Here is a 64,262-nt window from a genome sequence, read left to right on the forward strand (position 1 = left end):
CAACAAGGTGAATAATCCAAACATCACAATAAAAAATGAATAACCAAAAATAAAATCGAAGGCAATAAAAATCAAATAAAGGATCTCTTAGCCACTATCGTATGTTATCAAAAGGCCTCAATCAAGTGAAAATAATTTCAAAGAAAATAACTCTAATCTTAATTCTAATAGGCATCAATTAACACGAGATCAATTAACCATTCATCAACTTCTAAGTAATATGTCATCAACAATCCGATTAACAATAATCAAAGTGGCCTTCATTATTAGATATGCAAGAAAATTGATAAAGAGATGATCAGTTGATTGGAAAAAAATTAATATATATAGATAAGAATAAATTAAAAATTAATATTTTCATTCATAAACCTAATCCTCCCTCACCAAGTTTATTGACTTTATTGGGTTTTCTCCATGTGTAAAATGACTTCAAATTCAATAAAATTTCATGTGTTAGGTTTATTAACGAGTTTTAGAGCTCAAAAACCAAATCAAGTAATCCCAAAATTTCACAGATTGAAAGTGGCCTAAAATGACTATTCGCAGGTTCTCCTTTGCGCATAATTATATATTTTTAATAAATAAATAAACTTTATTTAAATAAAATTAATGCATTGGATTCTTTGATTTAGAAATCTATCAATTCCATAAATTTTTTTTGCAAAGACACCTGCTGGTCATGCAATCACCATCCTCGTATCAGAGGCTCCATAAAGGTAAGACAAGCTTTTCGTTGAAATAAAATATATCAATAAAAAATACTTGAGAGTCCAAAAATTCCACAAACGTGGTGGGGGTTGGTGAAAAAATCCATAATACTTGAAGTGGGTGAAAAATGAATTGATAGAAGTGATGGGGGTTGGTGACTTGGTGTTGTGCTTCTCTATGAATGAGTGATTCCCACCTGGAACTCGCCATTCCAAGTTTCTGAAGTTTCTCTCTTCTCTGCCCACCCAGCACCTATCTCTCTGTCCTTGATCTGTATCATTTTAACTTAATTTTATTGCAAAGAAAAGCTTGTCTTACCTTTATGGTGATTGGATGATCAGCAGGTGTTTTCGGAAGGGAGACACATATTTGTAAACTTAGATATATATAGAGATATATCTCTTCAATTTGGTGAGTTAGAAAATGTGGAGGCTCAAGGTTGCAGATGGAGGCAATGATCCCTACATCTACACCACCAACAACTTCGTAGGAAGACAGATATGGGAGTTTGATCCTGATTATGGAACCCCAGAAGAGCGAGCTGAGGTCGAAGCAGCTCGTGAAAATTTCCGGAAAAATCGGTTTCCGGTTAAGCCCAGCAGTGATCTTCTCTGGCGAATGCAGGTGATCCCATCTGTGTCAAAATATGCACTAGATGAGTTATCCTACTTCTTTAATTAGTTAATTTAATACACTGAAGAATAATATAATGAGAAAGTGCCAAGTGGGCATAGGGTGAACACCTTGAGCTTAGATTAATTAATTGGTCTTGTTCTAGCTTACGTCTTCAACTTCTTATATGTACTAGATGAGTGCATATATATAAACAACATGTGAAATGAAGTAGTATATGGAAAAATTGAGAAAGGAAATTGAAAAGATAGATGTTAAAATCTTTTAATAGATGGAAAGAGAGAAGGAAAACATGAATTTTGGAGTTATGCTTTGTGCAGAGGGTTTGGGTTAACTTCATGCTGTACCCTAAACCCAAATCCAGCCCAACCCAACTGAATTGGACAGATCTAAAGCCCATTGGGCAGAGAGGACTTCTGTGACAACCCATATATATATAGAAAATTTAGTACTTGAATTAGAGCTGTTTTGATCTTAGTCCATCCTATATTTGTTGTGTGTGTATGTCTTTAATTGGTAGAGAGACTACAATCTTTTCATATTTAAAGCCAGAAGCATTCTCTTCAATGATTCTTAGAACTTCAGGAAGAAACAAGAACCGAACCTATTGTTGTTTTTTAACTGTTTTTATTGTTATTACCTACTATTATGTCATGATCATGGTCATTAGTATGTTAGGTTTTTAGTTGCTTATAGAACATTCATTTGTTTTGAGGTTTAGAGTGCATATGATGCTAAAAGAGAGATGTTTTAGAAAACGGGCTTAGTTATGATGCTGATCTCCAAATTAACTTGATATGCCAAAATATTCCTGTGCAAGAAATGCTAGATTGCATACTTCGAAAAAAATAGCTCACAAACTTGAGGGATAGATATAGACTTCTTTTATTTTTCAAAGCTGGGAAACTTTATACTGCATGTCATTGCTGAGACTGTGAGAAAAAATAGGAAGAGAAATGAAAAATAAGTTGTATGGTTGCTTTTAGAAGTTTCCATGTTCAAGTCAAAAACATGTTGGGTATTGACACTTCTCTGGCAGACTGTACATGTGTTTCAAGGATTTAAGTTTTTAATTTCATTACATTTCATATTTATAATTGCTTGCTGACTTATTATTATTCTAACCTTTTCTTTCTGAAATATAGTTTGCAAGGGAGAACCCATGTGTCGCAAACTTGCCACAAATCAAAGTTCAAGATTTGGAAGAAGTGACGGAGGAGGTGGTGACGACTACCTTACGAAGGGGCTTAAATTTCTATTCAACTATGCAGGCACACGATGGTCATTGGCCAGGGGATTATGGGGGTCCTATGTTTCTACTACCCGGATTGGTAAGAGCAGACTTTTTGAATGGCACATGTTCCTCCATTTGTCAAATAACCAATGCTATTTGTCAGGGTTGAATCTGGTGAGAACCCTTTTTATTTTTTCATTTGATAATCTCATTTCATCTCTATTGAACTTTATGCAAGTCTTTTTAGAACCCACTGGAGAAGGCCAAATATAATTTTTTTTCTATATATGATTTATTCATGTGTCTCAATTTCCATTTTATCTAATCCTTATTTCCTCATTGAATAAGTGACAATTGGGTGACAAAATTGCAACAGGTCATTACTTTACATATTACAGGAGCTCTGAATGTTGTCTTATCAATAGAACATCAACATGAAATGTGCAGATACCTTTTCAATCATCAGGCAAGATTATTTTCCTATATTTTGGCACTCCTAAAGTATTACAGTCTTTTGTTGTTGTTAAACTACCACTTGCACAAGAACTTTAGCTTTTGGGCCAAACGATAGTCTAACATAATATTAGAGTTCTGGTTCCATGATCTGATACCATGTTAAGCTTTTGTAGAAGTATAGTTTAATTGTCACTTTTCTCTTTCATTTTATAGGATTCAGGAATTTGATGACAGAGATATTAACATAAATTATTGTGCTGTCATAATTTTCTTTTGATATCATTTTGAGACGAGTACTTCCTCAACATTATTCTTTCCACATACTCATGTAAAGTGCTATTATTTTGAGGGGAAGCTAAAAAATTCAACCAAATGAAGCCTTTTACCACAAGCTCTAGCATTGCTAGTGAAGAAACAAAAGCAATTAAAGGGATAACACGTTTTGTTGTAGAACGAAGATGGAGGTTGGGGGCTACACATTGAAGGCCCAAGCACCATGTTTGGTACCGTGCTAAGCTATGTTACTCTGAGATTGCTTGGTGAAGGAGGTTTTGGTGTAGAAGGAGCAATGGAAAATGGGCGAAAATGGATCTTAGACCATGGGGGTGCAACTGCAATAACTTCTTGGGGGAAAATGTGGCTTTCTGTATGAACTCAAAACTTTTGGCTTGAGCTAAAATATTAATTGTTTTGTAACTATGAGTTGACATTTGATCTATTTCTGATGGCCACAGGTGCTCGGAGCATATGAATGGTCTGGGAATAATCCACTCCCAACGGAAGTGTGGCTATGTCCTTACATTCTTCCAATTCATCCAGGTCTCTCTCTCTCACTCTGTGTGTGTGTGTAAATATAAATATAAATATAAATATGAATATAAGCAAGGAGGTGATTGTAAGGCATAATGAAGGATTAAAGAATTAAAATTGCTTTTAGACAACTAGGACAAGAATATTACGTTAGAGGAAAGCTATAGTATCTAATTTTATTCTTCATGTTAGAGAATAGAAGCAAACTATGGAGCAAGGAGGTTTCTTTAAATAGAATCCTAGACTTTGAAAGGGCTAGTTTAATTATTTTTTTAAAAAATTTTCAACGCATTTGGGTTCTTGCTAATTTTATTTATATTTTTGGGGATTTTCCCCTAAAGTGTCCTCTTTATTCCTTAATTCATTACCATCAAAGCTTTAACTGATTGTTTAATTACTTTGCTCGAGTTTTTTTTCTTCCCTATTAACAAAACTAGGTTCTATTTCCACTTTATTAAAGACTTTAATTTTATTCTCCTTGACAAACAAGTTACCAAAAAATTAGGCAGCTTTTCAGGTTGATTTTATCTCACTGCTAGCAGGATTTTATTTGTCAATGGTAAACTTTCAAATTTTTATCTATAGGACGAATGTGGTGTCATTGCCGAATGGTGTATTTGCCCATGTCGTACATATATGGGAAGAGGTTTGTTGGTCCAATTACACCCACAATTATTTCTTTGAGAAATGAGCTATACATAGTCCCTTATCAAGAAGTAGATTGGAATCAAGCCCGTAATCAATGTGCCAAGGTTGGTTAGCATATTTTCTCCTTCTGAACTCATGCTTTTAACTTTTACCATCCCCTTATGATGCTATTTTAGCTCTTGTACTATGCTTCTGATCAGTATTCTTGCATATGCATGATCTACAAGTTTATCCCCGGAAAGTTTATCCTATTAGTTGTTGACATATTTTATGTTAATTATCACTGGGATGTCTATAAGTTTCTCTCCATTTTGAAGCATACTTGTATCTGGTAGATGATCAAGGAGTATTATTGTTGTGAAGCAATATTCCCTATGTCTTGATCTCACTTCTTTTGTTCCAAGGAGATACTGTAATGACCTGCACCCAATTGTGTAGATATTGTCTGCTCTGAGCCCAAAGGGGCCCTCATGACCTTTAAATGTGTTTACCAGGTTAAGACGAGTCTCTACATATATAGCATCAGGAACTTTCTCCCCATCCGATGTTGGATATCATAAACACCTCCCATGTATACATAATGTGCTTGTTGTGGGGCCAAACAAATAAATACTCCATACGGGGCCAAACAAATTCCCACATCGAGGTCAAGGATCGGCTCTGATACCATTTAGAACAACCTGCTCCCAATTTCTTAGATATTGCATACTCTAGGCTTAAAGAGGTACTTATGGCTTTAAAACACGTCTATTAGGTTAAAAGGAGTCTCTACATATATAGCGTTAGAAACTTTCTCCCCTATTTGATGTGAGGCATCATAAACACCTTCTCATACAGACATAACGTCATCATTGTGTTCCATAGAATTGTGGGGCCTAACAGAGAAACACCCCCTACGGGGCCAAACAAACCTCCACACTGGGATCAAAGATCGACTTTGATACCATTTGTAACGACCCACACCCAACCATGTTAATATTGTTCACTTTGGGCCCAAAGAGGCTCTCACTGCCTTAAAACACGTGTATAGGGTTAAAAGGAGCCTATACATATATAACACTAAGAACTTTCTCCCATATCCAATGTCAGACATCACAAACACCCCCCATGTGGATACAACGTCCTCGTTGTGGGGCCAAATAGACAAATACCCCCTATAGGGCCAAGCAAATCCCCACATCGAGGTCGAGAATCGACTTTGATACAATTTGTAATGACCCACTCCAAATCGTGTAGATATTGTTCACTCTAAATCCAAAAGGGCCCTCATAGATTTAAAACACGTTTACATGGTTAAGAGGAGCCTATACATATATAGCACTAGGAACTTTTTCCTCTATTTGATGTGGGACATCACAAACACCCCCTATGCAGATAGAACATCCTTGTCGTGGGACCAACTAAATAAATACTCCTTTGAACCCAGAGCAGACAATTTCTACATGGTTAGGAACAAGAAGTTACAAATGGTATCAAAGTCGATCCTAGACCCTAGTGTGGGGATTTGTTTGGCCCCGTAGAGGGGGTATTTGTTTTTTTAGCCCCACAACAAGGATGTTGTGTCTATATGAGGGGTGTTTGTGATGTCCCATTAGATAGGGGAGAAAATTCCTTGTGCTATATATGTGAAGACTCCTCTTAACCCTATAGACTATTTTTAAAGCCGTGAGGACCCCTTTAGGTCCAGAGTGGACAATATCTATATGGTTGGGTGCAGGTCATGATAATTGGTATCAGAGTCGATATTTGACCCCGGTGTGGAGGTTTGTTTGGCCTTGTACGGGGTGTTTGTTTGTTTGGCCCCGCAATCCCTTGCGACACAACAAGGATGTTGTGTTTGCATGAAGGGGTGTTTGTGATGCCTCACATCAAATAAAGGAGAAAGTTTCTACCGTTATATATGTAAAGGCTCCTCTTAACCTTGTAGACGCATTTTAAGGTCGTGAGGGCCCCTTTAGGTCTAGAGCAAATAATATCTACATGGTGGGTGTGAGTCATTATAGATAACCTTGAAAATTTTATTTTTTGTCATTAGCAAGTATGATAGTCACAAAAGTAGTGGTTCTACTATGGGCTTGTGTTGTATTGTCTAACTGAAAGTTGATTGCTGAAAGTGCAAAATGCAACACCAAAGTGCTCCAATTGTGCTTTGGTGGATTGTTTTTAGCCCATACCCCATGCATAACTCTCCTTTCACTAAGGATGAAAGGGTGGTGGTGGTGCCATATATGCTTCTTCTTCAAAATAACACAAATATAAGCAAAAGTTGCTTTGTCATGTTGACATCTTGATCTAATTGTGGAGTGTTTTTTTTTTTTTTTTTTTGTTATTGTTGGTTTTTTTTTTTTTTGGTCATTGTCTATTTTGACTCCATGTGAAGTTCACTATCTTCAACTTAAAAAAAAAAAAAATTAGTTATTTATTTATTTTTTACTCCAATAGAGATAATATTTTTAGACTGAAGTTTCTAAGGTTCCTTGATCAAGTCTCTCTTCTGCAAAAAAATTATTCCTTATTAACATGCGTATGGCCCATTTTAAAATATAATATAAGCATTTTATCAATATGTAATTTGATGTGTTTATTGGTAGTTTGGTTAGTTAGGTGTAGATGTTAAAATAATATCGATACTTTGCAAATATTAATTAAGATATCTAACATATTATGAACACCATGATTTTCATTTGTCATTGAAAAAAAATCTCTAAAGTAAGGTTATGTTCCTGAATTTGGGAATTTAATGGAAATTTACAATGCAACACATATGAATATTTTTATATATAAATTTCATGTATTTCATGTTGAGTTGTGGATTGCAGTGATACTTTATGAATAATAACTATAGGAGTTGCTCATCTTTTTCTCTAAGCTTATTATTGAGTAACTAAGGGTCTAAGAGAAACTTTTTGGCTGTTGTGAAAAGAAATAGGTTTTCTTGCAAAGATGAGCCAATCTTTTGAAACTTGTTGAGAATCTCAATAAGATCATTTTTTTTATTTGGTTGTTACCTATTTTTTAGGGTTAATCTAATTGTTACCTATTTTTTAGGGATAATTTTTGTATTTTTTTAGGGATAAGTTGTTGTTGTTGCTTTTTAGGGATAAGTTGTATATTTTAAATTTATTTTGTTCCTAAAAATCTGGGTCTACAACTGTAGATTTAGTTTGATTTGTTGTAGCTTATCTATAAAAGGAAGCATGTTTCCATTCCTTATTCAATTAATATACAACATTTTTTTTATCCCATTCTAGATGGTATCAAAGGCAAGTTAATTGGCTATTCCATTTCTTTTTGTTCTTATTATTTTCAATTCTATTCTTCTTCCCTTTCATTTTCTATTTCTATCTCTTTACCATGTCAGAAATTTATGAATCTACTCATTTCATTACTACTATTTCCAATTCCTTAAAATTACCCACATCCAATTCTCATTCCCACTCTATCCAAATCACCACAATTCGCCTTAATGAGACCAATTTTCTTAGATGGTCACAATATGTTCAGATGTACATTAAGGATTGAGGCAAAATTGGTTATTTGACTAGTGACACCAAAGAACTAGCGAAGACAGACTGTAGCTTTGCCAATTAGGAAAAAATTGGTTTGTGACTTTTATTGATGATCACAAACGCCTATGCTAGCTTTATCTAATGAACTCTAAATATGAGGTTGCAAAACTCTTTTTGGATTTTTATTCTATGGTTAAAACCAATTTCAAACCAAAAGAAGTATTCTTCGGTGTGACAATGGAACAGAATTTTATAATGATTGTTTAGGTGATTTTTTTTCTAGAGAAAGGTATTTTACATCAATCAACTTGTAGGGACACTCCTAAAAAAAATGGAATTTCAAAACGTTAAAACAAATATTTACTTGAAGTAGGTAGAGCTCTTATGTTTCATATGAATATTCCTACACACCTTTGGGGGGATGCAATTTTAACAAGTTGTTTCTTTATTAATAGAATGCATAAAAGGGTTCTAAACTATGCAACACCTTTACAAACTCTTAAGAATAAATTTCCAAACACACGCCTCACTTTAGATTTACCCTTAAAATTTTTGGTTGTACAGTGTTCATCCATGTACCAATCTCCGATCCAAATTTGATCCAAGAACCAAAAAATGTATTTTTCTAGGTTATGCTCCTAATAAAAAAGGGTATAAGTGTTTTGATCCTACCACTAGGAAAATTCATGTTAGTATGGATGTCAACTTTATTGAAAATATCTTTTTTTTCATAACAAAACTACTCTTTAGGGGAAGAGCTCTAATGAAGATCAGTTTTGGCAACAAGAACAACCAAAACCTAGTATTTTTCTTATTGATAAAAAAAAAGATGTTTTAATTAGTGAAAAAGAGGGAAATACTGATTTATCTATGCTAAGTAAAATTGCTTCATAAACAGGGGGAAAAACTCTACAACATATCTCCACTGAGTTCGGTGTTTATACTATGTGCATGTTTAATTCTAATACTGAGAATAATCTAGTCAATCTTGAGCATGGTCAATCATCATCTCCTAGTTCTCAAAATCTAGGTAATCTTCCTATGGACTTCACTCATTTACCTCTTTTTGATCTTGATATCTCTATTACAATCCGAAAAGGAGTTAGGAATTGTACCAAATATCCCATTGCCAAATATCTGTCTTATCAAAGACTCCTATAAAAAATATAGAGCTTTCACTTCAAATATTTCACTTATTCATTCCTAGAACTATACAAGAAGCACTAGGACACTTGGGGTGGAGGTGAGTGGTTCAAGAAGAAATGAATGCTCTTTTAAAAAATAGAACATGGGAAATTGTTTGATTTACCTAAGGAGAAGAAGGCAATGGAATGCAAGTGGGTTTTCACAATCAAGTGTAAGCCCAATGGTAGCATTGAAAGATATAAAACAAGGTTAGTAGCCAAAGGTTTCACACCAACCTATGGAATTGATTACTAAGAGACCTTTGCACCAATTGCAAAGATCAATTCCATTCAGATTTTACTTTCTCTTGCAGTACACTTTCATTGCCCTTTACACCAATTAGATGTGAAGAATGCTTTCTAAAATGGTGATTTGAAGGAAGAAGTGTTTATGGATTTATCATCGGGTTTTGAAGAAAAGTTAGGAAAAAAAAGGTTTATAGATTAAAGAAGTCCTTGTATGGTCTTAAGCAGTCTTCTAAGGCTTGGTTTGAGATATTTGGAAAGGTAATCAAGCTTCAAGGATATATTCAAAGTCAAGATGACCATACAATCTTTTATAAACACTCAAGAGAAGGAAAGATTGTTGTGTTCATAGTTTATGTGGATGACATTATTCTAACTGGTGATGACAGTCCAGAACTTGAGAGATTGAAGAAAGCTTTAACTTGTTAATTTGAGATAAAAGATTAAGGTCCCCTGAAATAATTTCTTGGTATGGAGTTTGCTAGATCCAAGAAAGGTATTTTCATTTCTCAAAGAAAATATATACTTGATTTATTAAGTGAAATAGGTTTACTTGGATGCAAGGCTATAAAAACTCCTATAGAACCGAATTTGAAACTCCAACTAGCAAGCCTAATAAAGGTGATTGACAAAGAGAAATATCAATGCCTAGTTGGAAGACTTATTAATCTCTCTCATACTCATCCCGATATTGCATTTGCGGTAAGCATGGTGAGTCAATTCATGCACTCGCTGAATTAGGAACACTTTGATGATGTGTACAAAATTTTAAGGTACTTAAAGGGGACTCTAGGAAAAGGACTTCTATATGAGAACCGAGGACATCTCCAAGTGGATGTGTTTATTGATGTAGATTGGGCAAGGAGTGTAATAGATAGGAGATCAATTTCTATGTATTGTACTTTTGTTGGAAACAATCTTGTGACTTGGCGAAGTAAAAAGCAAAGTGTTATGGCTAGAAGTAGTGCTGAAGCTGAGTTTAGAGTTGTATCCCATGGCATTTGTGAAGTTTTGTAGATTAAACAATTACTTGAAGACTTTAAGGCTGCTAGCCCTTTACCTATGAAGGTTTTTTGTGATAATAAAGTTGTCATTGTCATTGCACATAATCTAGTACTCCATGATAGAACTAAACATGTCAAGGTTGATAAACATTTTATCAAGAAGAAACTGGAAGATGGACTAATTGTTATGCCCTATATGCCTACGGTTGAACAAGTTGCAGATATATTCACTAAGGGATAGCCAAAAAGCAGTTTGATGATTTAGTAAGTAAGCTGCCATGAATGACATCTTCAAACCAACTTGAGGGGGAGTGTTGAAAATCTTAATCAGATCAGAATTTTTCTGATTTGGTTGTTACTTATTTTTTTGGGATAATTTCGTTGTTACCTATATTTTAGGGATAATTTGTTGTTGTTTTTTAGGGATAAGTTGTTATTGTTTTTTTAGGGATAGGTTGTATATTTTAAATTTATTTTGTTCCTAGAAATCTGGGTGTACAACTATAGATTTAGTTTGAGTTGTGGTAGCTTATAGCTTATCTATAAAATGAAGCATGTTTCCCTTCCTTATTCAATTAATATAAGACATTTTTTCTCTCTCCCTATTTTAGAAAACTAATTCACCTAATGAAGAATGGGAGTCTATTTTATGTAACTTACAACTAAATTCTGGTTTTTGTTGTGGTTCAACTGTTATATTTCCTTAAAATTCTAAATAAAGTCAACCAACAATATACATTTCGATTAATTTGTATCATTTTTCTCCTTGGGGTTTATTTGATTTGCAGTTTCATGATGATGACATCATTTTAATAAGCATTTAAGAAGGAAATTTATGAAGAAGATCAATTGCATCTTTCTTATGCTTTTGGCTCCTAGTTGATTTTGATATTTGTCTTTACAATTATTGCCAGGAAGATCTATACTATCCACATCCACTGGTTCAGGATATTTTATGGGCATCTCTTCACAATGTGATTGAGCCTATTCTGGGGCATTGGCCCGGAAACAAGTTGAGGGAGAAGGCTTTATGCACTGTGATGCAGCATGTACACTATGAAGATGAGAATACACGGTATATATGCATAGGGCCTGTGAACAAGGTACATGTGAAGTATAGAAAGGTCCTTTGAACTGCAATAAATGAACTGATTACTATTAATTAAGAACGAAACCAGTTAGCTTCTTCAATTCGACCACTCTACTCAGGTTCACTTGATCTAATTGTCTGTTCTTTTCTGTTCCATGAAGCTCTTGATTTCCTGTTATCTGATTTGTACAGGTGTTAAATATGCTTTGCTGCTGGATTGAAGATCCAAACTCAGAGGCCTTTAAGTTGCATATTCCAAGAATTATTGATTATTTGTGGATTGCTGAAGACGGCATGAAAATGCAGGTCCATAAATAGTATTACTCTCTTTCTATTTTATCTCAGAGTGCCATATGTAGCCATTTATAGTGGCGTGTTGTAAAGGCAGATTTTGTATTTTATTCCTTGGAAATTATTGAATTTTATTATCTGTCTGTCATACATAATAAGTTCACTGCAGGGTTGTAATGGAAGTCAATTATGGGATACTTGTTTTGCTGTTCAAGCATTTATTTCAACAAACCTAGGTGAAGAGTATGGTCTGACTTTAAGGAAGGCACACCAATTCATAAAAAATTCTCAGGTTCATGTTGCTATTGAAGTTTGATCTCATAAATCACCTACATATATTAGCAGTTGTCCATAATGATTTTACTCGACTATTCCTACTTTGTTTTCAAGGTCCTAGAAGATTGTCCTGGAGATCTGAAATTTTGGTATCGTCACATTTCCAAAGGTGGTTGGCCATTCTCAACTGCTGATAATGGATGGACAACCTCTGATTGTACAGCAGAAGCATTGAAGGTAACAACTGAACTAACTCAAAATACTTGTTATACGGGCACTTTTATTGTGTATTTCTCTTGTGCAGGCTGTTCTATTATTATCTAAACTTCTATTGGAAACAGTTGGGGAACCATTAGATATGGGGCAATTGTTTGATGCTGTAAATGTTATCCTTTCATTACAGGTATGGACATATTGAGTGGGTATAGTTATGGGGCGTTGGAACAACAATGAGTGTTTTTGCATTTTAAAATTAGGATTTGTGGAAAGTGTCTTTATATGCATGGTTTGGAGTAACTTTATAGACATAGATGCCTCTTCTGTACACATTTTGAAAAACTGCACATAAAAAGGGATTTGAGCAATTTTCAAATACCATCCAATTTCTCTCCTGCCAAATTGTCCAAAAAAGATACAAAAGGGCAGCCAACACGCTCTCTTACATCCCTTTCTGACATAGAGTCCATTCCAACTTAACAAGACCGGTGTTATTGAAGTCTTCTCTGTGCAGTTCTAAAAAATTTATTATTGCCTTAAAAGTTCTAGGCCACAAAACTATTCCAAAAATTATACAACTTCATATCAGATTTTAGAATACTTGTATATTGCAAATTTATGCTTGTTGGCTGAAACTTGTTTTTGAATCTTGCTAGCATACCTAGAATGGGATTCTCAACTCAAGTTTTGTGTTGAAGATTTTTACAAGTGTGTGCTTTGGGAACCAGTTCCAATTCCTTGTTCAGCCTCTTCTCCCATCTTTTCTGATTATCAATATTTAAGATTCCCTGCTGTCTGACTTCAGGCAAGTGTTGTACTGATTTTATAGCTTTTTCCTTGGAATCTCAACAGAATGAAGATGGTGGTTTTGCAACATACGAATTGACAAGATCTTACCGATGGGTGGAGGTAACTTTGATAAATACTAATGCCATTTTATTAGTTTCACCTGAAGTTGCCCCATGAATGTAGCATATACAGTCCAAGCACATTTCCTGTCAATAAGTAGGAAATTAGGTTCCAAATGAATGCCAACATTAAAAGCATCCATGTGAAAAGTTTCAATGAGTATTCTAGATTTCTGGCTCTCTTTTTGTGATTTCTGGTATTGAATTCAGTGTTCTGTAAATTCTGTTTTTTGGCTCATTCTCAATCATTCTTCCTTTTAGCAAGTAATCCTTGTGCTTTTCCATCTTATTGATGATTATTGAAACAGGGTAGAAAAAATTTCACAAACTATTTGGTCCTTAAAGATAAAGAAAGTTCCATATACCATAACTAGGGAACAACATGATGTAAACTATTGTGACCTTACTGCTCATGGAAAAGCCTGCTCCACAGTTGATTCTCTAAATAAACTGAGTTGTCATCTAGCTTTATTATTGAAAGGAAGGTGAGATGGGCTTGTTATTGAAATCCAAAGATAGATGGAATAGGATTTTTTTTTTCCTTTCCCTCTTTTTCCTTTCTTTCTTCTTTTCTTCAAGGCAAAGTTGCACTTAAAACAACACCTTGATTTGCTTACTGATTAAGGAAGGTCATATTACATAGAGCAGCTCCATCGCTACTTGATAATATGTGTGGGATTGGAACCATGAAGTGGTATGTCATACTCCAGAATCTGCTATAATTTGGATAGACTTGCTTAAGTCACTTAGGTCATTTTTGGATTGGTTTTTGGTGAGTCAAAAGTTCTTTAAGTCCAAAAAACACTTCTTATAAAGCCATTCTTTCAAGCTTATATTGTACGCTATTTTATTTTTAATGAAACTTTCATGATTCCAAGATTGCCATCTTAAAATCACGGGTTCAGCATCTTGCTAAAGCTAAAGCAAGAAACTATCCCAACGAGGCCTTAGATAGATACTATATGTCATAAGCTTCATTTGAATAATAGAATGTCTTCTTTTCAATATTGAAGGATAATGGATAAAGATTATATTTGAATTGCAAGTTTATTTTAATTAGAAGCTTGAGAGCTAATAGCATCTGGCACTCCTAGGAGGGCATCACAATGAAAGGAGTCCAAAGGAATTAAAGATAAATTTAGATAGAACCTAGGATAGCGTCGCAATGATCGGAGTCCAATGGAACTAAAGATAAAGTGAGATAGAACCCAAGATGGTGTCACAAAGATGGAAATTCAAAGGAACTAATTGAGCAATGATCTTATTGAGGCTTGTGATAGAACTAAACATTTTAGAAAATTGAAAGTGTATGTGAAAACTACAGTTTTCAACTTTTCTTTTTCTTAATTTCTTTGCATGTTTGCACATTTACATCGTTCCCAATATTTGTTATGCTGAAGCTGAAGAACTAAACCTCATGTGGGCATATAGCACCATTATTCTCCTTATTTCCATCAAGACAACCCACATCTTAAATTGCAGTTTATTTTAATTGTGTTGGGAATAAATTCAAACTATTTGTTATTTTTGTTCTATCTTTCAGTTAATCAATCCTGCTGAAACTTTTGGTGACATTGTCATTGATTATCCGTAAGATTTTAAGCACTCTTCAGTTTCTAATGTTTATGTATAATTCTAGATTGTTTTCACCTATCTGGAAAAAAAAAGAAAAAAAAAAGAGTTGGGTTGTTGGGGGAAAGGGGTGGGTGGTGTTGTGGGTTGTCTTGTAGTTTGATTTGATGGAGAAAATCTTATATGCTGTTACCTGGGTGGCACTGCAGATATGTGGAATGTACCTCATCTGCAATTCAAGCATTGACATCGTTCAAGAAATTATATCCTGAGCATAGAAGGCATGAAATAGAAAATTGTATTTCTAAGGCTGCCATGTTCATTGAAGACATACAGGCTCCTGATGGCTCTTGGTTTGTTTTTATTTATTTAATTAATTATTTTTGCATCTATGCACAAGCCCTTGAAATTGTTCTTTTGCTATAGCTGCATGCTCTTGCTATTTTGTTATATCAATCTCTCAGCTTAATGTAGGCAGTACCTAAGATTTGTAGGGGTTATAGGGCAGTCATTACGTGTATGCAATTGATTTTGAGTATTTTTGACAGGCCTGGGGAGTCTGTTTCACTTATGGTGGGTGGTTTGGAATAAAGGGATTGATAGCTGCTGGAAACACATACAATAATTGCCCCTGCATTCGTAAGGCTTGTGATTATCTGCTGTCCAAGGAGCTTGCTTCAGGTGGTTGGGGGGAGAGTTATCTGTCATGCCCGAATAAGGTTTTGATTTCCATTCTATGTGGAATTTCTTTCCTTTATAGTTCTAGTGTGCCTCATGATGTTTGTTCTTAATAAATGCTCCTTATAAATCTGCAAAGTCGAGCTTTTATGAAGATTGCTATCATCTTTGTGGTAGCTCATCATAGAATTTATTGCAGAGCACAAATAGAGCATCTTCTTTGGAATTAAGTAGAGTTTTTTTCCCATAGATCTTACTTGCATTAAATAACAATAAGAACCTTGATGTGTTTGGCTACATTCTAACCAATTTTAGGAATAGACTAATCCGATTCACATTCATTTATTATCTCTGTTCATCATCTATCTTAGATACTATTTATAATAAGTCGCATCTTCTGCCTTGTATGGTTGATTATTCTAATGCCTCTTTCAACAGGTGTACACAAATCTCCCTGGAGATAAGCCACATAATTGCAATACTGCTTGGGCTATGTTGGCTCTCATTGATGCTGGACAGGTAAAGTTGGACACTAGTGGTGCTATTTGATGCTAATTTAGTGTCCTCAAGGTTTTTTTTTATAATGTGTAGTTAATTAAAGCTTCCTATACCATCTTTCTCTGTTTCTCCATATCTAGTATGTTTGTTCTTTGTTGGTGAAAAGAAAAGAATCAATCTAATAAGTTGGGGTTTTAGTTAGAAGTCTGGGGTATTATGATAATTTCAGTGGGAGAGGGTCTAAAATATCTAAATAATTTGATTTAGCTCTTGGGCTATGTTGTAGGGATAAATCATTTCCCTCTTTCTAATAATTTCGAATATTTATATTTAAAGTTGGCTTCTGCGTTTGGTGTTTTGTGCACAAAGGCGGGCATTTGGATTTTTTTTCTTTTTGTTCACTGATACAGATTTTGTTGTGATTTTCACCTATAGATGCATACATTTGTTCTGAAGAAATAGTTGCACCAAAAAGAAAGTAGTAGTTATTCTTTCATTAGACATTCTTTGCTCCCTTATGGCCTCATCTCTTGAGTTTCTCTTTCTTTTGCTTGCATGTTCATAGAATGCTCCAAAATTATCCAAACTAGGTTAGTTCTTTTTCTATTTTTTGTCACTCCAGATCATAATCTTCTTCAAGCAATTATATGTTCTTCTAGATTTACACCATAAATCTTCTTCAATCATTCTAGTGAAACATGAGATATTGTGAAAGTTCCCATAAATTGATGAAAATCATTTTGTTTGTGAGGCAAGTGACTAAAAAATGAGTTCCCTATCAGAAAGTACCTTTGGGAGATACGCAAGCATGGGAAATTACCATATTCCAATGGTACCTCCTTTGTTTAAGGGATATGGGGGGTTTCTACGCCCCCTTTGTTTATATGTTAAGTCTGCTTTTCTGTTTTTCCATGATTGGATATGGTTTCAGGGCTTTGGTGAATTCTTAATTGTTTTTAACTTTAGACAATTCGTTGCATTACTTTCTATTTTTTGTTGTTCTTTTCCTTTTGAAAGGCCGAGAGAGATCCAAACCCACTACACCGTGCTGCAAGGTTATTAATAAATTCCCAAATGAAGAATGGAGATTTTCCTCAGGAGGTAACTCTTATGACTTCCATTTTTTTCTCGTAATTTTTTATTTTATTTTAAATTTTTTCTATTGTATGCAAAAACTACAATTAGGTGGTCATCTAATGGTTGGTTCCCCTTGTAAGAAATCAAAATTATTAAAAATAGGAAGTTAATTCATGATCCATGCTTCTTCCCTGATTTTCAAAAAAATTTCCCTTTATTTTCTGTAATTTATCTGCACACACCAAATGCCTTTTCTCTGGCATTCTTTTCTCTTTTTCATGAATAGGAAACAAGGTTCTGAAAACTACATCCAAACAGGCCTTTGTCATTCTGTTAAAGTTGTTTGGTAAAAGTTCATGGAATAATTTAACGATTGATGGTAATACTTCAAAGACATTGTAACAGTATCAGGCTTATGAGCATTTAATCAACCTTTGTAGCTCTTGAAAACGTATACCTTAAAGTTTTCTTTTTGACATTTCTTCTCAAATATGAAAGACTTATTATGAGAATCGTCAAGAAAACCCCAGGAAGGTCGAAAACAAATGCTTGGAATTTGGATAAGAAAGTTGATCTGCAACCCCATAAATATTTTAGTAATTTGTTTCAATTATAAAGATTACATGTCTGGTTAGAAAATGAGTATGCCTGTTGATTCCCATTGCAACAACTTTGCTGACTCCCATGCCTGAATAAGTTTAATAGCTTCAACATTTCTTCATACAGGAAATCATGGGAGTCTTCAACAAGAACTGTATGAATAGTTATTCTGCATATCGGAACATTTTTCCTATATGGGCTCTTGGAGAATACCGGTCTCGGGTACTTCATTCTTCCTAAAAATGTAATTATAACGTTCTAAAGAATGAAATGCATGCTTGTCTACTGAGTGTAGCCCTTGTCCTGTTTATAGCGAATAAGGGTCTCGGGTGGGACTTTTCTACTTTGTGTTGCTTGAATTTTCTGGGAAAAGAAACATTATTGGGTTTAAGATAATATGTGGCCATAGGGTCTAAGATAATCTGTAAGAAACCTAAGCTTATCTTGATTTTGATCCTTGGAAAGGCATGTACGCTGGGGAGGCCCTAGCTATTAAAATTTATGTAATTGACAATCGTAGAAAGGGTTGTGTGTGTAGTTTGAGCCAAAAGAATTTCATAGGTCTAACATGTAAAAATCATGCATAGTTGAAAGGAATTCGTTGCATCTATGATGCTAGGAACTTTTCTTCCCAATATCATGCATAGATATTGTCTGTTTTGAATTTGGATTTTAAAATGTGTTTGTAAAGAGGAATTATATATATATAGTATCAAAAATTTATCTTTCTAGTCAATGTGGGATTTCATATTAAGCAGAATTGAGGGTATTGTTGAGTAATGTTAACATTGATGGTAATTCAATGCTTAAAAAATGAGTGTGTATGCAAGTTTTACATAGGTATAGTGCACCAAGGCTTAACAATATTAGGCCATAAGGCATAGTTGATGGGTAACAAATGAATACTTTCTTATTACCCTTTGTCCATCCTTAGGGATGAAGGAGGTTAGGAGGTTAGATTAATTGAAAGACAGTTATTATTTTAAAAATAAAAGTTAGGTCTACATTTCAAGGTTGAGAAGAAATAGAAATAAAATATCTCGAGTCGATGCTCAAGTACAGAATACTAATATAACCTGTCACATACTCTCAAGTAATGCAAATTATTCATGTGATAAAAGTTAATTTTTTTTTCTTTTTTTAAGTTAGAAAAAATGTTTTTTAAAAAACAAGGCATAAAACTTTTGGACATATCTGAAAATTAGGGTTTGTGAGGAAGTAGGCAAATTGGGAGCTTTTGTGCAGGAAAAAGGCATTGGATCCACTATGTTTCGTCCCCAGCAGCCACGCCATTTGATTCTTGTGCCAGACGAGTGTTATCAACAAAATTTATAAAACCTAAATCACCTTACACTAGGGTAGCATGGCTACTATAGTATAATGGCTTTATGATCGTCCACAGGTATGGGTTTTCTTCGTACAAGTGACTTTAGTGAAGGTAATGAAATGGTGCTTTTCCTTATGAAAATTAGCTTTTAAAGAAAATGGAATTGTGGTTGAAAAAGTTGATTTTAAGTTAAGCAAAAATAGCAATTGAAGTCAACTACAAAGAGAATGTTTCTTGGAGCTTTAGGTCACTAGGATCGGGTTCCTTAGGCAAAGGGGGAGATTTCGGATCTTCTCCTCACATTAGGGACAATAACATAAAGGATGGTTATCTCCCGAACCGGTTTTGTATTTAGCAATTAAGATTTGATCCAAAGGGTTCATGAAACATGGTAGTTGCTTCACATTAATGGCTACAAACACTAAAGACCCTCACCTTGAACCACCTTCCAATGACTCATAATTGATAACTAATGAACATCCATGGATCTAGCAATAAGCATCCATAGAATCCGAAAAGCTTACCAAATATTGGCCATTCAAGGTGATTCTCACCTTGAACCACCTTCTAGTGGCTCGTACTTGATAACTAATGGACATCCATGGATCTAGCAATAAGCATCCATGGAATCCGGAAAGCTTACCAAGTATTGGCCATTCAAGGTGATTCTAAAGGATTTAAAGTTAAACCTTGAAATAAAAACCATTAAGGGTTAACAACTACCTTCATTTAAAGCAAGGAAAACTCCTACCTTTGCATTTGGGTCCTTCACCTAGTTTCCATCACTCCTAGAAACGTAAAACTTAGCCACTCATCCCCTGAGAAATCATCCTCAGAGGTTGTTTGGCTAGAAAGAAAAATGAAAACAAAAATGAGAAGGAAAGGCAGAGCAAGGGCTTTGTATATTTCTTCCTACAGGAATTACAAGTGTCGTCGTTTAAGATTTTACAAAAAGATATATTTATATATATATATAGAGAGAGAGAAAGAGAGAGAGAGAGAGGTCTTTACAACCCCCCTTTATAGTTCCTAACCAAGAAATCCTATCATTGGTTCATTACAAGGAGAAAATAGTAATTTACACAAAAATCTGGAGATAAAAATCTAATGGAGTCGGTGCACAGGAAGATTTCGCAGACCATGCGAAATTTCTCATGGTGTGGTTTCATAGGGCATGCGAAATTTCGCACAATGTGCGAAATTGTCCTTCACTCAGTCCTGCAGCTACTCCTCCTCTTGATTTCACATAGACATGCGAAATTGCTACATGTTGGATTTTTTCCTCTGATTTTCTTCCTTGCATCTCTGATTGGCTTGACAACCTATTGCCAAGCTTGGCAAAAGGCTATGAAGTGCTCCAAAACTCGGATTCTTCATGTATTTGAGCTTCAACTTGCATTGCCATGGATTACACAAAATTCTCCCTCATTCTTTGCTTGTTTCAATGATAAAAAAGCTACAAAAAACACTAAAACTAGCCAAAAACTTATTAGTAACCCTTGCTAGGTTCCTTAATGTGCCAATTGAGTTAAAAAGTATTAACTACTACTCAAAAGTGTTTAAAATAGTTAATTTCAAGCTATAAAAGAGCACTTTTTGAGTAGTAATCACTCCCCCCAACCGACACATTGCTAGTCCCCTAGCAATGAAGGAGAGATAAAGAAAAATAGACAGTAAAATAATTTACAAAATCATGTTAATCACTCAAAAAAATTTTCAAGTGGCATGATGCGGATCATACTCTCTCATGGAACATCAAAGAGGCAAAACTCAACCTTCAACAAGAGTCATCAAATATCTTGCTTAATCACAATTTATAAAAAGTAGGCATTACGCAAATTTAAGCATCAAAAGAATTTCCACTCCCAAAGGTCCAATCCTTACTCTTCCACAAAAATCTAGGTGTTAAGCTTATTAGTTTCCGATTATAGTGTGTTGAACTATTCGCTCCCCCCAACCTAGTTCTTTCTCAAACCTTAGCAAACTGACCAACCTCCAATAGGCTAAGAACGAACCTATTTTATTTCACAATTTTTTTTATTGTAGGAGTGCAATGCTAAAGGTATTGTTTTCTAAAGTGTCCATGTAACGGGGATCCATCAATGACTCCCAACCAATCAAGGTTTAGGGTATCAAGCTTTAAGGATCTTTCGACCACTAACCCCTCAGATTTCACCCTGGATTTTTTAGATTGAAATTCAATACCCAAGCACCTATAATATGTTAAACTCTACCTATTCACCCTTGTAACGAGCATTGAAACCGGTGACTCCCAACCAATAAAGGCTTAAGGCACCGGGTTTTAAAGACTTTCACCGCATACCCCTCGGTCCTTGCTCGGGTTTCAAGGCAAGTGAAACACTTTGTTTTTTTTTTTTTTCTTTTTGTGAAGGCTTATTGGCCTTTTATAAGGTGTCCCAACACTATTAAAACAAGGTCAAAGGTACCAAGTCGAAATTTTTCTAAGTTCAGGGGGTGAGATAGTTTTTCATCTTATAACCGAAACCTAATGTGCACAGTGTGTGGTAAGATTAAAGTGGAAGAAATAAGGTTGAATTCAATAGGAGTTTCAATAATTCATCAACCTCAATAAGCATAATACAAACTCTAAGATTCAAGTAAAAAGACAAGAACTCGATTTCTCCCATTTCATTTTGAGAATTTTTCCTTAATAACCATGGAAAGTAGAGTAAAAACTTTTAAAATTAAGCAAAAAGTAACTAAATTAACAAATTAACCTAGCATTATTAACAATACTTCCTTCCTCAACTCTCCCCCCAACCAAGATCAACATTGCCCTCAATGTGTCAAGAGCAATTGAAAATAAAGGGAGAAAGTGGTACCTCCTAAGTGAAATGGAGTTTGAGTCGTATATGAGAAACCACATGAGTCAAAAAACAAAAGAGTAATGAGTAGAGGAAATTGAAAAAATGCCAAGTAATATAAAAAAGGATGTCTATATATTAATTTGAGAAAGTATAATATGAGATATCATCAGGTAATACATCAAATCCCATAATATAAAGCATCAAAACAAGGAACAATCTCGACTAATATAATATGTAAATATAATAAGATAAAGAGATGTCCTATGATTAAGTAGTAGGAGCCTCAGGTGGAGATGATGTATCATTAGGTGTAGCTATGACTGTGTCAACTGTCTGAGGCTCATCTTGAGGATCAACTAAAGCAATGACATCTATGGTGGCCTCCTGAGGTGGCGGGATCTGGACCTTTGTTGTGGTAGTGTCCTCGACTGGAATAGTATCCTCAACTGGAGCTAAAGGCTCTAATGATGCAGGAAGGTCAGGCTGAGGTGGAGGCAGAAGACCCAGGTGCTGCTGGATCTGGCAAAGTATAGCAGTCTGCTGGTTCTGCTGGGAACCCATCTCAGCCATCTGCTGGAAGAGAGCGGTGTGTGTGGTAGATAGTGTCTACAAGGTAGCTACAATGCCGCGAAACTTCGAAGCAGAGATAGTGATGGAAGGCTCGGATGTAGTAAGAGTAACAGGTGGAACAGTAGGAGTCATAGGGGGCGCAGCAGAAACAACCTCAGGCATGGGCACTGGTGGTGCTGAAGTAAGTGATGCAGGGGTAGACTATACTGAGGCTCTGTCAAAAGCTCGCCCTACTCTGTAGATACTGGAGTAGACTATGCCTGCTTCGTCTGTGGGGACTCTGGAGGTGCTACCATGGGATGGGCTCCTGGAGATGCAAAATAGCCCGCCAACTGATTCTATTTGTCAAGAGTGAATCGCTCTCGACAAATGCGGCGTCGCTCGTGCTGAGGCTCAATAGGAAAACCCATATGCTTTAAGATCTAGCAAAGCAACCTCGAGAATAGCAATGGAATGGTGTCCGCCCTCTAAAGCTTCTTCCTATGAACCTTCTCCTCAAAGTGGACAAGGGAGGCCATGATCAAGTGGTGCGGGCCAAAGTAGAAGCCCTCTGATATGCGGAACAAAGCATCCAAGATAGCTCATCGCCTCCGTACCGAATGCTATAGGGGAAAGAGTTTGGAGTGTAACATCACATCTACGAGGAGCATCCTAGGTGGAAGCTCCTGTCGAAGAAGGATTGAATCTGTAAAGGTCCCCCTGGATAAAATGCGAACCATGTCCCTTTGAGATATTAGGGACCACTGGCGGAAAACAAAGGGATCAACTCGCTCGAAAGGAATCTGTAGAGCCTTTGCAATATTTTTTGCCTTGAGGATACCATGATGTCCATCAATGGTGAAGTGAATCGAGGTAGGACTTGGGACGCCACAAGTAGTCATGGACTGGTAAAAGTCTAATGCTACTCTGGGATAAAAGAACTCACGAGGAGTCATAAGCTGCTCAAGATAGTACCTCTGCAGTAGGCCATAAGAGTCTCGAAGCTCAAGCTTCTGTCGAAAGGCCTCCTGATCAAAATAGAACTCCGAGTGGAAATGTCTCAATTTGTAATCTGAGTTGCCCTCAATGGGCGGTGCTGTGAGCATCGGGTGTCTAATAATAGACCCCGGTGACATGTTAGAAGGAAGCTCAAAATCTGCAGGAGCTCGAGCATGTGTAGCTACAAGAGGCTTAGGATGTGGAGCTCTGGATGACTCGCCTGGGTCTGAAGTCCTGGCTCTCTTGGCAAGAGGGCGCCGCACTAAACTCTGAGGACGCAAAGCAGTCGCCCTTTGTGTAGTAGGTGGTCTCCTAGTCTCATACCTACGCTGAGAAGCAGAAGAGGAGGGACTAGTGGGCGCCCCACCCTCAGAAGGGGGAATCTACGGGGCCTCTATGGTGGCAAATCATGAGGTACCCGAGCAGAGAAGGCTCTCTGCCTCGGAGTGCGACTCTACAAATGGGCAGCAAGGGCCCCTTGAGTCCTTTCCATATGGAAATGGAGAAATAGGCCTTTAGTCCATGCTCGAAGGGGGGTGTCGAATGGGAGAGGGATGAAGGAGTGAGATGCGAGGAGGAGGGGCGTGTGAACAGAGGGTGGAACCAGACAAAGGCACAGGGTGACACTGTGAAGAGGCCGTAAGATGGCAAAGAGATTCGCAATGGGAGGGTGCTTGCGAAATGGGAGAGTTAGGGTTCGGGAGTTATTTAAAAATAAATTCGCAAAGGCATTTCGCAGACCATGCGAAATTCCGCACAGTGTTGGGTGTGCGAAATGGGTTCGCAGACCCCTTATATTTGTGCACAATGTACGAACTGGTGTTGGGTGTGTGGAATGGAATTAAAGGGCTCAAAACGGGCAGTAGCTGACCTTACTTTGAGAAGGGTTTTTCATACCCTGCGAAATTTTTGCAAGGGTGCGTGAAATGCCTTGGTGAATTTTTTTCTTCAGGGTTTTTCCTCTGCCAAGAATCTTTAAGGACATGCCCATCTGCTTTGAAGTCCCCTCTGAAATTGATCATCAAAAACCTAAGTTAAATCAAACCAAAATGAAATTAAAGCGAGAAATCAAAATCAAAACAAGTAACGAAACAAGAAAACTCTCAAATAAAAAATAAAACAAAAAGATATGGACTTGATAGTCTTTAGAAAGGCTAAGTCCATTCAAAAACCAGTCTTGTCAAGCTTGATGTGGATCAAGGAGGATGAATTCCTCCTTGTTACAAGAAAAAGGCTCCACAAAGGGCTTGAGATGGTGGCCATTCACTTTGAAGCTACTAGTGCTGTTGGAGTTGTGGAGTTCCACTACTCCATTTGAATGCACTTGGTGAATGGTAAAAGGACCTATCCACCTTGATTTCAGCTTGCCCGGAAAGATGTGGAGCTTAGAGTCATAAAGCAAGACTCTTTGTCCCTTTTGAAAATTTTTGCGGGAAACCAACTGATCATGTCACCTCTTCAATCTCTTTTTTGCAATTTTTGAATTGATGTAGGCATCATTTCTCAGTTCCTCCAACTTATTGAGGTCTAAGAACCTCTTCATCCCAGCTCTGCTCAAATCCATGTTGAGCTTCTTGATTGCCCACCAAACCTTGTATTCCAATTCCACAGGGAGATGGCATGTTTTGCCATAGACTAGGTGATTCGTGCCTACTTGGTGTATCAGCTGATTCATTTCCAACTGGTGCTCCTTGATTGAGGGAGTAATCAACAAAATTTATAACCTATTACACCATGAACTAGGGTAGCAAAGACAAAGCTACTATAGCATAGTGGCTCTAGGATCGTTCACTGGGATGAGTTTTCACTTCACAATTGATATTAATTCAAAGCTGAATTGGTGCCTTTTCATTTCAAGGTTAGCTTTAAAAGAAAACATAAACTTTAGTTGAGAAAGGTTTGGTTTTAAACTAACAAAAAATAATAACTAATTTTAATTATAAAGAAAAGTGTTTCTTGGAGTTTAGATCACTAGGCTCAGATTCCTTGTACAAAAAGGGAGTTCCGGTCACTTGTTTCTTTTCCTCGCATTGGGGATTTAACATATAGTTATTTCCCGAACTGGTTTTGTACAGATGCTTCCCATTAATGGGTTCAAACACTAAATCCCTCTCACTGATGCACCTTGCAATGGCTCATACCTCTCACCTAGCACTTGCCATTCAAGGTGATCTTTAACCTTGGATTAACCCTCAAAAGCTCGCAAGAGATAACTAATGGATGTCTCCTTGGAGTTCAAAAGCTTACCAAGTGTTGGCTATTCTAGAAAATCCTACCTTCAAACCACCTCCCAAAGGCTCGTAAGAGATAAACTAGTGCATCTCTATGGATGGAGATCACTTGCCTTACCAAGTGTTGGCCCAGGTGATTTAAAGGCGTTTTAAGTTAACTAAAAAGATAAAAACCATTAACGAGTCACACTTTCTCTTCATTAAAAACTAAAACAACAAAACTTCCAATTTATGCATGAGGAAATTTACCCGGCTTTCTTCACTCCAAGAGACGAAGAGCCTAGCCTCTCATCCTCTGAGGAAAAATCCTCAGAGTTTGATTGGCTAGAAAGTAAAATAACAAGAAAACAAAAATATATAAGAAAAGCAGAGCAAGTGCTCTGTATTTTACTTCCTTACAAAACTGTACAAATGATTGATCGTCGAGAACAAGCTCCTGAGATTTCCTACATATTTTATGTAAAGAAAATTACAAACTATATATAAGGGGTTATTCACCCTTTGTTCTTACTTAAAGACTAAGGAATCCTATGATTGGTGGGTTACAAGGAGATTTTAGGGATTTAGACAACAAATATCTAAAGCAACATATCTCAAAATATCCCAAAATGTTGGTCGCAAATATCTGGAAGCTTCAAGAGAACACCGTGGCACTGTGCAGAAATATATCTCAAAATGTCAGTCGGACATATTGGGAAGCTTCAGGAGAACATCGTGGCATTGTGCAAAATGGTTGCGAAACTCTCCGGATAAGCGCTATCAGAGGATTTGGATATGTCTGACCGGGGAAGTTGAAACACTCTCCTCTCCCATCCGGCGTCAGGCGCCGGATGCGAAATATCCGAAGAAGGTGTGTGCCGAATGTGAGACATCCGGGTGGAATGGCGGTGGAGCAGAATTCCGGATGTGAGACATCCGGGTAGAATGGCGGCGGAGCAGAATTCAGGATGTGAGACATCCGGGTGGAATGGCGATGGAGCAGAATATTGGATGTGAGACATCCGGGTGGAATGTCGAAGGAGCAACTCCATCTGGATTCCCCAAGAGGAAATGTGGTGCGTTACCCTATCCGGAGCAACTCCATCCAGATTCCGGATTTGCTTATGAAAAAGGAGTTCAAAGCTTCGGTTCTTCATGTTTCTGAGCTTTCCATTGCTTTGCCATGGATTCCAAAGAACTCTCCTCAATCTCAGATTGCTTTGGTGATCAAAAAGCTATCAAAACACCAAAACTTAACACAATTTGATTAGAATTGATTGCAAGGGTCCTTAATATGTTAATTGGGTTAAAAGGTGATAACTACTACTCAAAAGTGTTTAAAAGAGTTAATTACAAGCTATGAAATAGCACTTTTTGAATAGTAATCACTCCCCCCAACCGACATATTGCTAGTCCCTTAGCAATGAAGGAGAGAAAAATAAAAATAAAAAGTACTATAATTTACAACATCATGCTAATCAAAAAACAATTTCCAAGTGGCATGATGATCTAACTCTCACATGGAACATTAAAGAAATATAAACTCAAATTTCAAAAAAAGTTATTAAATAATTTGTCTAATCACAATTCTTAAAGAGAAGGCATTATGCAAATTTAAGCTTTAAAAGAGTTTCCACTCCCAAAGGGTCAAACCTTACTCTTCCACAAAAATCTAAGTGTTACTTATTAGCTTCCGAATATAGTATGTTGAACTAATCTCTCCCCCCCAACCTAGTTCTTTTTCAAAGCTTAGCAAACTGGTCAACCTCCAATAGGCTAAGAACGCACCTCTTTGTTCACAAAATTTTTTTTCATTGTAGGAGTACAAGGCTTAAAGGTATTTTTTCTAAATTGTCCATGAACGGGGGTCCGTCGATGACTCCCAACCAATTAAGGTTTAGGGCATCAAGCTTTAAGGATCTTTCAACCACTAACTCCTTGGATTTTACCCCGGACTTTTGAGAATGAAATTTTAATACCCAAGCACCTACAGTATGTTAAACTCCACCTATTCACCCTTGTAACGAGCATTGAGGTCGGTGACTCCCAACCAATTAAGGCTTAGGGCACCAGGTTTTAAAGATTTTCACCATATACCCCTCGGACCTTACTCGGGTTTCAAGGCAAACAAACATTTTTCCTTTTTTTTTTCAAAGGCTCATTAGCCTTTTATAAGGTGTCCCAACACTATTAAATGAGGTCAAAGGTACCAAGTCTAAATTTTCCTAAGTCAAGAGGGAAATAGTTTTTCATCTTATAATCAGAACCTATTGTGCACAGTGTGTGAATAGCTTAAAGTGGAAGAACTAAAGTTGAATTCAATAGAAGCTCAACAATTCATCAACTTTAGTAAGCATAATACAAACTCTAAGTCAAGTAAAAAGACAAAAATTCAATTTCTCTCTTTTCATTTTGAAAATTTTTCCTTAATAACCATGGAGAGTAGAATAAAAACTTTAAAAAATTTTAAAATTAAGCAAAAAGCAACTAAATTACCAAAATAACCTAGCATTAATAACAAAAACTTCCTTCCTCAACTCTCCCCCTAACCAAGCTGAACATTGTCCTCAATGTGACAAAAGCGATTGAAAAATAGGGAGGAAGTGGTACCTCCTGAGTGACATGGAGTTTGAGTTGTATAGGAGAAACCACATGTTTCAAAAAAAACAAAAGAGTTAGTGAGTAGAGGAAATAGAAAAATGCCAAGTTTAAACAAAAATGATGTCTATATATGATGTATCATTAGTAATACATCCAATCCTAGAATGTATAATATCAACTAATATACTAAGTAAATACAATATAAAGAAATGATCAAGGAGCGGGGTCCTCTGGTGGACATAATGGCTCTGGTGCTGTCTCGTGAGTGGCCTGAGGTGGGACATCAACATGATGGTCTCCGCAGGTGGAATCGTCTCCTCAGTTGGAACTCTCGGCTCTGATGGCCTAGGAATATCAGTCTGAAGTGGAGCAAGGCCTAGATGCTACTGTATCTGACGAAGGATAGCAGTATGTTGGTCAAGGATAATAGAATGTTGATCCTGCTGATCTCGGATGTCTCTCATTTTCTGAAATAGAGCGTCGTGTGTGGTGTTGAGTGTTCTGAATAATAATACCATGCCACAAAACTCTAAGCCAGAAATGGTGATAAAGTCCTATGATGGAGGAGGTACAACTGATGGAACAGGTGGTGTAGTTGGAGGATCAATAGAGGCGGTCTAAGGCATAGATGGTGCAGCAGGGGTGGATGAAATAGACTCTGTGGGATGCTCGTCCTGTTGTGTCTGGTCAGGCTGTGCTGGTACTAGAGGTACTGGCCTGGGTGGGGCTGCTTCGACTGAATTCCTCTCTACTAACTGTGTCCATTGGTCGAGAGTGAAATGCTCTCGGCAATGGTGGCGGCGCTCGAGATGGGGCTCAGTAGGGTAGTCTATATGCTCCAAGACATGGCAGAAAAGCCTCGGAAATAGTAATGGAATCGCGTCAGCTCGTTGTAGCTTCTTCCTATGCACTTTCTCCTCGAAGTATAGGAGAGCGTCCATGATTAGATGGTGTGGACCAAAATAGAAACCCATATATATCCTGTATAATGCATCCAAAATAGGTCCTCGCCTCTGCACTAAATGCTGGAGAGGAAAAATGTTGGACCTCAACAATACATCTACTAGGAGCATCTCAGATGGAAGCTCCTTACGTAGTAGGCATGTATCTCCAGAAGTCCCTCGTGATAGAATGCGAACCATGTTCCCTTGAGATGTGGAGATCCATTGTCTGAACTGCTTTGGATCCTCTGGCTGAAATGGAATGTGGAGAGCCTCAGCAATATGCCTAGCCTCTAAGATACCCTGACGTTCGTCTATATTGAAACGAATGGCTATAGAACCCTGGACGTCCTAAGTAGTCATAGACTGATAGAAATCCATCGCTACTCTAGGGTAGAAAAACTCTCTAGGAGTCATCAGACACTCGAGATGGTACCTCTGGAGCAATCCCAACGAATCTCAAAGGTCTGGCTCCTGTCTCATAGCCTCTATCTCGAAGTAGAGCTCAGAGTGAAATGGTTTGGCTCTACAATCCAAATTACCAGGAATGGGAGGCGCGGTAACCATTGGTCTCTTGATGATGTCTTTAGGAGCAGTGCCTGAAGATCTCTGAATATCCTCTAGGGCCTAAGCATTGGCTGGAGCCTGACTAGATGTCTCTCTAGGGCCCGAGGTTCTGGCTCTCTTTGGTAGACCACGGGGTACTGATGGCTCTGGGGGTGGAGAAATTGGTGGTCTCTGTGTCGAATATCGGCGCTGAGGAGGGCTAGAAGGCACCCCACTCTTAGGAGATGGTATGGTCAGGGCCTGAGAGGCCTGAGATGGATCCTAAGGAGTTGAGGCGCTTGGCTTGGCCTCGCGAGATGCAGACGGATCTATATGGCCCCCTCTGGTGTACACCATAGCTGCTATGGACGAGATGTGTATTGCTTTGGTTCTCCTTGGTTGCCATGGTGCGTGGATTGGTGAGGATTTTTCTTCTCAAGGCGGCAGTAAGCTCTTGGCAACAGAGGACGCTTGTGCCAAATGGTGAGCTAGAGGCCTTTAAATAGAAAATTCAAATGACTTTTGGCTTACCTCTTGGCCGTTAATTGACCATTGGCGTTTCGCAGACGTTTTGCATGTAAAAAAAAAAAAAAAAAAAAAATCATGGCTGGTGCGAAATGCTCTGTTTTCCTCTGTTTTTGGCTTCCCCTGTGTTGATTATCATAAAACCTAAGTTAAATCAAACCAAAATAAAATTAAAGCAAGAAATCAAAATCAAAACAAGTTTAAAAATAAAACAAAAAGATATGGACTAGCTAGTCTTTAGAAAGACTAAGTCCATAAAAAAAAAAACTGGTCCTGTTTCAGCTTGTCTTCTACCCGGTATGCATATTTCATCTTTGGAGGTAGCGGGTTAAGAATAAGCTTTGGGGGCTCCTCCTTCGCATGTCTCTGTATCTCCACCGCATTCAGTAAGGGCTGCATTTCTTTTGTTCTCGTCCAATGGAATAGATTAGCAAGCTTCTCTGAGGGTTCAGGTAACCCTTCATCATGCTTTGGCTTAAATGTGGGCTGATCAACCATAACTACTTTGACTTTCCTCACCATTGAATTTTCTTCCTTTTGGGCCTCCCCTTTATGGATACCCTTGAGATTTTGATATGGTTGAGAAGGAAAGTTTTCTTTTTCTCGCTCCATGTTGAGGTGGATAAGCCTTGAGCTTGAGTATTCGAGATTGTCTGTCTTCTGAGACAGATCATTCAACCTCCCATCCATCTTTCTGTCTTGGTTGTCAATTTCTTGCCTGACTTGAGTATTTTTTTTTTCTCAATTGATCAATGATGGATTTCTGGTATGCTACAAAGTCTCCCACAACCTTGGTAAGGTTCACAATTGCTTGTTCAAGTTTCAAGGCTTGATGTGGTGCTTGAGCGGGTTGCGTGTACTGATGTGGTTGTGGTTCCCAAAAGAAATTTGGATGATTCCTACAATTTGAATTGTAGGTGTTATAATCACCAAATATCTCTCTCGCCACTGGAAATATAGGACACTCCACCACCAAGTGCTCAAAAGATTGATAAATGCCACATGGCATACCAAACATCTCCCTCGCCACTGGAAGGATAGGACACTCCTCCACCAAGTGCTCAAAAGATTGACAAATGGCACACGACATAGCTTGCACTAGTGTTTTAGAAATGGCATGCACTTCTCGTATCCAACAGGGCATGCACAACTAATATCAACTATAATTAAAAAAAAAAACAAAAACAGAGGAAAACAAAAACAAAGCTACCAAAAAGAGTTCGATTAACTAAAACTAAATTAAAAGCTATACTAGAATATAAACGAGTAAAGGAAAACAAACTAAAAGAATTAGTAAAATGACAGAAAACTCACCAAACTTGTGATGAAAACCACAAGTACACTGAAATAATATCACTATGAAGTTGGCACCTTCCCCGGCAATGGCGCCATTTGATTCGTTCCCAGCTGTAAAATGGCATGATCCCTGGCGGTGGCGCCATTTGATTTGTCCCTGGCAACGGCGCCATTTGATTCGTTCCCAACTGTAAAGTGGCACGATCCTTGGCGGCGGCGCCATTTGATTTATCCCCGGCAACGACGCCATTTGATTCGTGCCTACTTGGTGTATCAACTGATTCATGTCCAGCTGGTGCTCCTTGATTGAGGGAGTAATCAACAAAATTTATAACCTATTACACCATGAACTAAGGTAGCAAAGACAAAGCTACTATAGCATAGTGGCTCTAGGATCGTTCAGTGGGATGGGTTTTCACTTCACAATTGATATTAATTCAAAGCTAAATTGGTGCCTTTTCATTTCAAGGTTAGCTTTAAAAGAAAACATAAAATTTAGTTGAAAAAGGTTTGGTTTTAAACTAACAAAAAATAATAACTAATTTTAATTATAAAGAAAAGTGGTTCTTGGAGTTTAGATCACTAGGCTCAGATTCCTTGTACAAAAAGGGAGTTTTGGTCACTTGTTTCTTTTCCTCGCATTAGGGATTTAACATATAGTTATTTCCCGAACTGGTTTTGTACAGATGCTTCCCATTAATGGGTTCAAACACTAAATCCCTCTCACTGATGCACCTTGCAATGGCTCATACCTCTCACCTAGCACTTGCCATTCAAGGTGATCTTTAACCTTGGATTAACCGTCAAAAGCTCGCAAGAGATAACTAATGGATGTCTCCTTGGAGTCCAAAAGCTTACCAAGTGTTGGCTATTCTAGAAAATCCTACCTTCAAACCACCTCCCAAAGGCTCGCAAGAGATAAACTAGTGCATCTCTATGGATGGAGATCACTTGCCTTACCAAGTGTTGGCCCAGGTGATTTAAAGGCGTTTTAAGTTAACTAAAAAGATAAAAACCATTAACGAGTCACACTTTCTCTTCATTAAAAACTAAAACAATAAAACTTCCAGTTTATGCATGAGGAAATTTACCCGGCTTTCTTCACTCCAAGAGACGAAGAGCCTAGCCTCTCATCCTCTGAGGAAAAATCCTCAGAGTTTGATTGGCTAGAAAGTAAAATAACAAGAAAACAAAAATATATAAGAAAAACAGAGCAAGTGCTCTGTATTTTACTTCCTTGCAAAATTGTACAAAGGATTGATCGTCGAGAACAAGGTCCCAAGATTTCCTACATATTTTATGTAAAGAAAATTACAAACTATATATAAGGGGTTATTCACCCTTTGTTCTTACTTAAAGACTAAGGAATCCTATGATTGGTGGGTTACAAGGAGATTTTAGGGATTTAGACAACAAATATCTAAAGCAACATATCTCAAAATATCCCAAAATGTCGGTCGCAAATATCTGGAAGCTTCAGGAGAACACCGCGGCACTATGCAGAAAAATATCTCAAAATGTCGCTCGGACATATCAGGAAGCTTCAGGAGAACACCGTGGAACTATGCAAAATGGCTGCGAAACTCTCCGGATAAGTGCTATCAGAGGATCCGGATATGTCTGACCGGGGAAGTTGAAACGCTCTCCTCTCCCATCTGGCGTCAGGCACCGGATGCGAAATATCCGGAGAAGGTGTGTGCTGGATGTGAGACATCCGGGTGGAATGGCGGCGGAGCAGAATTCCGGATGTGAGACATCCGGGTGGAATGGCGGCGGAGCAGAATTCCAGATGTGAGACATCTCGGTGGAATGTCGGTGGAGCAACTCCATCCGGATTCCCCAAGAGGAAATGTGGTGCGCTACCCTATCTGGAGCAACTCCATCCGGATTCAGGATTTGCTTATGGCAAAGGACTTCAAAGCTTCGGTTCTTCATGTTTCTGAGCTTTCCATTGCTTTGCCATGGATTCCAAAGAACTCTCCTCAATCTCGGATTACTTTGGTGATCAAAAAGCTATCAAAACACCAAAACTTAACACAATTTGATTAGAATTGATTGCAATGGTCCTTAATATACTAATTGGGTTAAAAGGTGATAACTACTACTCAAAAGTGTTTAAAAGAGTTAATTACAAGCTATGAAATAGCACTTTTTGAGTAGTAATCACTAGGCAATAAGGAGACATCCCAATAATGGTCTTGTAAGCTGTTCTATAAGCCCATAGTGAATCAAGGAGCTTGACAGACCAATCTTTTTTGTTCGTGTTCACCACCTTCATCAATATGTTTTTAATCTCCTGGTTTGCTAACTCAACTTGCTCACTAGTTTGAGGGTGGTAAGGTGTAGCTACCTTATGCTTCACCCCATACTTTGCTAGGAGAGTTTCAAAAGGCTTGTTGCAAAAAATAGTACCCCCATCACTAATTATGGCTTTGGGCACCCCAAATCTTGAGAAGATGTTCTCCTTGAGAAAGTTGAGAACCACTCTATGGTCATTGTGCTTGCATGGGACTACCTCAACCCACTTAGAAACATAATCTACTCCCATCAAGACGTAAGAGTAGTCAAAAGACATAAGGAATGGTCTCATGAAGTCAATGACCCAAACATAAAAAAGATCAACTATCAAAATAGGGTTCAAAGGCATCATGTTGCTACGTGTCAACTTCCCAACCCTCTGGCATCGATCACAACCCTTGTACATGGTGTGGGCATCTTTGAAAAGTGATGGCCAACAAAAACCCGATTGCAACACCCTCATGGTTGTCTTTTGAGAAGCAAAGTGGCCTCCACATGCATTTTCATGGCAATGACTAAGGATCCCCTGTTGCTCTTATTTAAGAACACACTTCCTTATTATCTAATCCGCACAATACTTGAATAGAAATGACTCTTCCCAATAGTAGGCATGAATTTTTGCAAAGAAGTACTTCTTATCTTGTGCTTTCCACTCACTTGGAACTTCTCCCGTGACTAGGTAGTTAGCAATGTGAGCATACCAAGGAGCAACTTCCACCAACATGAGAGACTCCTCTAGAAAATTATCATTGATGGGCAAACCATGGGAATTATGTGTGATAGCTAGCCTTGAAAGGTGGTCTGCTACCACATTCTCCACTCTTTTCTTATCTTTGATCTAGAGATTGAACTCTTGAAGCAAGAGGATCCATCTAATCAGCCTTGCTTTAGCATCTTGCTTAGTCAACAGATACTTCAAAGCAGAGTGATCAGTGAAAACCACAATGAAGGACCCCCCAAGTAAGCACAAAACTTATCCAAGGCAAAAACTACAGCTAATAGTTCTTTCTTAGTGGTTGTGTAGTTTCTTTGTGCCTTATTCAATGTCTTGCTGGCGTAGTAGATCACATAGGGTTTTCCATCTTCTCTTTGCCCAAGAACAGCTCCTATGGCAAAGTCATTGGCATCACACATTACCTCAAAGGGCAGTTGCCAATTGGAAGCCCTCACTATTGGTGCGGTTGTCATAAATAGCTTCAATTGTTCAAAACTCCTTTGGCATCTATCATCCCATATGAATTTAGCATCCTTCACCAATAGTTCACAAAGAGGCCTTGCAAGCTTAGAGAAATCCTTGATAAACCTCCTAATTGCCTTACTCCTTTGACATTTGTTGGGGATGGCAATTTGACAATGAGTTCAACCTTTGCTTTGTCAACTTCAATGCCTTGCTTGGAGATGATGTGCCCAAGGACAATCCTTTGTTGTACCATGAAATGACACTTCTCCCAGTTAAGCACTAAGTCTTTCTCAATGCATCGGTTCAGAACAGCTTCTAAGTTGACCAAGCATTCATCAAATGCACTTCCATATATGGTGATATCATCCATAAAGACTTCCATAATACGCTCCACCATATCACTGAAAATGCTTAACATGCATATTTGGAAAGTTGCGGGTGCATTGCATAAGCTGAAAGGCATTCTCCTGTATGCATAGGTGCCAAATGGACACATGAAAGTGATCTTTTCCTAGTCTTCAACATTAATTTCTATCTTAAAGTACCCGGAGTAGCCATCCAAGAAACAATAAAAAGGATGCCCAGAGACTCTTTCAAGGACCTGATCAATAACGGGCAACAGGAAATGGTCCTTCCTTGTCACTGCATTCAATCTAATGTAATCATACACACCCTCCAACCTATAGTGAGGCGTGTAGAGACATTTTCTCCCTTATCATTTTGCACCACCGTGATCCTAGACTTCTTTGGCACAACTTGAGTAGGACTCACCCATGGGCTATCTGATATGGGGTAGATAATACTGGCCTGAAGCACTGTAAGAACTTCAACTCGCACCACCTCTTACATGTGAGAGTTCAACCTTCTCTGAGGTTGACAAATTGGCTTAGCTTAATCCTCCATGTAAATATGATGGGTGCAGACTAAAGGGTTGATCCATTTCAAATCAGAAATTTGCCACCCTATTGCCTTCTTACATCTTATAAGGACTTCAAGTAGACAATCCTCTTGATGAATGGTAAGAGCTGAAGATATAACAATAGAGCACTGCTTGTCTTCTTCCAAGTATGCATACTTCAACTCTGTGGGTAGTGGCTTAAGAATAAGCTTTGGGGGCTCCTCCTTAGCAGCTCTTTGTGTCTCCTCCTCATTGAATAAGGGTAGAATTTATTCTCTCATCCTCCATGGAGACAGGATAGCAAGTAAATCTGAGGGTTCAGGTAACCCTTCATCAAGATCCCCAAGACTCTCAATCAGATCCTCATGCATTCTCTTATCACAATGCTCCTCCACTAAAGTGTCAATCATGCACACTTCCTCTAGACTTTCTTCTTCTTCCGGATGGATATGCTTCTTGCACAAATGGAAGATGTTGAGCTTTAATGTCATGTTGTCAAACGTGAGTTGCATGACTCCATTCCTACAATTGATGATTGCATTTGATGTAGCTAGGAATGGTCTTCCAAGTATGATAGGAACATAATTAGTTCATTTGACAACCGAATCCATATCAAGAAAAACAAAATCCACTAGATAGTAGAATTTGTCAACTTGAACCAAGACATCTTTGATCATCCATTTTGAAATCTTCACTGATTTATCTGCCAGAGATAGAGTGATGGATATTGGCTTTAACTCTCCAAGTCCCAACTGCTTGTAGATAGGGTAGGGTAGCAAATTCACTCTTGCTCCCAAGTCCAACAAAGCTTTCTCCACACAAGTCCCTCCAATACTCACTGAGATGGTAGGGCAGCCCGGATCTTTGAACTTCACTAGAGACTTGCACTATATGATGGCACTCACTTGCTCAGTCAAGAAGGCTTTCTTGTTCACATTCAACCCTCTCTTTACAGTGCACAAGTTCTTTAAGAATTTTCCATATGTCGGCACTTGTTTGATCATGTCTAGCAAAGGGATATTGACCTTCACTTGCCTCAACACTTCAAAATTTTCTGTTGCATTATTGGTTCCCTTTTTTCCATGCAAAGCTTGAGGGAAAGGTAGAGGCATGTGTTTCTTCATCATATCTTCCTTGATGACTATCCTCTCGAGTTCTTCATCCACACTAGAATCATGGTCATCTTTCTTTGTACTTTTCCCTTTTCTCTTTCCTTTAATTTCCTTACTCTTTTCTTTTTTTGCTACACTCTCTTTATCATGCTTTGGCTTAGATGTGGGTTGATCAACCTCTTTACTACTCCTCAAGGTGATAACTGCTTTGACTTCCCTCACTTTTGAAGATTCTCCCTCTTAAGCCTCCACTTCATGGATACCCTTGGGATTTTGATGAGGTTGAGAAGGAAACTTTCCTTTCTCTTCCACTATGTTGAGGTTGGTAAGCCTTAAGATTGCGTATTGGACATTGTGTATCTTTTGAGACAGATCATTTTGCATCCCATCCATCATTTTGTTCAATGTACTCTCCACACTGTCAATTCTCTGATTCAGTTAAGTATCGATGGACTTCTGATCTCCCACAAAGTCTCCCACAACCTTGCTAAGGTTCACAATAGCTTGTTCAAGATTCGAGACTTGCTGAGGTGCTTGAGCAGGTTGTGTGTACTGAGGTGGCTTTGGTTTCCAAGAGAAATTTGGATGGTTCCTCCAATTTGAATTGTAGGTGTTGCCATATGAAGCATTTTTATTGGGCTTGAATTAACCAATAACATTTGCTTGATCACCAAACATCTCTCTCACTGCTGGAATGGTAGGACACTTTTCCACCAAGTGCTCATAAGATTGACAAATGGAACAAGGCATAGCTTGCACTGATGTCTCAGAAATGGCTTGCACTTCTTGTACCTTCTTCATTTCTAGCTTTTCCAATCTCCTTGCCATAGTTGCAACCTTTGCCTTCATGTCAATATCTTCATTCAAAACATACATCCCACCCTTAGCATTAGGTTGAGACTTCATTCTTCCCACCTCTCTAGTGTTTGGTTCATCCCATCCTCTTGAAACTTCAGCCACATAACTCAAAAAGTCCATGGCTTCCTCCGGATTCTTACTCATGAAGTCTCCTCCACACATAGTTTCTAGGAGTTGCTTCATTGAAGAAGACATACCATCGTAAAAATAGCTCACTAAGAGCCATGTGTCAAACCCATGGTGAGGACAAGCATTAATAGCTTCCATGTACCTCTCCCAACACTCATAGAATTTCTCATTCTCTTTAGCTAAGAAGTTTGAAATTTGCCTTTTCAAACCATTGGTCCTATGAGTAGGGAAGAACTTCTTGAGAAACTCGGCTTGCAAATTAGTCCAAGTTCAGATACTCCTTGGCCTTAGAGAATTGAGCCAAATCTTGGCCTTATCCTTCAAGGTTAAAGGAAATAGCTTGAGCTTCATCAAGTCAATTGAAGCTCCTCCTTCTTGGAATGTATTACAAACCCTTGTCGAATTCCTTAATATGCGAGTAGGGATTATCCCTTTCCATCCCATGGAAAGTAGGTAGGAGTGGCACAATGTGAGGTCGGATTACTAGCTGCTCAGTGGGAGGCATTATGCATCAAGGTGCACTCATATGAGGTGGATGCATGTGGTCCCTCATGGATTGGTATGCATTGAAATTATCCTCTTGACCATGTTGGCTATTTTGGTCTTCAAGTGGAACATCCATGATGTTCAAGCACACTTCCAACTCAGTTTCTTGAGGAATTTCAATCTTCACAAGTCTTCCCTTGATATCTCTTATCCAATAGGGCATGCACAACTAGAGATCACTGAAACAAAAACAAAGAAAACAAAAGAAATACGATTCTAGAAAGAGGTTAAGGTTAACTAAAAACTAAATAAAAGATAAGCTAAAATAGAGATAGAAAAAGAATTAGTAAAAGAAAAATCACCAAACTTGTGATGAAGATCATAAGTGTTCACCAAAACTAATGTCAATGGACTTTGGCACCATCCCCGACAGCGGCGCCATTTGTTTCGTCCTTGACAGCGGCGCCATTTGTTTCACCCCCAGCAACAACGCCATTTGATTCTTGCGCCTGATGGGTGTTATCAACAAAATTTATAAAACCTAAATCACCTTACACTAGGGTAGCATGGCTCCTATAGTATAGTGGCTCTAGGATCGTCCACAAGGATGGGTTTTCTTCATACAAGTGACTTTAGTGAAGGTAATGAAATGATGCTTTTCCTTGTGAAAATTAGCTTTTAAAGAAAATGGAATTGTGGTTGAAAAAGTTGATTTTAAGTTAATAAAAAATAGCAATTGAAGTTAACTACAAAGAGAATGTTTCTTGGAGCTTTACGTCACTAGGATAGGGTTCCTTAGGAAAAAAGGGAGATTCTGGATCTTCTCCTCGCATTGGGGACAATAACATAAAGGATGGTTATCTCCCGAACCAGTTTTGTATTTATCAATTAAGATTTGATCCAAAGCGTTCATGAAACATGGTAGTTGCTTCCCATTAATGGCTTCAAACACTAAAGACCCTCACCTTGAACCACCTTCCGATGGCTCGTAATTGATAACTAATGAACATCCATGGATCTAGTAATAAGCATCCATAGAATCCGGAAAGCTTACCAAGTATTGGCCATTCAAGGTGATTCTCACCTTGAACCACCTTCCAATGGCTCGTACTTGATAACTAATGGACATCCATGGATCTAGCAATAAGCATCCATGGAATCCAGAAAGCTTACCAAGTATTGGTGATTCAAGGTGATTCTAAGGGATTTAAAGTTAAACCTTGAAATAAAAACCATTAAGGGTTAACAATTACCTTCATTTAAAGCAAGGAAAACTCCCACATTTGCATCCGAGTCCTTCACCTAGTTTCCATCACTCCTAGAAACGTAAAACTTAGCCACTCATCCCCTGAGAAATTATCCTCAGAGGTTGTTTGGCTAGAAAGAAAAATGAAAACAAAAATGAGAAGGAAAGGCAGAGCAAGGGCTTTGTATATTTCTTCCTACGGGAATTACAAGTGTCGTCGTTTAAGATTTTACAAAAAGATATATATATATATATATATATATATATATATATATATATATATATATATATATATAGAGAGAGAGAGAGAGAGAGAGAGAGAGAGAGAGAGAGATCTTTACAGGCCCCCTTTATAGTTCCTAACCAAGAAATCCTATCATTGGTTGATTACAAGGAGAAAATAGTAATTTACACAAAAATCTGGAGATAAAAATCTAATGGGGTCGATGCACAAGAATATTTCGCAGACCATGCGAAATTTTGCATGGTGTGGTTTCGCAAGGTGTGCGAAATTGTCCTTCACTCAGTCCTGCAACTGCTTCTCTTGATTTCGCATGCTATGAGAAATTGCTACATGTTGGATTTCTTCCTCTGGTTTTCTTCCTTGCATCTCTGATTGACTTGGCAACCTATTGCCAAGCTTGACAAAGGACTATGAAGTGCTCCAAAACTCGGATTCTTCATGTATTTGAGCTTCAACTTGCATTGCCATGGATTGCACAAAATTCTCCCTCATTCTTTGCTTGTTTTAATGATAAAAAAGCTACCAAAAACACCAAAACTAGCCAAAAACTGATTAGTAACCCTTGCTAGGTTCCTTAATGTGCCAATTGGTTAAAAAGTATTAACTACTACTCAAAAGTGTTTAAAACAATTAATTTCAAGCTATAAAAGAGCACTTTTTGAGTAGTTATCACACTACAATCTTCTTATTCGGAGTGGGCTTCTCCCATTTGAACCTCTTCACCAAATGATGCATGAACACAAGTAATCTCCAAATGGTCGTATTCTTTTCCAAGGCACATCCAAGGTCCTCCTCCAAATGATGGGTTGAATTTTTTGGGGTTTGGGAAGTATTTAGGTTATATTTGGTTCCCAAGAAGTATTAAGGAAAGAAAAAAAATCTAATAAGAAAAATGATTTTTTCATGTTTGGTTTCATTATAAAAAATATGAAAGAAAATAAAATATAATTAAAATTAGTTAAAAATTTATATAAAAAAATAAATTATTGACTTTAGATCTTTTTTTTTTTCTTCACTTTTTTCTTTTCTTTACATTCTTCTTTTCTATTTTCTTTTTCTTACATTTTTCCTCACTCGGGAACCAAACATGCTAAAGAAGTAAACATGGGAATAAACAAATAGCAAGACTCAACCACAACTCGTTTGACACTATATTAAGTTGTTGATTAGCATTATGTTTGGTTCCTAAAAAGTATCGAGGAAAAAAATGTTATGAAAAATGATTTTATCATGTTTAGGTTCACTACGAAGATATGGATAAAAAAAAATATGATTAAAATTAATTAAAAATATATGTAATTTTAAATTATTTGATATTTTTTTACATAAAAGAGAAAAAGAAGTAAAATGAATTTTAAAAAACATATAAAAATAATTTATTTATTTTTCTTTTCTTCTATTTTCCTCTTCATTTTCTTTTCCTCGTATATTTGTCTTAAATTTTCTAGGAACCAAGCATAGGCTTAGGGTTTTTCGGTGTGTTGAATTTATACTGCAATATAAATGCATGGTAATAGTTATATAAATCACAAGTGATAAAGAACTAAATGAGGGAATAACCAAACAAATAGATTCAAAGTTGAAGCCCATGGAAATTAACCACCTCTCATGGTACAATACTAAGTTACTAATTAATGGAAGAACTATTGATAAAAGGTAATGATATATATTAAGTTAAATTATTACAAAATCATATTAGTATTTCATCGTAATTACATGGTATGTTTATATCGATCACCAACAATAGATAAATAAATGAAGAAATAAATAAACAATGAGACTTAAACTTAGGACTTGTAGAAATCAAATCTTAATACTATATATTTTAAGCTAGCAATTCATTTAGAAACTTAAGATATTAGGTAATGAACAAAAAATATATTTATCAAACTAATATTAATGATGATCACATAGTTTTATTTTACTTGATGTAATATAACTAAGTGGTATAGGTTACACAAAATATAAATAATAGAGAAATAAATAGACAAAAATATTCAAACCTAGATCAGTAAAAACTATAACACCTCTAGTAGAATGTTGAGTCGCTGCTTAACCTAAAAAACTTATTAATAATGCCAGTCTTCAAGATATCATCGCATCAACAAGATTCTCATAGGAACTGGGAAGTGAACAAAGTAGCAGGACAACCTAGTCCTTGTCTTCAATCTTTACATTAGCACTCTTCAAATCAAGAATAATCTTGTTAGATAGATCAAGATGATCCTTAATTGTCATGCCTTCATCCATCTAAAGTTGATACAACTTGTTTGTAAGAGACTTTGTGATGCGACTCATGGTAGCTTAGCTTTAAAGGCGTATCAACAAAATTTATACCTTAAATACTGTTACTAAAGTAGCCAAGCTACTATAGCATAGTGGTTCTAGGATCGTTCACTGGGAAGGGTTTTCGCAAACACTAGTGATATTCAAATTAGGAAAATATGTGATTTTCTTATGGATGTTAGCTTTAAAAGAAGATGTAAATGTTTTAGAAAGATTTAAACTAATCTAAGCTAACATTAAACACTTAAATGAAAGGGTGTAAAAACAAATTTCTCAAAGATAGGATAGCTATGCTTTGGCTCTTATGCAAATTGGAAATCTCAGGATAGGCTCCTCGCGTTGGGATTGCAACTATGGTGATGCTTGCTTCCCATACCGGTATGGATTTAGCAAATCAAGTTTTAATCCTTTAAAATGGCAAAACAGATGGTAGTGAATTTCATCAATGGTTATTCACCTTAGACTTCCTTTGAATGGCTCGTAAGAGATAACTAATGGTCTAAAGCCAAAAGCTTACCAAATATTGGCAACTCAAAGTCATTCCAGGTGATAAACTCGCCTTTCAATGGCCATTGAAATTGGTTCTAACGGATTAATGCAAAACTTGGAATTGAAAACCTCACCTTCCAATAGCTCGTAGGAGATAACTAATGGATAGAAATCCAAAAGCTTATCAAGTATTGGCCTTTGGAAGTTGTCCAAAGGAAATAAAAACCAAACTTTGCATTAATGAACCATTAATGAAAAACGACTACCTTACCTTCCAGGTGCGAGAAATTTCCATGGGATTGCATCCAAGCCATCACATAACATCCATACTTTGAGAAACTAAAAGTTTTAGCCAATCATCCTCTGAGGAAAAGCCCTCATAGGTTGTTTGGCTACTAAGAAAATAGAAATGGGGAAGAACAGGAGAAGAGAGAAAAACAGAGCTTTATATATTTCTAAGTTAATGTACAGAGGATTGATCCCCAATTCCCCCCAATATCTTTTGGAGGCGTTGTGCACCTCTATATATAGCAAAATTACAAGATAAAGCCTTAAGTCGGCTCAATACAAGGTTACAAAAGGAATTTACACGAGAAAATATCAAGCTAAAAATATATGGGAAGTCGGTGGTGCATGCGTGGAGAAACAGAGGATTTCAAAGGCATTTTCGAAAGGGGAAAGATGAAGGGTCCAAATTTCGCAAGGTGAAAAGCCACCTTGCGAAATTTCGCAAGGTGGTTCTTCATGGTGCGAAATGGCCAAATTTCGCACCATGAAGAAAATCTCCTTGCGAAATGATGTTCCCATGGATTGATGCAGTTGTCTTCCGAATGCCATATCTTCCTCATTTCAGCTCCAAATCGTACACAGTTTGAAGCGTTAGATTCTTGACTTCCTGAGATTTGAAATGGTATATAGAATGTAGAAAATGAACTTCGGAAAGTGCTCCAAAAGTGCGAAAGAAGACTGCAGCTTCTGTCATTTGTTTTCTTCACTTTGCTTGTTTTTCCTCTTTGCTTCTCTCCTTTACTTGGCTTGTCTTAATGATCCAAAAAGCTGTCAAAACACTAAAACTAGCCACAAATATGATTAGAAGTCATTGCTAGGTCCTTAACATGCCAATTGGAATAAAGATGGAGAACTACTACACAAAAGTGCTTAAAACATAATGAATTAAAGGTGTAAAATAACACTTTTTGGGTAGTAATCACTTTGTCATGTACAGACTTTCTAATTTCAACCAAATTCCCAAAGTAGTAGTTTCATCTGAAACTTCCTTGAGAATTTCATCTCCCATATGACAAGATGATTGTAGCTTGCACTTTACTCATCAAATCTTTCGTCTCATTTTCAAACAAACTACTAGGCAGTTTTTCAAACCATCTAAGAGCATCTTCCAACCTTCGATGGACCAGCAGTGCTCTCATCTTAATTCGCCACAAATTGAAGTCATTGCCTTTCGTGAACTTCTCGATGTCAAACTTTGTAGTTGTCATTTCAACCTTCCTTTCATACCAATTTGTTATGAACAAAGTAATAATAACTCAGAAAATAGCAGCAAGTCTATTGAGAAAGATTGAGAATTAATTAAAACCAACACAAACAAGTACACATTAGACACATAATTTACGTGGTTTGGGTAATATCCAATATTCATGAGCAGGCCCAGATTATTTCTTCAATTATTGAACTAGAATTGTACAAAGTCTTTCCTTTTCATAGTGTTTCCCAGAGATTTTAAACACCAATCTCCCTTACTAAAATTGAAAACTCTGAACGAAAAAAACTCTACAATACATCCATCAATTTTTTTTCCACATTATTATATGCTTTGAGATCAACACCACCAGAGACAAAATAGTTGTCTTTTCTTTAAAGAGATATATTGCAGCACTGCGCACTGTGATACAGCCATCATTGGAAGAAGACAAACCAGAGCTAGACCACAAGGGCTAATGCTGAGGAAGATAATTAAACTTGTTGGCAGAATGGCCAAGACTTCAATTGTACAGTATATGTGCCATACACCTTTAAATGAAAGACTAATCATTGCTGAATTTTTGTGGGTCGTTGATTTTTAGAATAAGTCCAAATTTTCTTTTAGAAGATACTATATTGTATATTAAAAATTATTATTATTTTAGATTTAGAAGAAAAGGAGCCTTCAGCAAGTGAATTATAAGACATTAATCACGTAAGCATGATGCCAATGAGATCTCCTAGACAGATTCCAAGATTTCTGTGCTTTGATTTTGGTAGAATCCTATCTTCTTAGAAATGAATTAGAAAAAGGGTTCACTTACCTTACCAAGTATAATTGTTTGTACCCGATCTCATTTCTTTGTATTCTTGAATTGTGATTCCATTTGTTTGTATTTTCACTTGACGGTTTATATCTCGTCATATACATTCAATGATCCAATCCAAATTTAAAGTTGATGGATACCACCACGTAACTTAGAAAAAAAGCATCCAAATTAATGCCTGTTCCATTCTTGGTTAGTGTGCCGCGAGGTACTCCTGTGCTGCATGTCTCCTTTATTCAATTAGGTTGCGAAGCTATATACAAATGAGAAATGAAGGGTAGTATGTAGATATGATTTCAGAGAAAGGACAGTTTTTTTGGAAGGGAGGGAGAGTTAGAAAATGTGGAGGCTTAAGATTGCAGATGGAGGCAATGATCCCTACATCTTCAGCACCAACAACTTTGTGGGAAGACAGATATGGGAGTTTGATCCTGATTATGGAACCCCAAAAGAGCGAGCTAAGGTCGAAGCAGCTCGTGAAAATTTCTGGAAAAATCAGTTTCGGGTTAAGCCCAGCAGTGATCTTCTCTGGTGAATGCAGGTGATCCCATCTGTGTCAAAATCTGCAAGAACACGTAGGAACATGAATATATAGTATATGTAGGGTATGCATGCTTATGTGACTGAACCAAAGAAATGGTTTAGCTTCAAAGATTGTCTCCTTACGAGAGTAAGAGATTTTACAAGACGATGTAAATGGTCTGGTCTGCAGTATCTTTTTCTCTTGAGTAGAATTCAACACTAAAAAGGTTAGACCTTATTCTACTTCTTTAATTAGTTAATTTAATGTATTGAAGAATAATATAATGAGAAAGTGGCAATTCAAATTTGGGCAGGGTGAACACCTTGGGCTTAGATTAATTAATTAATCTTGTTCTCGCTTATGTCTTCAACTTCTTATACATTCTATATATATATATATATATATATAACATGTGAAATGAAAAAGTTGAAGAAAGAAACTGAAAAAATAGATGAATTTAACAGAAATAACTGCCATATTAGTCCATGTAATGTTAAGAATCTTTTTATAGATAGAAAGAGATATATAGAACAGCAATTTTGGACTTAATATTAGTATAGATGCTTTGTACAGATTGTTAGGGTTAACTTCAGGCTGGACCCTGGGCCCAAATCCAGCACAACCCAACTGAATTGAATAGATCATAGGCCCATTGGGTGTTGAACTTGTTCTAGGCAGACAGGACTTCAGTGGTAACCCACCCAAATTAAGTATGAATCCTGTGGCCACCAGTACAGTATCTCCCTTTGGTTCATGGATAAAAACTTAAATCATCTGAATGACTCTTTTACTTTGGTTATCATTAAAAGAGATTTTTAGGACACTAGGACATTCTCTATGCTCGATATTAATGGAATATGGAAGGTTTACTAGTTTCTTGTCATGACTGATCATTAATATAAGATATAAGGTCACTGTTAAAACATGTGAGTTATCAGATAAGATTTTAATGGGCAAAGATAAAGACACAAACCTCTTTATTTTTTAAATTGGGGAAATAGATATGTATTGATGAAAACTTGACCTACCATCAAACGAGACTCACTTCCCTTCTTGATCTAGTTATTGTGCGCAAGGGTTGGGGTGGCCATTGGGCATCATCTTGCCCAAATCCATAGGAAAGAGTATCACATGGGTTGGACTATTGTTGTGATTCATGGCAGAGTTGGCCCTGATTGGGGCTAATATCTAGGAGGTGATTCTTGGTTCTGGGTTTTTGCAGCTTTGGGTTGGAGTTCTAGTTACTGCATCTGATTGGTAAGTCTTTTGATTTTTAAATTGCACTTTATTATCTAATATTTTGCAATTGGTTTATTAAATTTAACCTTTCATGAAATGTCAACGTCTTCAATCTCAGTGTAATATATTTTAGGTTTTGAATAGATTTTGCTGGAGTTGTATGTTTTTAATTATCTATTTTAGGATATGTTTTAAGGTATTTTAGACCTCTTAAAACAGTCATTATCAACTCATCATAAATATGTTTTATGATTTTTCATGTTGTACACGACATTGAGGGAATATTTTAAAGGAGATGATATTCTCTAACAGAATCGAGTTCATTGCTCCCTCTTTCACGAATATAGCTTTGGTTGTCATTGCTAAAATTTAATTATGTGATGTGCTTCTATTTTGGATAGAGGGAGTCATAGTGGTAGCCTTTAAGTGGGAATATGAAGTTGGATCTCATGCATTTGCTTGGTTGAGATATACAAGGCTTACATGCTCGGGCTCTATTGAAACTCCAAGAATCAACAAGGAAAGTCACTGACAGTTGTTTTCCCAGGTTTCATCATTCACCTCATCAAAGCTTTATATAAAGATGATGTCTTCCCATAGTGTGGGTTGTGTGTGAGCTCTCCTTTATTTGTTGTAGATTGGAGCTGGTGGATTCCTTGAGAGACAAGCAAAAAATATTTCATCCAAATGGACTAGAGTCAGAATATGCCCAGTTGTTGTTTGCATATGCAAAATCATCATCACTATTGAGAGAAACTGTATTTCATTTTCTAGAAAGGTTGAATGGAGATGAGACGTAATAAAGGGTCAGAGGATTATTAAGACACTAAAAAACAAATAAGAGAGAAGAGATTTGTTAAGAAGTGAATGGGGCATCAAAGTGGATGAAGAATGATTACAAGTGGATGTCCTCTTTGTTGGTAGTTTGCATTTGTCACTCATCCCCCTGTTTTTAGCCATCTTGGTTTTAATTTTTTTTTTTCTCCAATTCCTTTTCCCATGCTGTACCTTGCACCCTGAACCTGCTATTTGTCTACAACCTTAGGTGATGAGACACATTTGACTCTATAATATTTTTAAAAATAGTTTTTAATAGTAGCTTCTAAAAAAAATTAGAAACAAAATTTTATTTCAAGATTCAAATGTCAAATACCTTATTTATTGGTGATTATATTTATTAATAAAACTCAGCATAAGTAGCTCTGGTGTTTGTACATGTCCTCGCTTCTTTCAAAACTTAGAAAAGTTGAACTTCATTTGAATTCCTATATTGATGGCCTTGTGAGCACATAAACAAAGCATATTTAAAAGAGAGCATATTTATTAAAATTTAATATCTTAATAAAATAGATGTATCAAATTATTCTTTTCAAGTTTTACATGAACACAAATTAGTGTAACCAACTTTTGTCAGCTTTTGATTAGTTCTCATCCAATGAAATAGATGATTGGTTGCAATTTTTCTCAACAAGTTTGAGACCTTGAAAATCAATTGCAAAGGAAAGGAAAACCAGATTAAAATAGCCGCCAAAGACCATAGCAGAGAAAAAGTATAGGAAAGGAAAACCAGATTAAAACAACCATTGGGTAAAATAAAACTTAATGTTGTTAATCTCATTGCATCATTCACTTTAGTTTCTAAATCTATATTATTTAAATTTCTTAGAAATATGCATGTAAGTAAGACTTCTTACTTGGGATGGATGGAAGCAACCAACAATGGCTTGCTTATTCCTTCCAATGCTCATAGTGAGAAGATCAACCCAATGCTGACTGAGGTTACGAAATAGGAAATCCCATAGGAGGATCTTCAAATTGGTGAACGTATTGGCATTGGTAAGAATTTATTCTCCTGGATTTATTCATTCTTGTTGAAGAAGAAAAAATCTTTTGGTAATAGGAAATACTTCATTTATTATCTATTTAATAGAGGTTCCTTATATTTTGTGTTTCACTTTACTTTTGATGATGTGACAAAAAATCTTTGAATTTTTTGGCAAATTATGATACTTCAAAATGAGTTTCAAACATAATATTTAAATAGTTGATGGATAATGATAAGAAATAGAGATGCTTAAATCAAGCTTTAATTAAATAAACCATTTTCTTACCAAAAATAAATTCCAAGGTTTTAACACAAAACAGAATGAGAAAGGAATATATATATATAATCCCTAAAAAGAAGTTATTATTGAAAATGGAAGACATTATACGATGACTCTTGAAAAACTATTGTTAAATTATATAAGATTATTTGATAATAAAATTTTGCACTTTATCAACCAGATTAATTGTAAAAAATAACAAAGAAAGAAGTATAAAAATGTCAAGGCCAAATGAGAGCTTATTTAGTGAGGCTAACATCCTTTTGAATTCTTAATATTTGAGAGGTTTTGGAAACATGTTATTTCTAGAAGAATGCCGCTCTTAAGATTAATTTCAGGCAAGCCTACAAATCAATGAGAATTAAGAAGAATACTAGAGCTACTCTTGAGTGGGAATGTAGCTTTGACAAAGTTTGATCCAGGGGGTTTCCCTCTTAGGTTTATGTAAACTAGGATGAAATCCAAACAGATTTCTTCTTTCTGTTTAGATCATTAGAAGTACTTCCATTGATTACAATTCTGTTGTAGGTGCGAGCATTTAGAAGTTTAGAGTTCTATGTGTGCTACCAATGATGTTTTCTTTATTTTTTTTCCATTATTTTTCTTTTGATTTTATGAGTTCTACACTTGTTGCTCTTTAAATCTATTTGTATTTTTAGAATTTCCACATGTTCTAGAAGTTCTTAAGCATTGCCATAAACATGAGTATTTTTTTATGTCCATGTACAAATGCTAAAACACCCTCTAAGAAACTCTAACTCATCTAGAAAATTGATAGTTATATATTTGTTAAAGATACTCTATCAAAATTAAATTTTGGCTTTAGGGTGGTTGGTAAATTAGCATTTATCTCCAAACATACGAGAGATTTCACCCAAAAACCAACTGGTGTTCATTCACTATTATTACTTTATAGATTAGCTCTATAGATGTTTTCTCCCATTTTCTAATGCTTTCACTAGTTTTTTTAGCTTTTTGCTAAGTTATCCTTGAAGTTTTAGGTGTTAGCATGGAACTTCTGGTGACTATCATGCCTTTATTGTATAGCTTTTCCACCAAGGAAATGGTCAAGCCTCCTACTTGGTTAATTAGGCATTTAGTCTATTTTACGTGATCTCTTTTCTATATTAGGGCATTTGACCTCCTTACGTTGGATGTCTTGTTTCCCAATTATTTTGTTTGGAATATTGAGGCATGCATTAGAGTTGGTAATTATTTTTTGGATGCATGCATTAGAGCTGTTAATTATTTTTTTCCTATCAGAAAAAAAACACACCCATTTAGAGCCCATTAGTGAATGATTTTGAGAGAGTGAGAAAAACTTGAAGTACTTTGTTATAGAAATTAGGCATTTGAAAAAATTTTGAAAATCACTTTTAAAATTTTGGATAATCACTACATAGGTGATTCTTCCAAAAATTATTATTATTATTTTTTGGTTATGTGACATATTACCAAAAACAATATCAAATCATTTTTTTATTTATAGCCAAACCCCAAGTTATTCTCTTTAAAAGTGGTCATAATGGAAGTGTTATTAACAAAAGTATCATAGACTAAAAGTGCTACAGGCTAAAAGCGCTTTAATCAAGGTAACTCTCGAACAGACTCTTTGTCTCATGAAGGTCATCCATGGTAAATGATATGATTTATTTCTAATTGATACACATTAATTTTGGATGTCAATTTTACTAAAGTCATTGATTTTGTGAAATGGTAAGATAATCAATTGGGATTTTTTTATTGGTAATAATCAATTGGGTTCTTATGTTTGAATGTATATCTAAAGATGAAAGAATGTCTATTCTCAGTGAATATTGCATCTTGTTGTCATAATTAGAAGCCTTAATCACATTTGGTCATAAAATAACTCTTAAAGTTCGGGACATACTTTCGCTATTAAGTTTGGGACAATCTCAAAACAGAGAAATAAAAGTACTTTGGAGTTTCTAATTCAATTCCCCTATTTTTTATTTTATTTTTTAGTGTTTTTGAAGCTTCCTTAATGTTTATAGGTAGAGATGGTTATGGAAAATTGGTTCAAAGAGCGTTGGAAACCCAAAGGCATCTTGTAGATTCTAATTCTAAGTCAGTTCCAGGAACAAAATCTTTTCATATAGATATCTGGTTTCCTGACAACATATTGCATATTTTGGCTTCTTTTATGGAAAATTCCATGTTTTTTGCTCATGTAGTCATTGCATTTCAATCTTATTGTTATCATGTTCTCAATAACTTGACTTTTAGACTTAGAACTCCTTTAAAGCAATTCAGTGATCCCAAATGATAATTATCCTTTCTTACTGCTTATTGATGAAGAACATTTATCCACAAACTAAGATGAATATATATAAATTTTTTTTAAGCAAAGATATTTTATTGAAGAAGTGCCTAATAGATGGCTTACAACCCAAGTATACAAAAAGTATATAAAGCCTGCCAAATAATTTTTATTTCCTATTTTTTCTTTTCTTACTTGTGATTAAAAAATGTGAAAACTATTTTTAAAAAGTGAAATTATAAAATCTTGTTTGATGTGGAGTTTTTGCTCATGTAAAAAATTTAAAATAAACATACTTAAAATTTTATATAATATACCTGTAATGTTGTGGAATATATTATTATAAAGGATATTATTATTAGTATTATTATTATTTAAGGTTCCTTTGAGGGGTTCTATCTAACTTTCATAGGTTGTTTTCCTCGTTATCTTTTTAATACATTCTTTTTAAAGATTTTTGGTCTTTTGCTGATTTTATTTTGTATTGTACTCTCTGCACATCATCTTATTAGTAGTGATATTTCTCAGGGTGCTCATTAGATGGGCCACTGCCATGACAACACAGGATTGTTTGTTGGCACTCAGTATTGTTTTTTTTTTAAATGTATACAGGTAAAAGATTTCAAGTTCAAGAGTAGATATGCAACCAACATGTACTTTTGGCTAGAAATAATTTTGGCTTCTTCTTCTTCTTGTAATATTATTTTTGATGAGGAATTTAGAGACCTTGTTTTTTGGTACATGTGTACTTGTTTTTTCTTGAAGTTGGAAAATATGCTTGTTGTAAATATTTTGATACATTTACAAATTTACGTATTAATTAACTATGTAGACATTAGTTCTTTATCATGATATTATTCCCAAATTTATTCAATTTCTTTTGGAAGATATAGTTATTAATATTGAAGTTATTGTTTTGTACTTTATAAAAAATCATGCAGCCAAAATTATATATAACAGGATATACAAAATATGTCATTTTAATAGGGGGGTTTTCAATATTATTATCCACATAAGATGACACTTTTTTGAGTGTCAAAATAGACAAATGATATTTTGGACATTCATTGGCGCTAGTGTAAGTGTTAACATAGGTAGATCAATAATGACGCTTTTCAAGGTGTCAATATAGATCAATCAACAATGACGCTTTATAAAGCGTCAAAGATAATGAACATTAAAGATGACGCTTTAAAAGTGTCAACATTGAAAATTTGGTGGAATAATGGCACTTAAAGAATGTCATGCTTTTGGAAAGATGACACTTGGATCAGTGTCAATGTAAGTGCTTTTATAAATGACGCTTTCTAGAAGCGATATGGTTGTCTGCACCCATTCCTTGACAGGGGCGAAAAGGACGCTTTTGAGAAGTGTCATCTTATACATTTATTGACGCCTAAAAAGCGTCATTATTGCCCTTCTTTCTTATAGTGTACGGTTCAATGAGTTCAATGTGCAACAAGCTCTCCTACTATGCGTCAGATACGTCATCTTCATTTCTACTAACGAAAAATGAAATAGAAAATTTAACGGTGAGAATGGAGGAACTTTATAAGAGTAATTTGAAAGGCAAAAAAGTAGCAGCAGATGGAGCCACAAGTCCTCACCAAGTTCGTGATCCAAATATATTGAAGACTAAAGGAAATCCAAGCAAAGTTGCATCAAATTTTCAAAAAGGAAGACTATGTAGTTGTTGTAAAAGAGTGGGCCACACAATTTGAAAGTTTCCAGAAGCTACAATCCGTCATACTGGTAATCAGCGTGATATGGTATGTGAGATTGAATAAGAATTTGTCGCTAATCTAAAGCTTTTTAGGTGTACTTACATAAATAACTAACACAATTTTTTTCATTGCATTATGAGTATGGTGCAGGAAGGTAATTTGTCTTCCCAATGTGACATTCAAATGGAAATGATGCCTTCAATAAATTCATCAAGTCACATGTTTGGCACCTTACCTCATGTATAATAGGCTTGTTATATAACAACATAAGCGTTGATAACATCTAATTTAACAGTAATTGACAACACTTAATCTTTGAAAATGCAGGGAATGGGAGGGGAGAATTTGTGGAATGACCCATCTGACATGTATATAGATTTTGGAGTACTTGGCAATGTAAGCTCGGGGATCGAAAACATTTTGGACATGAATTTTAATTATGCATTACTTAATGATTTTGTTGAAGTAATTGGAATGGAATTGGATGGCTCAATTTTAACCATGGAATGTGCATGTGCAGATAACAGGATTTGAGGAATATGAAGAAACTATTACAACACCACGTGAAGGCGAGGATCCAAACAATACTCCAAATGAAAAGGATATGCAACCTTTTTGTTATTCCTTAACAGAGTAAGGGATGACAAGTATTAAATCGGTATTTTTATCATTTGACGTTATCACTTTGGCTAATATGTACTTTTAAACCAAGTATTTAATGAAAAGTTTGAATTCCCAACTAGAGTCAAATTGATTGATAAAATGCACTATCCTCCAGATTTATAATTTATTTGATAACAAGTGGTAAAATGATTGGTCAAACGGGAAACCAATTAATTTATATTATGTCAAAAAAATAGTTGGGCATGAGGATATAATTAAAGGAAAATGTGGTTAAAGTTTGAAAATTAGGTGGTTATAAATTAACTATAAGAAAGTAATTGATTTGATGTAATTCATATGCAATTGGTAAATGTAGTGATATAACTCAAAATGGGTAAATCATAATTCGGTAATTTGGAATTGTAGTTTCCATCATTTCCAATCCTTTTAATTGTACCTAATGGCTCAATCACCAATGTTAACTGGTTGAAAAGTATCCACTACCACTTATAGTTATTTATCAGACGATAGTTGTACTGAGAAAATGCATGATTGCATTAAAATTCTCAACCGATTGACACTGCATACAATAATTTCTCAATGAGAAATTTCATCAGTCGGTCATTTGAGCTCCTCAACTGTTAGACACTACATCCAATATTGCTTGAACTGTTTGTGAAATTTCCTCAGCTGGTTGGGGAAAATCCTCTACCAGTAGACACTGCATCCATAAGGTCATTATCCGGTTGAGGAATATTCTCAACCAGTTGTCTTAATTTCATGGCTGATAGACACTGCACGCAACTGAACAGATGGACCGATTAGTACCAATTGAAGCACATTTCTCAACTGGTAACACTGCCTTTAGAAGTCCTTGTTGTAATTCACTCTTGCTAATTGCTAAATATGAATCGGCTAACCTATACTCCCACCGAAACTGACTATATACTTTTGACCATAGATAAATGAATATATATATATATATATATATATATGTGTGTGTGTGTGTGTGTGTGTGTGTGTGTGTGTGTGTGTGTGTGTGAGGATCAAGCCTCCTTAAATAGCCAAAAAGAGGAGACAAAGCATTGTTTGCTTTTTGACTAACTGCCATGAATAGTAATCTCGTGCATGAATAGTGAATAGTGAATAGTAAAATTCACTTTTCCACCGAATTCCACCAAAAAAAACCCACTTTTGGCTGAGAAGACTACCGACAAGCTGCTTTAGACTGTGTAGTCACATGCTTGCTGCTTTTGGTGCTGAAACTGCAAAGCTGTAAAATATTCTTGATGGTAGGAAGACATAAGGCTGATGATTACTTGGATCTTCTTATTGGAGGAAGGATTCCTTCACAATCGTCACCATTGTCTGGAAGGTAGCTTGTTGAATCATCAAATTCTGCATAAGAATTTTCTTGGGAGAAGCTTGATCTTCCTTCTTCATATATATATATATATTTGAAAAGCAACCCAAAATATATAAGGACAAAAAACATCTAAAAATCTAATAGATCGTACAAAATCATACATGACGAAAATGAATGATGCTATATATTGCAATTTCATTTTGCCGACTATATTGAAAGAAGAGTATAGCATATTAAAATAAAACTGACTTGATCATGAACCATGTATGGTCATCTAAGGTCACCACTTCCTAATCGACATGAACATATGTGGAGATGGAAATGATAAGTATTAAAAAGCAACAAATGTCATAATAATAATTTTTTCATTGCTCGTGTGGATGTCTTTGTACAAACAATAGCCAAAATGGTTTGTTTTTCTCTGTTTCCCTCGTGTAAAACTAAATCACTTGCTATTCCCGACGTATTTTAATAGAATTACATAAGTTGGAGGCCTTCATGGAATCACCATTTTTGAATGTCTGCATATGTTTAATGACATGCACTCCACAGTCCCACCTAAGAAAAATATAAGAAAAGAAAAACAACTTATTGAATGGATGTATAATTATAGCTCAGATAAACAATATTAATGTGAGTAATGTATTCATACTAACCCATTATCTTGGGTCAGAATTGAAGGAGCCCAATCAATGGAGAATTGGAAGACATCTTTCCCTATGTCATACAGTTTCAAGAACATTTGACAAAATTCAACCTAATTTATTTTGAAAGTGTTAATAATTGTGGAAGAGAAAAAAAAAAGCAAATTAAAAGGAAAACAAATAGCTGAAAGCATACCACTGTTTTGACACTCTTAAATTGGAACTCGTCTCGACTCCTTGATCGCAATGAATCCAAAATTTGGATGTGAGAGTTTTTAAATTCAATGACGCAAAGATACTAATGATCGGGGCACTCGTCATGCATTAGAATAAATAGCTGTAAAGTTAGGAAAACAATATCTATGAGTAAGGGCACATAATATCAACACTATTGTATGTGAAAACAATATTTACTCTAAATTTGATATATGCAATTAAATATTACAAATTATTACTAACCTTCTCGCAATCATCCAATTCGTTGATTTACTTACTCACGATGGATGTTTTTCTATCAAAAAAATGAAGAGGAGGACTCCCGCACAAAATCATTTGCTAATAATAGAACATAATACGAACATTAGTATATTGTACTTAATATGTAAGTAAACAACAAGAGATATCTGAGATTACTGAAAATGTCGTGGGAAGATAGCATCTTATACTTCGTATGCCTATGAATTGCCTCTCAAAATAATTTAACTTTGATGCTTCTAGATTTATTACCTGTTGTTAAACAATAACTTTAATAAATTTGTTTAATTAATAAAACACGCATTTTATATAAATGAAGTAGGTACTTATAATATCCAACAAATTTTGTCTAGGACGTAAGCAATCAAAATCTCCACGAACTCCATGTTCACGAGCAAAGTCAACAAGAAGCTCACTAAAATAATAATATGTTAAAACATTGTTGACTGAATTGGAAAAATATGAAGACTAAAATTGTAACAACACATCTATGAATGTTCTAGACACTACAAACCTTTTTGACAATGCTTTATTGAAAACATAATCAGCAACAAGAGATTGAAGTACATTGAATGATTGAGCATCCACCACGTCTTCACAAATGGATATGGGGATTGACTAAATTGAAAACAAGACATAATTATTAGCTATATATGTTGAGTATCAAAAATAAGAACATGATATTAAACTATTTGTATTATACCTCTGATACTTGACGTTTTCCTATCTTCCTTAAATTGTGTACAAACGGGGAGATCTTGAATTTACTTGGTTTCCTCTCCCTTGATGTACATGTTTTCATGACATGCTCGGGAAAACCACAAAGTGCTCGTAATGGTTCCTAATATGGAAAATGTCATTAATATACATCTATTTACTATGGAATGGTTAAGTAGTTGTAAAGAAAATAATTTTTTCTTTTCTAGGATACATACCTTTCCATAATCTCTTCTAATTCTTTTGATTGGTAGTGGTAAAATATCAACATTTTTGTCTGGAATGATATGCATTTTAATTGATGTAGCAAATGCATCTTCATTCTTTCCATTCAAGTCCTCAGTGCATAACTTGTCAATTAACAAAGTGTGAACATAATATTCATTTCCTTTGTTATTGTCCTTATCTTCCAAACTTCTCTCGCATGAGAGAATGTCATTCTTCGTTCCCTCCTCGTGCATTCTCAAAGGTTTTTCGCTTGACCCAAGGAAGAGACCTTTCAATGTAGTATATTTCTCCTCAAATTCAATAAAAACTTTTTCACAACTACTACTACTTGCACCATGAGACAAATCAATTAGATGTGTCTTTAATTGTTGAAAGGTTTTATCCATCTCCATTAAGCTCCCACCATCAACCTAGTGATATATAGGAAATTCATTAATAACATCATAATACAAGGGTTCACTACTAATATTGATAGTCACGATGAATATTGTAAAACTTACTCATTTAATAACATCTTTGTTTGGATTGAGTTCAAATTTCTCATCCTCCTCATTCTCCCCCTCCATTGTCTTCGCATTTTCATCAATGCAATCCCTTATCTCATTTTGTATCATCCATATTTTGACCTACAATATATTCAAAATATAACACATATCATATTTAAATTCACTAAAAACTTAAACCAATATTAAACGACTTTTGAAACTATAACTTACATTGTCATTCACATATCCACCCTGTTTTTTCAATCTTCATTTCATATCCAATACTTCATCATCTCTCCAAGCAGTAATCCGAGGAGAAGGTTGAGTATATAGCGGTAGAAATTTCTCTTCGAACGATATATGCTCGTGGTAGAATAACTGCAATTATATTTTACATAGATATATAGTTAGTTCACAAATTTTATTATAACAAATTCGAAATTCACTATGATGTAAATTATGTACAAGGACATTACCATTAAAAACAATAAGCAACCAAAAACCCCACTTTTTTGGTTCATCTTAAACTCTTCAATCCCGTGCACAAGATAAGACAACACAATTTCAGCCCAATTCAACTTTTTTATTTAATCGATGTCTTCCACAAGATGTAAGAAAGAACATTTCACAAAACACTTCATTGTTGGATACAATAATGCACCCAACACAAATAATACAAAACGAACTTTGAAATCGTTTCCACCTTCTTTATCCTCCCTAATATGATTTTCTAAAATCACTAATGGCAATCACCCCTTTTTATCACAATATTTTTTACATAAATCATTCTTATGGCTAACATCTTTGTTCATGTCAATCTTCAACCCTCTTGTCCTCAATCCCATAATAAATTCAACACCAATGGAGGATAATTTGATACAAGTATTATACAACTCTAACATATAAGTGTTCGGATTGAAACTATTTATCAACTAAAGACATAACCCATGATCAATTTTCCTACATCGAAGTTGCAAGAGGTTACCAAATCTTATTTCTTCTATGGTTGCTTTTTGCTTTGGTTCTAATTCTTCAATAACTCTAATCACTTGCTCGGGTGAGCATCAAGTCTGAAGATATAACTGAAAAGATACACAAACCTCAAACATGTTTACATTAATATAATTTGCAACAAATACATAAGTAATTGAATTTTATATTCATTACAAAAAATTTACCTTTGGACCCACACCCTTTTGAAGTGAATATTGTTTTGAACTTTCTTTTAACTTTGCCATGAAATCTTCTTTTTCTACTTTTGAAAGTGCATTCCACTTCTTGCTCAATTTAAATTCTTTTTATAAAATGTAATTATATTAGTCACAACAATATTACTCCTTACATCATCATTTATCTTCACTCCTTTATCCTTCTCTTTGATCATGGTCAATTGATCGTTACTACAAAAAAAATTCAAACAAATATAACTATAACAACCACAAAAAAATAAATAAAAAAACATATTCTTTTACATATTTCTATTTTCCCTTACTAATAATGTATCCAAGCTCCGATAGGCCTCTTTGGATTTCTAACAACTTCAACACCATCGCGTTCGCTCCTAAAAATTAAATCAAATCATTTAAGTCAATTTTTATAATATGATTTCAGATATAATAAATCAAACATACTTTCACCACCACTACAAAATCCTCCCTAAATCTCTGTACATTTTACATGGTCACATATTAATTAATACCCTTTTCTCTAAATTTATTGTTGAGTAGCTAAGGGTCTAAGAGAAGTTTTTTGGCTGTTGTGAAAAGAAATAGGTTCTCTTGCAAAAATGAGCCAATCTTTTGAAAGTAATTCACCTAATGAAGAATGGGAGTCTATTGTATACAATTTACAACTAAATTCTGGTTTTTGTTGTGGTTTAACTGTTATATTTCCTTAAAATTCTAAATCAAGTCAACCAGCAATATGCATTTCGATTTTCAATCATTTTTTTTCCTCATAATTTATTTGATTTGCAGTTTCATGATGATGACATCATTTTAATAAGCATTTAAGAAGGAAATTTATGAAGAAGATCAATTGCATCTTTCTTATGCTTTAGGCTCCCAGTTGATTTTGATATTTGTCTTTACAATTATTGCCAGGAAGATCTATACTATCCACATCCACTGGTTCAGGATATTCTATGGGCATCTCTTCATAAGGTGTTTGAGCCTATTTTGGGGCATTGGCCCGGAAACAAGTTGAGAGAGAAGGCCTTATGCACTGTAATGCAACATGTACACTATGAAGATGAGAATACACGGTATATATGCATAGGGCCTGTGAACAAGGTACATGTGAAGTATAGAAAGGTCCTTTGAACTGCAATAAATGTAGTGATTACTAAGGTCAATAAATGTACCGATTACTATTAATTAAGAACTAAACCAGTTAGCTTCTTTAGTTCTACCACTCTACTCAGGTGCTCTTGATCTAATTGTCTGTTCTTTTCTGTTCCATGAAGCTCTTGATTTCCTGTTATCTGATTTGTACAGGTGTTAAATATGCTTTGCTGCTGGATTGAAGATCCAAACTCAGAGGCCTTTAAGTTGCATATCCCAAGAATTTTTTATTATTTGTGGATTGCTGAAGACGGCATGAAAATGCAGGTCCGTAGTCTTTCTAGTTTATCTCGGTGTGCCATTTCCATTTTATTGGAAATTATTGAATTTTATTATCTATCTGTTTACTGCAGGGTTATAATGGAAGTCAATTATGGGATACTTGTTTTGCTGTTCAAGCAATTATTTCAGCAAACCTAGGTGAAGAGTATGGTCTGACTTTAAGGAAGGCACACCAATTCATAAAAAATTCTCAGCTTCATGTTGCTATTGAAGTTTGATCTCATAAATCACCTACGTATATTAGCAGTTGTCCATAATGATTTTACTCGACTATTCCTACTTTGTTTTCAAGGTCTTAGAAGATTGTCCTGGAGATCTGAAATTTTGGTATCGTCACATTTCCAAAGGTGGTTGGCCATTCTTAACTGCTGATAATGGATGGACAACCTCTGATTGTACAGCAGAAGGATTGAAGTTGCATATTCCAAGAATTATTGATTATACGGACATTTTTATTGTTTATTATCTAAACTTTCATTGGAAACAGTTGGAAATAGAAATAGTGGGGATTAAGGTTGAGGGCCTGGGGTATAACCAGGGTTGAGGCCAACAGTTGATGCTGAATGTTAATTACCTTAAATTTCGCTTAGTGAGTCATCACCTTAAATTTGTGTTTGGAATATTTATATTTAAAGTTGGCTTCTGCGTTTGGTGTTTTGTGCACTAAGGCAGGCATCTGGATGTTTTTATTTTTGTTCACTGATACAGATTTTGTCGTGATTTTCACCTATAGATGCATACATTTGCACCAAAAGAGCCTCAATATCTTTAGTTTCCAAACAGAGTTTGAGTGAATCCTTCATACAATAAAATCAAAATTATAAAATATCTATTTTAATTGATTTATAAAATTCACATTTATTAAATTTATTTTAATAATTTTATAACTTTTTTATTTCATATTTATCCATTTTATAAAATAAAGATTTTTGTTATTAAATATTTTTATTATGAAATTTACCTTTTTTAAATTAATTTTTTTATCCTTACTTCTTTCATGTAATAAATAAATATTTTTTAAAAATTATATATTTTAATTTATTAATGAGAATTACACTAGAGCAAAATGCAGTTTTAATTAACTTATATTGAAATTAATTTTTTTTAGTTATCTAAGATAATAAAATTAGAATTCAAAATGAACTCAACTTCCTTAGTTTATGAGAATTAATTTTTTATATTAAATGATTGAGAAAAAAACTAAAAATTATTATTCAGTATTTTTAAATAACATTGATATAATCATATAAAATAAAAATGAAGATGATATTAAATAATACATTATTTTTTTTATTATAAATTATATATTTTAATAATATAAAATATTCTTACTTAACTTCCATTACTAAATTATTAACCTCCAAAATTCAATATAAATACAATTTTACTTAGTTATTAATGGAAAAAAAAAAGCCTCCAACAAGAAATTGACAAGTTTTTTTCTTCTTCGTTACACTGCAAATCAAAAGTCACAATTAAATATATAAATCCAAGAGTCAAAAATCTAACTTTGGTACACCAGACCATAAAATTCTCCTTAGAACCATTCTCCATTTTATGTGTTAAGTTGTGTTTTAAAAGCCCAATCGGACTAGCCGATCCGACCACCACTGCTCTTCCCAACTCCTGCTGCTAGCCCCCTCTTCCCCCTTTCTTTTGCAACTCTTCTCCCCATTTTCATATTTTAAAATTTGTGATTTTAATTTAAATTAATGAAAACATTACGATTTTAAATAAATATCTAAAAACTTTGTGTCCCTTAGATTTTAAATGAATTTCCGATTTTAAAATAAGTTTATGATTTAAAAATAAAATTTAAAATTTCTAATTTTAAATTAAGATTATGATTTTAATTCAAATTTATGATTTGAAACTAATTTTTTGTTTTTTAAATAATTTTATGATTTTAAAATAAAATTTTGATTTTAAAATAATATATAAATTATTATTTTAATTTTTGTAACTATTTTTAATTTTAATAATATATTAGTTATATAATTATGACATCATCAATTCGACTATAGTTTGACTATCAGTCTAATGAATAAACCATGAATTGATAACTTTTCTAATTCAACAATCGGTGAAAGTATTGGTGTTAAGGGACATAACAACTTTGAAAGGTACGTTGGTCTCTCTAAAGTTTATATCCTTCTTATCAATGGTCAATTATATGATTTTGAAGGATAATTGACCCATTATGAACAAGTGGACTCCCTTAAGCACAATTCTCCCCCAAAAAACATCTAGCATTGTCGTCTACTCCATGTTCAAATGTCGGTGGCCATATCTCCTTAGAACAACAACCATAGAAAAATGAGCATCCATCATAACTGGTGGCAACAACACAGAAGATCAATTATTTCCTTTTCTTTTTCATTTTTTTTTGTTTTTTTTTTCTTTGCAAAACTGGAATTTTTTGACTTGTCCACCATCTAAATTAAATTTTTTTGCTTTGATTGCGACTTTAATTGGACGTGTTGGGGAAAAATTGGTGAAACGTCACTTAAACATAACTAATTGATGTATCAGGGACTGTATGTCTTAAACCATATTAACTTTATGATTGAATGACTGATATCTATCAGGGACTGTCCCTGGACTCCCAAAATAATACAAGTCATGGGGTTGGTGATTGACTTGGTGTTGTGCTTCCAAGTTTCTGAAGTTTCTGAAGTTTCTCTCTTCTATATTAAGTTTAGCTAATCAATCGATTATGCTGATACAAATGGAAAGAATAAAATTTTTCCTACTTTATAAGCTAAACAATATCTGAATGATTCTATGAAAATAAACTAGCCATTACCTTCTTGGATGAATAATCTAGTAGAGGGAAGAACCATTGGAATAGCCTTACACATTGTTATATTTGTCTTAAATAGTGAGTTGTTGATTTGGTTGGGTGTGGAGTTATGTAAGTAGGCTATCACATGATTCACATCTACTCTATGTTCAAATACTGGTGGCCATTTCTCCTAAGAACAACCACAAGAACCATAATTATAACTGATGGCAACAACACAGAAGGTCATTTATTTCCTTTCCATTTTTGGGGGTTTGCAAAAATGGAATCTTTCACATGTTAGTTGATTGAGACTTTCCATTTGAATGTTAGTTGATACAATTTGAATGCTATATACCTAATTGATGTGTCATTTCTTCAGTATATTAATTTTAGGATTGAATGACTGATATCTATCAGGGACTGTCCCTGGACTCCCAAAATAAATTTCTAAAAATGTACAAATTTATGTAACATCAATGCATATACATAGATAAGCATAAATTAAATGTTAGTGTTCTCATTCATAAATACAAGTCATGGGGATTGGTGATTGACTTGCTGTTGTGCTTCTATATTAATGAGCGATTCCCTCCCGGAACTCGCCATTCCAAGTTTCTGAAGTTTCTCTCTTCTCTGCCCACCCAGCACCTATCTTTCTGTCCTTGGTCTGTATCATTTTAACTTAATTTTAGTGCAAAGAAAAGCTTGTCTAACCTTTCTGGTGATTGCATGATCAGCAGGTGTTTTCGGAAGGGAGACACACATTTTTGTAAACTTAGATATATATAGAGATATACCTCGTCAGTTTGGTGAGTTTGAAAATGTGGAGGCTCAAGGTTGCAGATGGAGGCAATGATCCCTACATCTACACCACCAACAACTTCGTGGGAAGACAGATATGGGAGTTTGATCCTGACTATGGAACCACAGAAGAACGAGCTGAGGTCGAAGCAGCTCGTGAAAATTTCTGGAAAAACCGGTTTCAGGTTAAGCCCAGCAGCGACCTCCTTTGCCGGATGCAGGTGATTTGATCCCATCTATCTCAAGTCTTGATATCACAACAGATATTTATCTGTCATCTGCGTCCTAGATTGCAGTTTTTCACTGAATATACATGTCTTCCATGCACACATACTTCTCGTTTACATAGTCTAGCTACATAGCTTTTCTTATTTTGTTTCTTTTTTTTTTATTATTGGTGATGATTTCTATGAAAAATTGAACCCAAAAAAGAGCAAGAGAATCTTGTTTTCACCTCCAAACAAATCAATTGATCATTGTTCTTGCACAACCAATATTCTTAAAAGTTTAAATTTGTAGGGTTTGGACACACAAATATATAAACTTTATTCATTTTTGCATATAGTCTCATATTTTGCACCCCTTCAATTCATTTTCTAGCTCCGCCATTGCTCATGCATGTGTAGCCTTTGTTTTTGGGCTTACACGTAGGCTTAATAAATTGGAAAAAG

At 35.5% G+C, this 64,262-nt stretch overlaps 3 protein-coding genes across 5 annotated transcripts in view; all 3 read left to right on the forward strand.

Moving 5' to 3' along the window:
* The first annotated feature begins 729 nt into the window (after positions 1-729).
* Positions 730-11,840, forward strand: LOC100242755 (cycloartenol synthase 2). The gene is made up of 8 exons (XM_059739614.1): positions 730-1,332; positions 2,487-2,672; positions 2,952-3,041; positions 3,483-3,677; positions 3,766-3,850; positions 4,427-4,593; positions 11,347-11,535; positions 11,715-11,840. Exons 1-8 carry the CDS (start codon positions 1,132-1,134, stop codon positions 11,838-11,840), a joined length of 1,239 nt encoding a protein of 412 aa, XP_059595597.1. The 5' UTR covers positions 730-1,131.
* Positions 11,841-45,332: 33,492 nt separating this feature from the next.
* On the forward strand, positions 45,333-60,223 carry LOC132254304 (cycloartenol Synthase-like). Its single transcript, XM_059739615.1, has 7 exons — positions 45,333-45,523; positions 53,015-53,018; positions 53,192-53,260; positions 53,385-53,497; positions 59,441-59,672; positions 59,877-59,990; positions 60,077-60,223. The coding sequence occupies exons 1-7, from the start codon at positions 45,333-45,335 to the stop codon at positions 60,221-60,223; spliced, it is 870 nt and encodes a 289-aa protein (XP_059595598.1).
* A 3,131-nt stretch (positions 60,224-63,354) lies between these two features.
* The window catches only part of LOC100265044 (beta-amyrin synthase), a 6,542-nt gene continuing 5,634 nt past the window's right edge, over positions 63,355-64,262 (forward strand). For 2 of the 3 annotated variants that reach the window (XM_010656947.3, XM_019222237.2), the window contains exon 1: positions 63,355-63,812. In XM_010656947.3, the coding sequence (XP_010655249.1) occupies positions 63,612-63,812 (201 nt within the window). In that variant the 5' untranslated portion in view covers positions 63,355-63,611. The remainder of the gene's footprint in view (positions 63,813-64,262) is intronic. The other variant, XM_059739784.1, reaches the window with a different exon arrangement.

Source organism: Vitis vinifera, chromosome 9 (genome assembly GCF_030704535.1).
Source record: "Vitis vinifera cultivar Pinot Noir 40024 chromosome 9, ASM3070453v1".
Taxonomy (NCBI): Eukaryota; Viridiplantae; Streptophyta; class Magnoliopsida; order Vitales; family Vitaceae; genus Vitis; species Vitis vinifera.

What these genes read in the sequence shown, in the direction of transcription:
- LOC132254304 (XM_059739615.1), top strand. Translation starts at nt 45,333, where the DNA reads ATGTGGAGGCTTAAGATTGCAGATGGAGGCAATGATCCCTACATCTTC. An exon ending in TTTTGTTATTCCTTAACAGA is followed by an intron (nt 53,498 to 59,440) that starts GTAAGGGATGAC and finishes CTTATGCTTTAG; the next exon opens with GCTCCCAGTTGATTTTGATA. An exon ending in GCATAGGGCCTGTGAACAAG is followed by an intron (nt 59,673 to 59,876) that starts GTACATGTGAAG and finishes TGATTTGTACAG; the next exon opens with GTGTTAAATATGCTTTGCTG.
- LOC100242755 (XM_059739614.1), top strand. Translation starts at nt 1,132, where the DNA reads ATGTGGAGGCTCAAGGTTGCAGATGGAGGCAATGATCCCTACATCTAC. An exon ending in ATCTTCTCTGGCGAATGCAG is followed by an intron (nt 1,333 to 2,486) that starts GTGATCCCATCT and finishes TCTGAAATATAG; the next exon opens with TTTGCAAGGGAGAACCCATG. An exon ending in GGGGGAAAATGTGGCTTTCT is followed by an intron (nt 3,678 to 3,765) that starts GTATGAACTCAA and finishes TGATGGCCACAG; the next exon opens with GTGCTCGGAGCATATGAATG.